The following is a 72,089-nucleotide window of genomic DNA, read 5'->3' as shown; positions in this document are numbered from 1 at the left end:
CGAAAGTTCCTTCAATGTGAAATAGATACACACCAAAACACACGCACACACTCTATCACAGCTATCCAAACACACCCAGATAATAACCAAATCGTCATCAACCCAACTGGTGAACACTTGGCTTAGGCCCGTGTCGTCATCAGATACCAAGCACCCGGTTAACCGGAGGAAAAAAAACATAAACTAAAAATAATAATAATAATATACGCCCAGAATATCTGAGGCGGATGACGGGGAGTAGCGACCCGCGGGGCTATATATCCGAGTGCTCCAGGGGAGTATACTGTCCCCATCTCCGGCTTGCCGGAGTGAAGCATGACGGGGATAGGTCTCCCGCCTCTTGGCTTGCCTTCACCGGCCGGTCAGAGTGGAGTCGCTAGAGCAATGCTCGGAGGGTAGGTGCCTCGTGGTAAGTGGCGAGTGGGCCGGTGATGCTGGACCCACAGGGAGCGCGTGATCTGCGTTTAAAGTCCGCCGAGGTATCCTCACCCTTCTCAGCCGCTCATGTACCTGTTGCCCTCTTGTTGCTTTTCAGTGACTGATTCCCGGGGGCCCAGTAAGTGAGTTGGCGAGTCTCCACCTGCCATTTTTACGTGTATTTATTACATTGTTATCGGCAGGTGCCATAGTTCCCGTAGTTTCCCCATTCCTGGTCCATTAGCATCCCATCACAATAGCCCAAGTAGTTTTCATCCATAGTTAGCAATGGTTTAGCACAGAACCGGGGATTGTCCTTGGGTACATTTCTATAGTGTATACAGGGATAATCGTCGGTTTTGTGTCACCATTTCATTAAAGGTGTCTCAAAAGGGCTTCAGCGTGTTGGCTTCGGCCCCACGTTCGCCTCCCAAAAATCCGGGACTCTATAGTCCCGAGGTCTGGTAGAGACATACAAGATAATAATATTCATTTATTTGCTCAGAATGTAGGTATTTACAATAAGGTGTTTACAGAAAATGTTGAAGCATCCTAGTACATTCTACCATTTTGGCATGCAAACATTTGATATGATGCAATTCATCATTACACATGCTTAATGCTTATACAACTAAAAAGTGTCAGCTAGAAAGTCAGATACAGAGTAGTAGCATTTATTCAAGAGAAGTGTAGTTAGTTTTTTTTTGAAGATTGTTACTGGTTCTTGTTTAATACTATTTGGGATGTGGTTAAAAATAGCTGGTGCCATGCCAACATTTGTTTTTCTTGAAACAACTGGTTACAATGAAAATTAAACGAGATTATTTTTCCGACCCAAATATCGACCAATAGAATTGCACCATTCGACGTCACGTGGTACAACCTACATGGTATTATACTGAAAATTTTTTGAATATTTTCTCTGGTCGTTGCTACGTCAAACTGACAGGTTGTGGCCGACATTTGGGACGGAAAAATAATCTCCCGAATACCACACGAGCTTCATAATTATCTGGCATTTCCCTCAAGGTTCCCTGCAAACAAATAAAGTCGTCAAGTTTTTCAGGAAAAATCACTATCGGAAAATACCCGATAATTTTGAAGCTCTTGTGGTATTATAAGTGAAAATTTAACTTGGATCTTAGAAGGCGGAATATTCCTCCTAACTTATCTGGTAAACCATATTAAGACCACGTCTTCCGAAAATCTGTCTGTCTTTTCACGATAAACTCAAAAACCTCAACACAGATTTTCATGCAGTTTTCACTAATCAGACCTAAACCACCTTTTTCTAAAACGTGGTTTTAAGAAGTACCCGTTTTAGTAATAACTAACTTTGTTCGGGACGGTGGTTTAAATCAACGTGGAACAAAAACTGGTACCTACTTTTTTTTCTAGGCGGAAAGTCATTTATAAGTTTCGTTACTCTCACTGCAAACTTATATCATAGACCTATAGAAACACTGATTATTATCTAACTGTCGCATAAATATGCAAATGCTTTTAACCTTTATTAGATAAATACATATACTCGTAACCCATTGTTTTATACCCTATTTCCCATTTCACGATAAACCTTCCAATAAAGAAAAGCAGTATAAAATTATGCGGAACATAAATATACGAACGCACGTAAATATAAAAGTAGGTTGTAAAATTACTTGTATGTTGATGCAAACATAGAAAAATATAAAAATGTTTCAGTTAACAATATCATCTTATTATAATAAACGTTTGTTACTCTTTCATTTAAAACATACTAAACAGTAGACATTTGTCTTAACAGTAGAAAAGCGAAGTATAATCAGCACTAGGTTTCGCCAACGTTTAACCCACATCCCATGGAAACTACTAAGCGCACCGCAATACGAAGTAGCATATTATATTCCTTAATAAATAGGCTATCCAACTCGAATGAATCTTTGTAATCAGTCGAGTAGTTCCTAAGATTAGCTCGTGCAAAGAAGCAAACTCTTCAGCCTTATAATATGAGTAGAAATAAAACATAAAGATACCACTTTTTAACCGGATTCTATAAGTAGATAGTTCTCTTGAGACGCGGTTTAACCATGGGCAACAGCAAATAAATTAATTTGGTTCTTATCGGCCTCACACAATATGAATATCCTTGTTATCCTGCACCAAGTTTCATCAAAGCAGGACATATCAGTTTATCTCAAGGCCTTAACTAAGAGAAATGGATCTCCTTAACCCTGCAAATGGCGAGGGCATCTGTCACTTGTATTGGGGGGTTCAGAGTGACCTTGTAGCTTTATAGTGTTGTTTTTACAGGGTTATGTTATGATATTGTTGGTAAACAGGTGTAAGTAAGTTTGTTAAAAAGGGTCAGTTTGTTCCCATGTTTTTTTTTTATTATTTTGTAAAGTGTGTGAAGTGAATCTTATTCGGTGCAGCTGTCGTGTCAAAATTGATAAAATAAGAGTTTTAGGGAAATTCTATGTAGACGATTTTTCTGCATTTAACTCTCCCATTGATAATCAAATTACAAAGTCAAACTATTTATAAAACAAACTCTTTTGCAAAAAAACGTCACCGAGAATGTTGGTTTTTAGAACTTTATGATGCTAGTAAAATATCCCAGTCATTAAAAAGTTTTTGAAACCTTAAAACCCAAAATTCTTATAGGTACCCGTTTTTTGCAATATAATAAGTGTTTTTTTTTCTACGTTTTTTTTAATGTCTTCACTTCAACACTTTTTGCACGATCATACAATACTTTTTTTTTGTTTCATTTCACTTTTATTACATGTAGTAGATACTGTATCAAAGTACCAACTTCAAACTCCGTTTCAACCATAAAGCACCTTCATACACTTACACCACACACCCGGTTATGAAGACATCCAAGACCTTTCTTATGAATATATTTCATCCTTAAATACCAATGAAGCGAGTAATAAGGAAGTGACCCAGTAAACATGGCCTTTGTTTCAGGCCTTAGGCCTTGGGACGGGCCTATGATGGGGACAGAGTTATAGTTATAGACAATGTTTATGGGTATGTCTTGTTGTTTTAGAACTGTGAGTAAAGTTTTGATAGTTAAGACGTTAAGATGCATGTATCTTAAATATAAATATGTGAGGCTACGCATAATAAGAGAACCACACTGCTTCATATACATAGGTACACATTAAAAATTAGTCAAAAATATAGTCTCCGAAGTTCATCTGTCCAGTTGTTTTCATAACTATGTTGAGGTCGGCTTCTAGTCTAACCAAACAAAGCTTAGTGGCGGTGTTTAACATGGTTCAAATGTCTATCTAAACTCCTAAAACCCAGTTAGCTAGGCAACTCTCTTGCTAAGACTGGTTGTCAGAAATACTCATAATGACTGCACAATTTCAGAGGAAGCTTCAAAATTTCATAAAAGAAAAAGTCAAAAAACTAAGTACAGTACACACTATTAAGATAAGAAGTTAAAATTACACCAACAAACACCACGCTACCCATAGAACTGTAACACAGAACTAAACTTACAACTAGAAACGCCATTCATATTTGTAACACACTTTCAAGCCAAGCAAATCAAGCCTCGTAATACAAAACAAAAGCCGATGTTAGCTAGGTCACTTCCTGCAACATAGTTCTACGGCTCTAGGGAACAATTACTATGTACAGACAAAGTTTGTTTTGTCTAGGAAAATTGTTATTGGTTTTATTTCTAGGTTGATGTTTTCCGTGGTTTTACTAGGGTCTTATGGGAATTAACTACTTCATGAGCATGAAAAGCCTAGACCCCTAGAGTCCGATTAGTACTTAAACAAATTAAGTTTCACCTGAGTAAGCTCAGCGGTTAAGCGAACTATTAACAAGAGCAAACAATAAAATATACTTACCCTTTGTCTCAGTTCTTGAAAAAAATAACCAGAACCCATTTACATACAAACTAATGCCCATTTTCACCAACAAAATACCTACATTTAGGAATCCCCTAAGAGCATTTACGGAACACTTAATAAAAATTTCGTTTTCACCAAAGTTTAGGTGTAACTTACACATAGTTATTTATGTCAAAATTGGGAGAGTCCTTATTCTAAGTGGCACTTAGATTAAGAGATTGTTGGTGAAAACGGGCATTAGATACATATAAATTATTGCAGCCTTTAACCGAACCAACAATATAAAACAAACCATATAAAGTAGGTAGTATATAGCCTTCCTCAATAGATGGAGTATCTAACACTAAAATAATTGTTCAAATCGGACCACTCATTCCACAATTAACACATTCAAACAAACAAACTCTTCAGCCTTACAACATCAGTATAAATAACCTTTTACAGTACTTAACATGAAAATATTTCTATATCTATTCTCGTCCTTTAAATCTGCACTCAATGTCGACTATTCATTCATCAGGATATGACCTAGGAAAGGCTTTTCTATCCTCGAGGCTAAAGAGGCGTCAAACGAGATTGTATTCAAAGAACAACCATGAAATATAAAAACATACACTTTAAAGAGCAATCTTGAAATTCTTCTTACTGTCCTTCTGCGTATTTATAAATAGCAGGATATAAAATTTCTTTAAACTAGAGATACCTACTTTTTACTAAAGTTTCTGAATGAAAAGAAGGCTATAAGTATACCTCTTATACTCTATGTATATGAGTCTTCAAATCTTTAGTAGGTTAGTTAGTAAGTAGTAGTTTAATAGTTTCTGATATTGATATTAGTGTTTTATGATCTAACTAATTGACAATTTAAATGAAGATATAAGAAAGAAAGAAAAACCATACACATAAAAAATTTTCGCTTTTACAATAAAAGACAAATGAATAAAAAAAACCGGCCAAGTGCGAGTCGGACTCGTGCACGAAGGGTTCCGTAAATTACAGTTAAATCAACCTATCTCAAAAACTATAAGAGATACTTTGATCAAACCAAAAATCGTTGAAAGAGTTAATTAGCATGCATCACCTCTATTTTTTTTAGAATTTTATACCCCGTAGTTATAAAAATAGAGGGGGGGGGACATACTTTTTACGACTTTGAGAGCTGATATCTCAAAAACCGTTCACTTTAAGAAAAATGTTTTTTAGAAAACTTTATATCATTTTAAAAGACCTTTCCATTGATACCCCACACGGGTATGTACATCGAAAAAAAAAATTTCATCCCTCAGTTACATGTATGGGGGGCCCCACCCCCAATTCTTTTTTTTACTATTTAGTGTCATATTTTTGTAGCGGTTCATACAACACATATTCCCATCAAATTTCATCACTGTAGTACTTATAGTTTCCGAGTAAATCGGCTGTGACAGACGGACAGACGGACAGACGGACATGACGAAACTATAAGGGTTCCGTTTTTGCCATTTTGGCTACGGAACCCTAAAAAGATTTTTGACAGCTATTTAAACAGAAACTCGAATCCACCTTTTCTGTAATATAGCACCATAAATGTCGCCTACAGCTGTAAACCTGCATCGTTATATTTTTATACCAACTTGAAGTCTTCGATTATCGCGACATGAACTAGCAAAGTGCTCAGACACAGGTGCACTCTATATTCCTTCACTCTCGCAGTCCGATGGGACGGCAATCCGTCACGCAGAGAGATCAGGTGTTACAAGATGCTTTCAATTCATTATTGCATTTCTTTTTTAAAGAGGACATTAGAAAATATATACTACTATACTATTATATGCTGTATATTAGAAAAAAATACATTGTTCTTAGGAAAGGTTCTTAAATTCTTTAAGTATCAACGGTAAGCGAGAGTAACTACCCAAATATTTCTATTTACATCTGGCTGTTGCCCGCGGTTTCAATCGCGTTTCGCGGAAACTACTAACCGCATCCGGATAAAAAATAGCCAACGTCCTTTTTCAGGCCTTAGACTATCTGAGTGCTAAATTCCATTTAAATTGGTTCAGCAGTTTTGGCATCAAAACACTATAGGCAGACTGACAGGTACGTTGGTGTCATATTTTATCACAATACTGAAAGTAGGTAGCTCTCTCTGAACGCGGATGAAACCCCAAAACTACTTAGAGTCATAACTATAGAAAAACTAAGTCTGTATTAATATTTTTCTACAAAGATTTACGTATTTATTTTCGCAAACATCCACAAATAAGTAATTGGTAGGAGATTATAGATTTACTACTACCCATAATCCTATTCTAGTCTAGTAGACAGAGCAAATCCAATTCTTTCATGTTCACTGAGATTTCGCTTAATCTAGTTTACTAGTAATCATAAATTATCTATCTGTAAATATAATATTTGTGTAATTTCATGACAAAAGGTACCTTATTGACTTTGGCGCTTAAGTCATTTAGAAATACAAATTTTACAAGTTTGCTTAGACTACAGAAACATAATGTCGTAAGTGCCAACACCCATAAGTTACCTTTTACCGTGGACTGCCACATTTTATCTTTGTTATAATAATATGGAATTATTTATTGTTTTGTTATAGTAATCGTATTATTTTTCTTTCAGTTGAATGAAATAGAAGAAGTTATTTTTCAGTATGAAAAATTTTCTAGTTTATGAGTATTGTTAATTTATGTAGGTAGGTAATAAAGTTCTTGATTATAATTATTCTGAGTAGCAGAGAGTAATTTACGAAATAAAATGTAATTACTATGAATGTCTGTGTTTTATACATTTTAAGCTTACTTTTCGGACTTAAAAAAGTTATTAGTTAAATTAACTAAGTTATTATTATTAAGAACTAGCTATTATGCTCAGTTTCGCTTACGTACTTTTTCATACTCTGGCTAGACTATGCGTGGCAGTAAACTTGAAATCCTTTCAGTAGTTTTGGCGAGAAAGCGCGACAGACAGACAAACATTAAGAGTTACTTTCGCAATCATAATATAAGTAAATAGATTTCAGTGTTTTATAATGACGTCAAAAATCATCAAATGACCCCTCCGGCTGTGGGTTAGCAGCGGTGAGGGAGTGTCAGACTCTTACTGACTTAAAACCGTCGTGTTCCGTCGTAGGCCTTTTATGTACCAGGGCCGCGGTATCTCTTTCGAACAATCCCGCAGACCATGTTTTATAATGATCAAAATAGAAATATGACGATTCACAGTACAATTTTTTGGAAGTAAATTGTCCAACTTCAAGATAAGTAAACCTTGAAGTGTTTAAAACGCCTTTTAGTTTTAATCCTTTCTCCACTTATCTTTTGTTTTTGTTTAGTCAAGTTTTATCTTCGTTGAATGAAGATTTATTGTTTCTTCCTAGAAGCCACATATTTCTCACAGTTTATTTTTTAAGTGGTAGCTTTTAAAGATGGCTGTGCTCACGGAGGACAGAAAATTAGCGGAGATGCCATAAGGAAGGTAGGTCAGGCGCCTTCTTGTAGGTCAACTAGGGGTGATCAGTTACTAGAACTAAGGGTCCGTTCAGACGACCGGCTCGGAGAGGAGAGCAAATTCTTAACACGTTGAAAATCGGGTACTTAGTATTTGAAGTAAGGTTTATTTTTGCACCTGCACTGCTTTTGTCATTAAGAATGGCGCTAGTTGTGAAATAATAAAAAGATCGTATACTTTTTCTCGGTCTTGCAGACGTTTAGCTCCGATTGCAACTCACGCAGCCGATCGGAGCCGATTCCGGTCTGTGTGAAAAGAAAAATGCGCGCCGATGCTCTCCGAGCCGGTTTGTCTGAACGAACCCTTACGAGGCATTTAAGTTCCTTGTCAAATCAAAACCAATCTGTCAACGATTGGTCTTGATTGATTGGTGGTTCTATAGTAGGCGTGTAAGAGCGGGGCTACTAATGTTCCTCGTCCCCCAAACACCCGCATTTTAGCGCGCCACTTTCTTAGGAGATTTTGCGTTATGTTATCTCCGCTAGTCATTTTGTTCTCCATGACTACGCTCTATAAAATGGCGGACGGTTTACCGTCTAAAGTGCACATTTTTCTAAGTTGACTGTTAATAATTGTTCAGGGAAATATAAAGATGAGCTTCTAGTTGGATATTTTTTTGTAGTTTCTAGAGAAAACAATTTTCTTTATTTACTGAGAATTGGGAATAAAAAATATCTCACTGAAGCTTGGCGGGTCACAGTTGAAGTATGTTTGAGTTTTCTTATCGCAAATTATTAGTAGTTTAACTGCATAGATATGTATAATGCCACCATAGGGTTATAACCAATTATAGTTATCGGCACGAATGGCACGAATCTTGAGCCCTGACCTATATCTGCGCAGAAGTAATTTATTGGGTCCCTTTTGTGATATGAAATGAGGCGCGGGGGCGGGCTAAAGCGGTGATCGGCCCGCAGTGCATCGCGTCATAGCCGTCACTCGGGATTGGTTCTTTGCTAATAAATAACTTCTGCGCAGATGTAGGTCAGAGCTCAAGATTCGTGCCGATAACTATACATTATTATGATTTTGATTGATGACTTTGTATCAACTGAAATGGCACTAAAGTTCAACTGACTAAAAAACATCGGAGTGAAAAACTCCAAAAGATCCGATAGGGCTAAACCATTCTATTTATAAAACTTTATAAAGACGGACGGAACCCAAAGAAAACAAAGAAGTGGCAACCATAGCCCTTCACACGTCCGACTTGTGAGGACCCGGGCGTAGGATTGTCACACATCATAAAAACTATTAAAAAAAAACGAAATAAAAAAAATCACAACGATTTGAGAGTAAGGGGTAGGTAAACTTTAAATACTGCTCTTTAGAATGGACATCGGTGAATATAAAAGGTATTAAAGTGGTAATTTTTGGAACTCTTGTCTAACTATTATAACAGCTTCAAGATAGATCTATCATAAGGTTAAGCAACTCTGGCCATGATTGGTTCGTGGATGGGTGTCCATCGATATGTAACTAGCTCCTCCGTGTTACAGAAGGCACGTTATAAGACTGAAGTAAAATAATAATGCTTAAAATTCTGCTTAAGACTTTTTTTTTAACTACATTTAAATTAATTTTAATTAGACTAACTCTTATTTTTTTTTTTGTTCGATTGGTATGCATGTAGTAGGCAAAGACCTGCCTGCATCAGTTCACTTCTAAAATATTCGTTTTGCTAACCGATGGTAGATTTCCTCATTTTGCACTGAAAGATTTACATCCTTCATAATTTTTCTATACAGCTACCCTTCTAACTTATAAAACGCTACACGCTGTACCACCAGCCCTATTTCTGTAGCACCCTGTATGCGGGTCAAGTGCGCGCCACTCGCGTGTAGTGGCCACAGGGCGTACGTATATTTTGTAATGCAATAGCTTCTTTTATCTTAACCTTCTTTCATATCATTCACGAAATTTGTTCAGGTCTTAACCTTTTCCTGGTTTGGGAAAGAAAAATAAAGGATTTAAAATATTTGATTAATTTGTGTGAATGGTCGTTTGGTGTATTTTACATGGTCTTTTTAATCTATACTAATTTTATTGTAAAGCTGAAGAGTTTGCTTGCAGGTATGTTTACTTGAACCCGTCGATCTCAGGAACAAATGCTCCTATTTGGAAAAAAAATCTTACAGTGTTAGATAGCCCATCGAAAGAGGCTTTATATCATCATCCTCCGAGCCTTTTTCCCAACCATGTCGGAGAGCGAGAACAAGAAGCGACTGCCTATCTGACCTCCTCAACCCAGTCACCCGGGCAACCCAATACCCTTTAGTTAAACTGGTATCAGACTTACCAAGTGGTGTCGAAAGAGGCTTTATATATGTTTAAGTTTTATCCAGATTTTCGTTCAAATCGGTTAAGCAGTTTTGGCCTGAAAACCGTACTCATATAGCATTGCATTTATAATATAGAGAATTTTACACAAAGTTCAACTCACTTTCATATTGCACGACGAAATATCACAAACTTTCTTACCAACTTTAAAACTAACACGTGCATGTTTGTTCAGTAACTTCGAATCTTCGAAAATTCCGACTAATTACGAAAGCAGAAACTTAAACTTACATGCATGCAAAGGTGAAACTCAATTCAGTAATATCATGCGGTTAGTTATAAAATAAGTTCTGAGTTTCCAAGTGAAGTTATGTTAGCTGCAACTCATATAAAACTGGTTAGAAGTTTTGCCAACTAACTTAGGTGATTTTATTGTTCTTCTTAGAGTAGGTACACTGTAGACTAAATAGTTGGCCCACTGTTGACTCGCATTTTTTTATGAATCTTGATTCCAATCAAAGTTTTCAGACGGCCTGATACCGGTTAGATACCTGATCTTTGTAATGTGGGTGCTACCATTTTATTGTTTAATGAAGCGAGAAGACCAGAAATATTTAAGTGCGTCGCAGTGTCACCGAGACTAGAAGAAACATTTGATTGCTTCACAGTGCCCCGGGGAACACCAGTAGAATCTTGCCTTAATGAGAAGTTCTTTAGAATAAAGAAAAGTTATTTCTGTTTAGTTTGTATGAGTTAGGAGTTGGTTATAACTTGTTGATTAATTTATTAGTTACCTAGTTTCCTATTCGATCGGACCTTATCTACTTTATTAAATTACCTAAACGGACTGAAGAAATAAAATATTTTTTTTATGGGAGTAGACTGTATTTAAGGTACATAAAAAATGTATTGTTCACAAAAGTTTGCAGTTTTCCAAACACACATTCCAATTTTATCTGAATCGATTGTTCTCACTAACGCATTGTCAATTTTCTTTTTTTTATGATTTTGAAACATTTCCACACCTATTAAATATTTTCAACTAGATACATTATAAAAACTAATTTATTACCCCAAACCACTAAATAACTTAGGTATATTTCCCAACGAATGTTCACACAATGACGATAAAATTCAAAGTAGCCCGCGCGTCAGGAGGCCATCTTGATTTCCAAGGGGAGCGCATTCCATTGAAAGACGGATCTTCTTTCCTTTTATTTTAAAATAGACGGGGAACACCCGGGGGATATGAATAAGTTTTAGATGCAATGCTAAGGCTGATCTGCTCAATATTCTTGGTTTTTAACGTGTTGTGTTCATTTTGGAATATTTTATTTATAGTTGAAAAGTTCACCACGCTTTATTCTTGAGACATAAGAGTATTTATACTCTATTAATACGTGTAGGTATGTAGAAAGAAAATATATTTGATTAAATTAATATACTAAGCATGAAGGTAGAATATAAGTTAGGTACTACCATTTAAGTATACATGTTTGTTTCTCTTTTACACAAAAACTTCTGAACAGATTTTGATAATTTTTGTGCAGGCCCAGGACTTATAGTTACAGAGACAGTTCAAATATAAACTACGAAGGTGTTACTGATGCCAAAACCTAGTACAAGTCTGATAGAAACTCATTTTTAATAACCCTGATGTTTCAAAAAAGTTTCGCAATTCAGCCGTCAACAACCTTTTTAGTAAAAATTTGTCAAGAAAAGAAAAAGTTCTTGTCTATGTCATAAAATAATCTGTCCTGAAGAAAACTTTCAAGTCATTTTCAAGTCATATGATTTTGTCCGTCTGTCATTTTAAAATATATTAAAGTTTTTGTGTAAATAAAATTATTTTAATTTAGTTGACGACTGACCAGGTGTTCTTTTATTTTCAAAATGCGGTTAAGTTGCATCTTGATTTAAAATTAAATAAACCTCCTCCAGTAATCCTGTAACTGGATTTAAAATAATATTCCTCAATAATAAGCTCGTTAATACTGAAAATATTTTTTCAAATCAGTACAGTATTTCCTGAGATTAGGACGTTTAAGCAAAAAACAAAGAGAAGATTCCAGGAGAGATCTGTACGCTATTTATAACTATGTAGCAAGGTATTCCAAAAAATCAGCTTAATAAAATAAATCAACCACTTTTGGCAAGTTTTAAACTAAGTTACAAACTTACAACGAAACGTGATCGCGTTAATCCATGTATTGTAAAACTAACAAATTGAATTCCAAACTTCAGATGTAACTCAAAGTTGAAATTATTTAATAGTTCCAAGCTGTGATCTAGTTTAACGGTCAAATTATACTCAATCTTGGTAGTTTGATACTTTTATTAGTTTGTACTAATCTAGTTATTTTAACCGACATAAAAAACGGAGGAGGTACTGAATTAGATTAGTTTTTGTATATTTTTTTTCTACCCTATTTCTCGAAGATGCCTGGACAAGTTCAGAAAATTTTCATATATTTTTGCATATATTTCCAATCCCATCCTAAAACGCAACCCATAATTTTAAACTACTAAATATGTCAGAACAATCAAAATGGTCTGAACAATGCAAGCGACCCATCAAATGGCTACTTTCAGACAAGCGAACTTATTTGACGGCAACCCTAAAAGCTGCGCGAACAAACTTCCGTATGATACTCACTACGTGCTAAATCTGACTGAGAAATATGAGAAGTAAACATAAGTGCAAAGTGCATACAAGAACACGTGTCGGCCTAACTCAACGTCTCAAGATCATTTTGTATGCGAAGGACAATCCGGGTTGCATCAAACCCTGTTTGCACTGTGACACCCGCTGTCTTCTGACATATATTTCTACGTAATAACTGAGATTTATGCTGAATACGATATAATTTTGTTTGCTTGTTTATTCCAAAGATAGTGAAGGAAATATTCTTGAAGGAATCTTAACTATGTTTTGCTGGCATTCATATGTTTTTATAGAGGATGCATTATTTCACATTGCGTGAGAAGAGGCCTGTGCCCAGCAGTGGGACGATATAAAGGCTGTAACAGTAACAGTAACTTAAATTCATACCTGTTGTTTATACTATAGAAGTTGGTGATTGATACACCCGTGCATCGGAGAGCACGTAAATGTCGCTCCTGCGTCTGATCTCTCTGCGGTCGTGTCGGATTGCCGTCCCATCGGGTACAGAGAGTGAAGGAATAGTCAATGCACCTGTGTCTGCGCAAATGCTTGTATAATATGTCCCACACAGTTGGCTAATCTCCTTACATGAGAACAGCCGCCGTAGCCGATAATCGGCTAGGAGGACATCACATATACTTTCCTTCGAAGGTTCAATCAGGACTCGTGAAATGACAATTGAATGACAATGAGAATTCACACTCAAAAAGTAGGACGTTTTATACAACACAAAAAGGCCGAATATACTAACCATTTCTATTCCTTGACAAAATATTTTCTCTTAACAAAAGAATTAAGCACAATATCCTCTTTATTTTGTAAAATCCTCCTGGGTAACACGACAATGATGTTAAATACTTACTTAATATTTATTTCCTTATCCACCAAATTAGTCTGACTTTTCTCAAAGATAATCGCACAGGAAAATCATCTTATTACATACCTTTTTGTTCCCAGAGGATTTTGACGGGAAAGTCTTTTAATTATACCGAAATCCTTATGTAAGTAATAAGACAATGTATTTTATTGGTGCAACGCAACAGGTTTTGGCAAATTTCCGTTAACTTGTCTTAAGCCACTTTTACAGTTCTTATTAATTTAGAATGTTAAACCACTTCGTAAATCGCTTATAATAATTTCTTAGAACTTCTTACAATGTACGTACGGAAATTACTTGCGTAAGTTTTACAGAAGTAATTAACAAGTGTAAAGTCAGGGTTTCATAAATTCATATTTTACTTTAGCGCATGATATGCCAGTGTGAAAACGGTCTGTCAACATCAACAGAAAAATATTTTTCTTTGTTCTCCCAAAAGAAGCTAGTTTGTAGGTATAAAATGAACATCCACTTATTGGGTTTAAACGTACCGTAACAATCTGGTAGGATAGGTATGTAAACCTATCTACAAGGTGTAAAAACAACCATTTTCTTAAACTTCACAATCGGGTAAAAGTCAAAGGTTCCAAACCAAACCCACTTCTAAAAGCGAGTTACTACAAAAATTCAATACGTTTCACCCACCCGTATTTATAAAGAGACATGGAAAAACTTTCATTCACTACAATACATCTCACTTATTCAACTTGTCGAAGAAAGCATTTGTATTTTAGGCAGCCTAGAATACTGAGTAGGTGGTTTGCTTAGAGCATTGAACTTAGTGGATACGCCATTAAGGTTCCCTTCTGTCAAAGGTATGATATAATGCCATGAAGTGACTGATTAAACTGATGAATGATTTGTTCAACATGTTTATACTTGTATATGCTACGAGAGTGTTTGAAAGACTTTCATAAAGAGCTTAAGAATGGAACACGGTGACATGGAACATGGTGGGTTTTAGTCAGTAAGAGCCTGACACACCCTCACGCTGCAACAGTGAGAGGAGACATATCAAGATTTCGTACCAAAAAAATGTTTATACTTATGAATAGCAATTTTGTTGACCAAAAATGCATGAGTGAGCTATGTAACTATCACAATTTGTTACATTGATTCGCCCCCATTCGTAAACTGGTAGACCTTTTCGCATCTAGAGATCAGCTGTACCCATGGCGGCTCTAATTTTTAATATGCTCTAAGTTATTCTGCCACTTGACATTTGATTGAAACTAGCAATTGTGTTGTGTTGAATTACTAGTAATTATTAACCCCTTCAGCTAAGCTAAATATGATTAGATCAAGGGTTCATGTCAATAGTGCAACGGGTGAAAATCGAACACACCACCTCTCGATTACCTACGCGCCTTAACTATTGGGCTATTAAGTACCTGCGTATGTTAAAAATAAAGAATAATAATATAATATGTCGGAGATAGATCAATTACCACAGTGATAATTGATCTATCTCCGACATATATATATATTCGGTTTCTAAAGTTATTTCGTGAAAAATATGTGCTCATAATTTCCCTACGGAGCAATGTTTATTTATTGCCTGTAGTTTATTTCTGCATAAGTATTTACGCATGTTGAGTTTAGTATACATAGAATTTTGACTAGTTATATTATCTGAAATCCAAAGGTTTTTATTACAAAAGGAGTTATTACAAAATCTGACAAAATGTACCTACCTAATGTCAAAAGATCGAGGTAGGTGACCCAGGCATAATTATAATAAAATTACTTTATTTCTTCTGTACTTATTGGACATTCAATTCAATGGATTCTACGTTTTCTAAACATCTATGTAAATGTAAATAATTTACTTGTGAGATGACGCTCAGGCTCAGAGTAAAAAGAATGGAAGAAGAAGACATAATACGCCACTAACAAAATTGGGGTAAGCTCTAGACTTGATTATATAGGAAAATCTCACTCGGACGTCATCTGCCTAGCCTTTTCCCAACTATGTTGGAGTCGGCTTTCAGTCTAACCAGATGCAGCTAAGTACCAGTGTTTTACAAGGAGCAACTGCCTATCTGACCTCCTCAACCCAGTTACTTAGGCAACCCGAAACCCTGTAAGACTAGTTATAATCACTAGAACACTCTTCTTTTAATTACAGCACTACCAACAACCCAATAATTAAAACTGTGCCAACACTAACGAGTCTTATTACTTTCGCTTTGAATGCAGATCTATCGATATGTAGGTACAACACTATGCTCGATGAAAGACCGCTAGTTTTAATGAGGACTCGACTTGATTGCTATCTGATGTTGGTATTAACTTATAGGGTTTTGATGAAGTGGGGTTTTAGATTTTGAGGGAGAATTTTATGGTGTTAATATCCCTGAATCGTTTAGTTTAAAATATATGTTAAGATGTAAGACCTGCTTTGTAAGGATGTAAATTGATGAATATTAGGTACCAACTAAGTACGCGTTGCACGATCAAACAAGCAAACAAACAAATACTAAAAATATATATTTTGTGAAAGTTTATCTATTTATTATTGTTTACATTTTAAGCAGAACTATTCTATTAAAAAACCTAAAACTAAAAAGCAAAAAAAAATTCATTCCTATCGTAAAAAAAAATATTAGTTTAGACATGAATCCGTTGATTATTCTCAATAGGAACGAAATCCATATTAAAATCTTTTACATAGTTTCAAAGATATATAAGACCTTCTTAACACAGAAGCTATTTCGGAGAAAAATAATCGACCCTACACAAAATTATCGACATTCATATCAATTTGAATTTACCTTTCAAGTATACTATGATAAACTTCAGAATACCTGCAACTGATCAGCTACCTAGAATTCAAAACTATCAATAGCAAAGTTGGTAGTTGAAGCATTTCATTGGAATCGATAACTTGTAGCTCGATTCGATTCTCTTGTAACGGAATATCGATAGAAAGTTGTGCTAATGTTGAAAGCACTATTGTTTTTAAAAAAGATGATTATGATGGATCATTATTAGGTAAATATTGCCTTATTATAAAAAAACTATGTTTGGTCCTTTACTAAACTTCTGTCGCCCCAAAATGGACTTAAGATCAAACTTTAGAATTTTTTTAAGAATATCGGCGAGGACCGATGAGAATAAATTAAAATGCTCTGTTTCAATTCCTACTAAAATCACATATAACGATAGGTATAATTGTAGCAAATACATATAGCGGTACTTTAGGTACTGCAAAAAAAAAATTAAGTGGCAAGTAGGCAGACGGAGGTATAAAAATAATTCTCATTTTTCTTAAAGAATCCCTTAAAATCCTATAAAACCAGAAAGTATCCGCAAAATGTAAGTAAATGAGAAACAGTAACTCATTCCTTCATTATTTCCTTGTTCTTCCCAGTTATTTAAAAAAGTAATGAAAAAATAAAGGGAATCTTTTTACTTGATATAACTTTGTGTAAAGGTACGTTTTGAAAGCTAGCTGCCGACCGCACATGCCACGACTGCATTAAATCGCTGCAGTTCCACTATTGGTTTGTATACAAGCTGTTGATTTGCATCCATGTCAAATTCAAGGACGTAATTATGCTAATGATTCTCGACCTAAATCAGCAATAAAATGGGTAGGTTCTTTTTTATTTACGGAAATATGTCAGTGTAACCCAGCCGTATTTAAACTCGGCGCGTGTGTTCCTAGCAACCTTACAACCGTGCTTCGCTCTCACACAAAGCATACTCAACATAAATCGACCGTTCATTAAATTGGGTAAATTCTGAAATACTCACTACTAAAGTACAAGAAAAACAGCACATATTTAGCAATTTCCCGTATACCGTACTTTCAATTGATTCTTTTTATGTCAACCTCCCTGAGGCACGGATGCCGACCGATTTCATGCAGTCGCTGAAAGTGCGGTTTACAGCTTGCTTTCAAAGCGTACCTTTAAGGTGTTGATTAAAGTTTACTGTCTATGCTAAACTTCGTGAGCGCGACAGGAAAAGTGAGCGAACAAGTCTGCAGTGAGACTAGGGAGATAGTGACTTATTTCATTGGGTATTCTAATACTAACAAACTTATATTGCTGAACATGGTTTTGGTTAAAAAGCCCATGTTTCAAAATCAGAAAGTCATGTCATATGTTTTCTGAATGAGTTTTATTCTACAAGAAATGCGAAATTAGGGGACTTATGTTGGTCGCTGCTCCACGCACAAAGTACCGTTTCTTTTAACACGCTAATCTCAGGAAAGGCTGGACCGATTTGAAATTATTTCAGTGTTAGATAGCCCATTTATCGAGGCTAAGGTAGTCAGTTTTAGTCAGTTGTTGTTTTTGTAGTTAAAAGGCAGAAGCTAAAAGTCCTCCACAACTTTCTTTCTGAATGCGATATACTCAAGAACTGCGACTTTCACCCAATGGAGAGTTACATGTACAAACTCCGAACTAAAAACATTATATTATATCCATCATATCTAAAACCAAAAAATATTACAAAACAACGTGCCCAAACGATGCATTGATTACTTCAAAAATAAACCCGTGATATTGTTACGAAATACTAACTAAACTTCAAAAGGTTTTCCAACGAAATAAAAACAAAAGCCGCTTCACAAAATACACAAAGCCGTTTCGTCGATACGCGTAGTAACAGTTCTGATACGATCCGTTCCGATCCGCTATGTATCACGGTAACAGTTTTAATATGGCTGTCCATGGAGAACAAATGACTAATGGAGATGTCATAACGCAAAATATACTTAGAAATTAGCGCGCCAAAATGTTGTGTTCGGGGGACGAGGAACGTTACTAGCTCCGCTCTTACACGCGCTTCTTTAGAACCCGCTCATTTTATTGAAAATAGCAATTTTTCTGCAGTTTTATCGGATGCCATGGAAACTACTGCAGGTACCGGAATAAAATATATAACTTGGATAATATGTTGCTCGAGAAGTGTGACTTTCCAACAAAGAAAAAATTTTTAAAATCGGTTTAGTTTTTGAGTTTATCCATTACAAACAAACAATGTTTTCCACTTCCATAAATCATAATATTAGTATAGACAACATCACCAATCAATTAAGATCAATCTTTGACAGATTTGTTTTTGATTTAATAAGGACGTCTATAGTACTTGACCTACAAGCAGGCCCGACCTACCTTCCTTACGGCATCTCCGATATCTTTCCTTCCTCCGTGGCCAGGTAACAGTTTTAATATGGCCGCCAGTGTCCAGTGATGTATTCATGTTCGTAACAGTTCACCTGTTGAACTATGACCTGACAATGCAGGGACGAATTGAATAAAAAGTACTTGAAAATTAAAAGAATTTAAGTTTACGGTGGTAGAAATAAAATTAATTAAACAGCCTCTGAATATCATCTATAGTCTTAAAAAAATATATCTGATGTGTTTATTTCATTCAGTACCTACATCTCTAACAACGTTTTCACACCAGTGGATTTTCCGCTCGTTTTTTTTTACGAGCGACACACTCCGAGCGACATAAAACCTGTCGTGCAGTTTCACGTCTCATCGTCGCTTTACAATACCGCTGGAAAACCCGCTAATTTGGAAGCGCTGTAAAAAGCTACTTACGTCTAATTTCCACGGGGCATTTACTGTCAGATTAAAGGAGTCATGCAGAGAAAGAACCTTATTTTAATTTTCGAAGGTTTCCACAAAAACAACTTTCTGATTTGTAATCTTGGGGAATTCCGCTGGGACGTAGGATGAGTTCCATAAATAGAACTAACAGACATATTCTTCAAATTCACGAGTGGGCAACTCTTGATTACATTTCTCCTAAAATAAATCCCACGCTACGGTACTGACAAGGTACAACTCAAATTGTTATTGCTAAGTTTATTTATAAATAAAAATTAGATTAACCTTATATCTAATGAAAGTAAAATAACGAAAAGGGATTATTTTATTACATGTACAAAAATAGATTTATGAATAGCTAGACCAGTTTAGATAGGTTTTCACACATAAACTCGATCTATGTTCTTAAATATCAACGCAGCATTTTACCTCACTAGTACGTCAACCAAAGTACACATATGAACGATAGCCAGAGTTTGCTTTTTTATTTTGTGAGCTAAATGCCCATTGTTCACGACTGTACCGTATAGTAACTATCCTGTTATGCTATGTTCCTATAAAAGTTGTTACATGAATTACTGAAACATAGATCTTACATGCGTATGCAAGTGAGGAATGAATTCCAATTCCTGCCTGTTTCATTTCATTTATTCATAACATACTATTCCCCGCGATACAACGGAATGACCACTCTTCACAACCGGGTATAATAATAAGCTAACCTTTGCAATTGACAAGGTTCAATTTCTAAGGTTTATATATTATATACACACAACCATGCAAAAATATATCCTTTCTCAGGCTCAAGACCATGTGTGTGCCAAATTTCGTTTAAATCGATTCAGTAGTTTGGCCATAACTATTATAGTAATCTGTGGTTTGGCGTTAAAAGCGCAACAGACAGATTTTTTTACATTTATGAGATTAGTAAGGATCATAAATATAATTATCCTTGAAGCTTATCTGTTATCTTAATAATAATAATAATAAGCCCTTTTATTCTGTACTGCGTGCACGTAGATAGTATTATGGTGTAGAAGTTTCCTTATAAAATGTCCCGCAGTTCAGTGTGCCTGTTGGCATAGGCCTCCTCTAACATTTTCCACTGTGTTCTGTCTCGAGCTACCCTTCTCCAGTGGTGTCCAGCCGTGAATTTGAGGTCATCTTCCCATCTCATCTGTTGGCGTCCTCTATTTCTCTTTCCGTCCCTGGGATACCAGTCTGAGACGATTATGCTCCATTTGTTGTGTGGATCGCGAATCATGTGGCCGGTCCACCTCCACTTCTGTTGGTCTATTCGAGTAAGTATGTCTACTACATTGGTTCTTTCTCGTATCACGCTACTTCTTACTCTGTCCTGTATCCTGTTCCCTGTCATACTCCTCTCCATTGCTCTTTGGCAGCGTTGTAGTTTTTGCCTGTGGAGCTTGGTGAGTGACCAGGTTTCACACCCATAGGTGATGACTGGAAGGATGCATGTGTTAAAGACTTTTCTTTTGGTTGACATACTTATCTCCTTGGATTTAACAATCTCTTTCAGTGCCCAGAACTTTTTCCATCCGTTTGCGACTCTTCTGTTGATTTCCTTGGTTGTTTGGTCCTTATGGGAGATTATCTGACCTAAGTAGATGTATTCTTGTACATATTCTAGTGGTTGGTCGTCGGTTTTTATTTCTATTGGTTTTGAATTTGTGATGAGTTTGGTTTTGTTTTTGTTCATTGTTAAGCCTACTTTGACACTTTCCTCATTAAGTGAATTTAACATTTCTTCTAAGTGTGCAGGGTTTTCTTCGAACAGGACTATGTCGTCCGCAAATCTTAGGTGGTTCAATTTTGTCCCTAGAATGTTGAGCCCGAATCCGTTCCAGTCTAATTTATGGAAGATACCTTCGAGAACAGCCGAGAACAATTTCGGTGATAGGGGATCCCCTTGTCTTGCTCCCCTCTTAATTCTGAACTTCTCTCCCAAGGTTTCCAGTTGTATCTTAGCTTCACAGTTTAGGTAGATGTTCTTAATAATATTAATGTATTTTGTAGGAATTCCTTGTTGTTCTAGGTTTTTCCATATTGCCTTGTGGCTAATGCTGTCAAAAGCTTTGGAGTACCTAATCGATGAATGCCATGTATATATTCTTGTTATATTCCCTGTATTTTTCTATTATTTGCTTCACAGTGTGGATGTGGTCTAGAGTTGAAAATTTTTGTCTGAAGCCAGCTTGTTCTCGTGGTTGGTTTTCATCAAGTCTCTTACTTATTCTTTCCAGGATCACTTTGGAGAATACCTTATAGATATTCGACATCAGGCTTATTGGTCTATAGTTATTAATGTCTTCTTTTTGACCTTTCTTATATATGAGTATGATGTGTGTTGTCCATTGTTTGGGGATGATACCAGTCTCCATTATGTCGTTAAATATTGCTGTTAATATGGGTATTAGTTCTTCGAGAGTGCCTTTAAGAAGCTCATTTGTGATTTTGTCTGGTCCTGGAGCTGTGGCCATCTTCTGGCTAAGTATAGCTTTTTCTACTTCATTTGGTAAGATCTTTGGTTCTGGTTCTATTGGGTCTTGGTTCTTGGTGAGAGTGTTAGTCTGTTCTTGTTGTTCCCCTGAGCTCGAGTATAGGTCCTTGTAAAAAATAGTGGCCATTTTATTTACGCTGTTTCTATTACTAGAGGTAATCCCTTCTTTTTTGAGTTTAGGTATCCATTCTTTGTCAATTTTTCTCAATTTCTTTAATGCTTTCCTTACTCCTCCTGTTCTTTTTATATGATTTTCTAGCGTTTGCTGCCTCTTGTTCTTCCTATCTTTCCTGATGTTCTCTTTGATTTTCTTGCTTAGTTCCGTTACTAGCTTGATATTTTCTTTCTTTGGGTGCTTTGAAAGCAAGTTTTTCCTTTCTTCTATTAGTTTAAGGGTAGTGTCAGTTAGCTTGTATTTGTTTTCTCTCGAGAAATCTACTTTGGCATGTTGTGTAATTAGTTTCTCTAGTTTCCCATACTTAACAAGGACATCTGTGTTTCTGTTTTCTGTCATTTCTTTTCTGATTTTGCATAGGGAATCTGCTATTTTCTCTAAAGTTTTGCTACTATGCTGTTCGGCGTTGAGCATACCTATATGTTTTCTAGATTTTCTTGGCGATTCTGTACTTAGTGAGCTTCTGACCATGCGGTGATTCGTGTTAAAATTGAATTGTTAATTGTTCTGTTATCTTATTGTTAGCTAAAGTTTCCTACATCTTCTTCTTTCCTACATCTGTACTGCATAGTGAGTGGTATTTATTTACAAACAGTTTCATATAATTACCTAGCACATACATCGTTATAAGTATTCAACTTCATACTGGAACAAAGTCTAATCATCCCATGCACTCAACTTTCACCAGTAGCAAACCTATTACAAATGCAAAATAAAAGGCTCTAGAAACTTACAGAGCTTTAAGTTATAGCCTGAAATCTAGCGAAGCAATAACAATGGAATTAAAAATTGCTCGCCTACCCGAGCAATAACTTAGATGGTTATAAGTTAGCTTGTGCGAGATAGGAACATTGCATGGAATATTTCTTAGTTTAGAATTGGGAATAATATGGGTATTTCCTCTTGTTATATATTTTCCTCAATCCATCTAAAAGTTGTTTTTAGAGGTCACTTTGTTACGAAATTAACACAGCTGTATCCACTAGACACCGACTTCTAAACCGATGCAACTAAGGTTTTTTTTTTATATTGCTTATCAATGCTTTTATAGAACTCTTTTTTTGTTTTATTTTTTGTTACTTTTCCTTGATTGAAAATCATCTCAGCCTTTTCTCAACAAAGTTAAAGTCGGCTTTCAGTCTAAGTTTACAGATGAGCACCAGTATTTTTCATGGAACGACTGCCTATCAGACCACCTCAACCCATTTACTCTGTAGCACTTATCCCTTAGAAGCTTTAAAACAAACTCTTAGATTACAAAGTAATCTTAAAAGACCTCACATGTTACTTTACACAGAATTAAAGAATAAAGTTATAAGTAGGAATAAGTAGCTGTGTGTTTGTGATCTTCTAGAAATGCCAATTTAAGTAATGCGCTTAAGGTTTCGACATCTGTGACTTTGATACTCAGCACTTTTGAATATTCTCGTATTTCCATTTAGGTCTTTAGATTAGATACTATCATGCGATACATGGTTTGTTAGACAAAAATACTTCTCTACTTACTTACTTTTGCTGCATAAAATCCAGTTCTTGTACCTACTAATAATATCTATACAAGTCTAAACTAATATTTAATGGTGGAGAGTTTCGTTTTTCTGTTTGCTTGAAGGGATTAGCAGTCAGTTTAAAAAAATATGTCATTGTTAGATAGTCCATTTATCGAGGAAGACTACAGGGTACTTTTTATCCGGAAGCACAAACTATTTCCGACGTTATATGAGTGAAACCGCAGGGAGCAGTTACTAAACTAATATATAAGCGAAGATAAGGCTTAATAAAAGTAAATACAGACAAACATAATATAATTCCTCTAAACAAAACGCAATTTACCACATCAAAATAAGGCTCCTGAAATAAATCAGTCGATAACGTTTGATACAACATAAATTCCATTTTAATTAAAACTCGAGAACAAATTAAACATACCTACTGAAGAATATTTAGGAAATTCCGTCATCAGTTCAATGAAGATTACGTTCACAACTCTTTGAGAGTTCAACGATCATGTTTAACTTGTAACTCCAAGTTAACTCTGTTTAACGTCAAAATTAATCGAAGCAACTCAACTTTGCTGATACTTGAAATTAGATACATACTTCAGGATAAAAGAACGCCAACTCCAATTTAAGTGACACAGTTATAATTCTACCAAAGATTTGGTATTTAAAGAAGAAATGCTCTTTTATATTATGTTTTATGTTTATATAAATTTTGTATATAGTATTTTATCTAGACCCACGGCAGTGTGTCCGCCAAGTTCGAGCAAAAAAGGCGACACACCGGCCGTGGGTTATATTACACGAACCATTTCGGGCAAAATTCGACCCCCCTGTAACTCAAAATCTATTTTATTTACGCATATCAAATTTCTAGTATCTGTTGAGACCCCCTCACTTATCTAAAATACAAAATTTCATTAATATACCTATTGTAGGTCTTGAGATATTGACGTCAGAAAATCGCTATTTTTACTATACACTCACTGACTGATTCACTTATTCACTGATTCACTGACTCACTCATCAAAAACCTAGACCACTTCCAATGGTCGTATTGACTTGAAATTTGGCATGGAGGTAGGTCTTTATGTCAAGGTAAAGGGAAAAATCTGAAAATGGCCAAGTGTGAGTCGGTTTCAAAATAATGAAGGTGTTTTATACCCGGTGTAAATTTATACCCCTAAGGAACTAAAACGAACTAAATATATCTATATTTATATAATATATCTTCGAATGGTACAAAGGTTTGTATTTAGTCAAAGTAAAGTAAAAATCTGAAAACGGCCAAGTGTGAATCACTTTCGAAAATAACGAATGTAACTTTGATCCACGAACATAATATATGATAACATGTCATGTCAGTCAGTTGGTAAATCTAGTCATAGTTAATCTAGTTCATTTCTTTGTAAGAAACATAGTGCATATTAAAAAATCTAAAAGATAGTATAAATGAGACATTTCTTCAACTAACTTCATCATAAGAAAAAAATAAAATAAACAACCTTACAAAAATAAATGAAATCCCACCCAAAACAAAATGTGAAAGACTGCCAAGTTCGATAATATGGGAATGCTTCGCCTATAAAAGAAGTGAGATCTGAATAAGTACCAAGTTCCATACACATACCTCAGTTAAAAATAGTTACTTTTTAATGATGATTACTTGGCAAGTTTTAATAGAAAATTAAATACTTGATTCATTACGTTTAGTAGGTTTATAACAAGGTGTATGAAAACTTGCCAAGTAACATCATTAAAAAGTAACTATTTTTAACTGAGGTATGTGTATGGAACTTGGTACTTATTCAGATCTCACTTCTTTTATAGGCGAAGCATTCCCATATTATCGAACTTGGCAGTCTTTCACATTTTTGTTTTGGGTGGGATTTTTAGTTTTGTATAAAGATAAGTAGTTTCAGTTTGTATATATGTATAGTGTGTACATTGTAGAAATATCTATTGAAATAAAGAAGAAATAAATCACTGAAAAAGATTGGCGTATTAGTGATTAGCTTCCCAATAGTGAAACATTTTTCAAATTGGTTCAGTAGTTTTAGAACTTTTAAACACAAACAAAAACGTTTTGTCTGTACGTAAATATATTATATAGCAAGCAACATTTCAAAACCAAATAACAATTTTTGCAGAGACGTGTCAACCTACTGATTAGGATCAATTCCCCCTGAAGGAGCAGCGGCCGGCAGCGCCCGTAAGAGCGCGGCGCGGGCGCGGCCCGCGCCGCGCTCAATCACTTGCATTTACGGCCGCTGCCGGCCGCTGCTCTGTCAGTGGGGATTGACCCTTAAAATTGGCTTTTCCTGAGATATACATAATCTAAAAATACACTATCTTGATGGAAAAGAGACCTAGCTGAAATAAATGACATTAGGTAAGGTACCCCAGGGTAATCTGACATGCCAATCTGAGAAGCCAATTTACTAACATCTATAAATACATACACTCGGTGCAACGAACTTTTCGGTATCGACTCATATGAACATTAATATCAAAAAGCGTTAATGTCTGAGTGAATTTATTTTTGCTATACCTACTTATTTTGGAGTGCAGTGTAATTTATACGAAAAGAAAAACAACTGAATTGAAAAATTGAGATCATTCATCTTAAAGGTAAAGTGAGCTGCAATAAAAACTTCTCGAAGGACTTTGTACATGTTATTTTTTTTTTACTTTTGTACTTTAGCTTTGTGCACTGTTTTTACTCGAATATTTTAAGAATACCTTTACAAAAACAACCAACTAACCAACAAGTCAATAAAAACTATAAAATAAGTGACCATATAAAATTTTATGTTGCAACAATTAACAATCAAAAAGTTAAAAAAAAACACACAATTTCTTTTTTCGTATGTAAAGATGTACGTCTTTATTTCTGCACTTTATTTACCAGATCATCCCGTCTTACCCATTTGGTACCGAAGCCTAAAAATATAACCTTTCTTAATAGTCGTTTAATAAGGCGTCGAGGTACAATATATTCTCTTGTATTTTTCACTAGATTTAACGCTAAAACATTAACGGGAAAGTTCTAAAACAGCTGCAGACTGCCGCCTCCTATGCAGATTGTGTTCCAACTCGCACCGACCTGGATTACAGCACAGTGGGGGAACTCTTATACATGAGCTGGTAAACTTATGTTACGGGATATTAACACATTGTTGAACAACAAAGTAACTGATAGCAGTATAAAGAAAATCCACATACAACATTAAAATTTAGACTATAAGATGTATGTATACCTACAGGTATTATTTACTCTTTCACGCAAAAACTGATCTAAATAAATCGAGAGATAGAGAGTCGGGGAGACAAAATGGGGAGGTAATTGCCCAGCAGTGAGACAGTTAGGGCTAAGAAAAAAAAATGTTTAGTGCACAACACAGATAGTCTAGAGCCCGAATAGACAGTTAAATTTTATAACCAGCTGTGGGAAGTGGTTGTTTGTGTGGATGCGGGGTGCAACCGCATGCAACAACTAGGTACCTAATACTTCGCAAAATCAGTTTTTTTATCTCACAGCTTTTTCCAGGTTATTCCAAACTTTCAGCTCCGTTGAAACCGACAAACAAAAAGTTTCTCATTGAATAAAATATTATGTTGATAAATTACGACGTAAATCCGGCTTACACAGTATACCTATATCTACCTACAAAATAATTAAAAAAGAAATCTGGTGGACATATTATTCAATTGAAACAAAAAATCCTTCATCATGGCCCTTCCTGCAAATTATACCTTTATCAGAATTTATACAGACGAATTCGTTTTTAGGATTACTTAGTCTGAATATGAAAACCATCTAAATATAAAGGTATGTATGTATGTCGAATCTACTGAAGACCGCCAGCTCCCGTCATGTGACTTTACTGCTCTGAAATTGTTTACTAGAGACTGTGGTACTTATGATTTCGTACAAAATACACATTTAGCCGGCATCACACAGACATCTTTGATTGAAATCAAGATTTCTTTAAAAAAAAAATACAACTATCGGCCGAAGTTTTAGCCTGCAGTGTGTAAATTGATTTTCATGCGAGACTTAGAGAGCTTATAACATTTTCTTATTTGAGAGGGAAAGGTCGAAGTATTTTAACAAAGCCTAAACAACATTAATAAAAAATCCACTTCTGTTTGTGTACGTTTGTTTCGGGAAATTCGAAAATTAATTAATGGATCGCTTTTGAACTTTCTAGAACTTTTAATCCCGAAATCCTCTCGGGAATATATGTATCATAGAAATACAGCACCTCAGCACTCAGAGACATTTAGGTAATGATTACTTCTGCATTAGTGACACATCGTCAAATAAATTCTTCACTAAGGAAAAGGTTAAGTTTCCATTCAATGTCTCTGAGTACGGGAGTATGTTACTCGAGAATAGTGTACCTAGCTTTCAAATCGTTTCAGTAGTTTCGGAGCGTTAAAGCTAAACGAACAAACCAAAAAAAAAATCTTATAATATCAGTATACATTTACTGTATTAAAGCGAGTTTATCAGGTAATAAATAAAGTAAGAGTAAGTGACTAATCTTGTAAAACGGGGTAAACAAAGCAGGCGTTAATTACTGAACATAAAACACTTTAATGAATGTACTTTAAATTAAGAAAGCATAATCCCTCTTTTTGCTTGCAGTAAATTATTAAACGCGTTAAAATGATGTATTTAGTTTAATTTCATTGTAAAATTGTAAGTGTGAATGGGAGATTTTTAGCGGGTAATTTTTTTGTGGTTTTTTGACGATATTTAAATTTTTTCACTTAACATTGGTATACAGAATATATTTAGGTATTCCAAAAGGTACACGCGATTCACCCGCAAGGCCGAGTCCCAAGGAAACAACTTCCCGCACCCGGGTAAAAGTAGCCTTTCTGTTCATAAGATCTTGTATAGGCCTAAATGAAATAAATGATTTGACTTTGAACTTTTTCCGTTCTCAGAATATCACTGTACAAAAAAATACATTCAAAAGTTTTACATTGATATGTTAAATATGCTTGCCTAAGTATTTATTGTAGAATGATTTTTGTATATAATAAAAAAATCTTATGTTACGGAACCCGCAGTTTAAATCAAGCCTCGCTCTTACCCGTTTATTTTCACATTCATGCCAGTTCTGTTTATTTTTAATTTATTTTGTCCTTCCAACCGTGGTAAAAATAAAATTCATTACGTTGTATTGAGTTAGGACACTGGCCAGACTTGAAAAAAAGGTTTTCATTTCAAATAAATATTGTCTGCCAATGTTGTGGATGAAAAATCCTGTGTAAACAGCAGTCAAATGTCCCTGGTTTTCACTGAAAATGATGAGGATCAATATCATTAATACTTTATACGTAGTAAAGGTTAGAGTAAAATATTATTCTTCACGTTTGACAGGCAAATGTCATCATCATCGTCATCTCACGAGCCGAGCGAGATCTCACTAAATATTTTTTACGTACGGAAGCCTAACACCTAAGTGATTTCAGGAAGATGAACACTACCTCAAATTACTTTCAGTGTTTTCCTAAACATTATATTTATAAGAACCTTTAATATATTTTGTTCTTTGTCCTATTTATTTTGGTATTCTCTAGAGAACAGACATTTCCATCCAGTCAGTACTTATAGAGATGAAATTCAAGCTGTCTCAATTTCTGTAACCGATGTTCAGAAAACCGTGAAATTATCTAGTCTTGTTTTGCGGCTAAAAGTAAACTTATATTTAGAGGCCCCTGCAAACTGGAGATTAAAGTATCGACCGATATTTATATGGTTGATTGACAGTTTATTTTGAAGGTAATCGTGAGTCTAATCAACTTTTTAAGTTAGTTTGATACCGGTCGGACCCGGGGCTGCGGGATTGTTCGAAAGAGTTGCTGCGGCTCTAGGGCTTAAGAAGGAACATGATGGGTTATAGTAAGAAAGAGTCTGACACTGAAACTCGCTTCTAAGTCACAGCGGGAGGAGTCATTTGATAATTGCCCATAAAAAAGAAATAGTCGGATATATTGTCGTGGTAATGTGCTCAGAAATCAGAATATTATTTCTCAATTTGTTACTAAAAGAAGGTTAAAAAGACATTATCGTTTAACCGACCGATTACATAAACGACTGTCAGGGAAATTTGCCCGAAATAGATCGATCAGCAGATCAAGCAGCTGCGACATTTATACCACGAACACCACATCTCACGATACATTTAATACTAATTAAATTGCCCTGTCTCCTGCTGCTTGTAAACCTCGAAGCTTAGAGCTGTAATCAACGGAGGCGTCATTGCTCTGCTAAAAGAACTAGAGTAATGCTTAGTTCTCCTATATATATGTCATCACAGGCAAAATGGCACCCATGCGTCGGAGAGCACGTAAATGTCGGTCCTGCGCCTGATCTCCCTCCGGTCGTGTCGGATTGCCATCCCATCGGGCGCAGAGAATGAAGGAATAGTGAGTGCACCTGTGTCTGCGGAAATGCTTGTGCACTATAATATGTCCTGCGCAGCAGGCTGATCTCCTTAAATGAGAATAGCCGAAATCGGCCGTAGAATCGCTATTATATGTCGTCACAGGCAAAATGGCAGTTCAATCAAACAGTGACTTATGCTTTTGAACGTTCTGAGCGACAATTGTTTTATTAGAAGCTAGACGTGTGATTGAATGGAGTTGTTCAGTAAAAGGTCGTTGGTTTGATTGAACGGCTATTTCAACCAGTTGGCTAGTGCTTGCATGAAATTCGTGGTGATCTACTTAGTGGGCAAAGAAACCAACCTCTCAAGTATGAGGGCGCGGGTTCGATTCCAGGTCAGGCAAGTAACAAAGCAACTTTTCTAAGTTTATATGTACTTTCTAAGTATGTCTTAGACACCAATGACTGTGTTTCGGATGGCACGTTAAACTGTAGGTCCCGGCTGTCATTGAACATCCTGGGCAGTCGTTACGGGTAGTCAGAAGCCAGTAAGTAAGACCCTCTATCTTTTCTCCGACTGAGTCTCCTTGAGACGTTACCTATAAATACTGGTACTCATGCCGTCTCCAGTTCGTTAAATGCTCTAATCTTCGAAGCAACTGCGTCTTGGAGGAAAATAATCACATTATAACGAAACACACTCCTGAGACACGCTTGCAGGAAATGTTAGATTTACCACAATCCGTCTTACTTAGCTTCCGAAAAAGGTTTGGGTGGGCATAGAACTGGTTAGTACCAGTTATGCGGTAAAGAAAATGTCATAAACTATTCTTGTTTTGTTTAAATATAGTAAGACGTAAATAAAGAATAGAGTGTGTAGAGATTGAGCAGTTTGCCGGAGATAAAATTTTCCCAAGTACACAAGTTCGAAAAAATGTATGTAACACTTTTTAGAGTACATAAGGATGTGTATGGGGTAAGTACATAAGGGTGCTTATAAGGTAAGTACATAAAGGAGTATATGGGGAGAGTACATAAGGGAGTATATGAGGAGAGTACATAAGGGAGTATATGAGGACAGTACATTAGGGAGTTTATGGGGAGTGTACATAACGGAGTATATGAGAACAGTATATAAGAGAGTATATAAGGACAGTACATAAGAGAGTATATGAGGAGAGTACATAAGGGAGTATTTGAGGAGAGTACATAAGAGAGTATATCAGGAGAGTACATAAGGGAGTATATGTCAGTAGGTTAATATTAGACATTCCAAAACTTTAAATATTATATCGACATACAATTTCACTAGCTTATGCCCGCGTCACATAGGAACTATACTACTTCGCTCAACTGGTAAAAAATTAGACAAACGAATTTATAATATCAATCTTGTAACAAATGATAAGTATGATAGCTCTACAAAAAAAATATATAACTTCATAAGAAGCCCAAAAGTCTTTGTTTATCTTACATTTCCGAATCCACAGACAAAAAAGGTAAAGACAAAAGGTGAACTGTAGTAAAGGAACAACCTTTGCGAGTATTTTTCTTTTATCCCCAAATGACTGAAGTATTGCTTAAGTTAAATACCTTGTACTAACTTAAGAAGCAACTTTCTGGTGTTATACCTAAATAAAGATTTCTTATTTATTTTATCTGATTTAGCATTCTTAGGAGTAAGCAATTATCTGTTCTGATCTGTTGTTTGTTTTTGAATTGAAAACTGCCTTACGGATCACTGTGTCTATAGTTAAAAGTAGTAGTTTTCGTGTTTATTGCTGACAACCAGATGCGGTGAATTTTGTTTTATAATTTATTTATTTATTTATTTTATTTAAAATACTTCTTGCACAAATAGTACAATGGCGGACTTAACGCCTTAGGCGTTCTCTACCAGTCTACCTTTGGGTGGCGGAGAGAAAGCGTTGGTAGGTGCAAACAAATCCGAAAAACTAGTGTGAAACATATACCTACATATATTACAATACACAAATAAATTAATAATAATGTGTAGTGACTAGCTTTGGCCAATGGTTTCAGTCGCGTCCTGTACACCACACACATTGAAAAAAATAACCGATACCTTACTAAATAAATAGGCTATCTGACACTGACAGAATTTTTACACATTAATCCAGTAAAGTAGTTCTTGAGATTAGCGCTGTCTAGCAAATACCTAAACAAACTATCCAGCTTTACTATATTAGTGTATGTATAGATTATTATAGTAAGAATTACATCCTTATTCTCTGTTTTATATCCAAAGGTGTATTTGAGTAAAGTAGTCGCGATAAAAGGGCTCGTTCCCACCGAAGCGTTTAGTGTTTCCCCGGCGAACCTCTTAAGGCACTTACGCACTAAGGTTGTGTGTACACGTAACATGTTTTAGCTTCTAAGTAGTTAGAATGTAATTTCCTATAAAGTGCATATTGCAACAATGTTTAAAGGGGTATGTTATATGAGTTAATTTTAACTTTAATATATTATTTTATAGAGTAGGTTTGTGTTTTTAACCGGTCGCCTTCAACAGAATTACGAACCCTGATAAAAACTATACTACATGGATCATCTTTCCTCTAATTCTCCTAGTTTATCTCCCTTGAATTTCGACCTCATTGTTTCAGCTATTAATCGTCAAATTAGTCATACACAGGAATATATTTGATGGCAAAAAAATTGTGGGGATAAATTTTTGGACGCGTTTTAGTTATAGTGTTTTTTTTTTGTTATACTGGGATAGTTTTTTATACGTACGGTATTGTAAATATCTATGTAAATAAAAAATATATATATTTTATGTTGTGTACCTTTATATACCTTGTATAATTTGTACACCTTGTTGGTTACCTACATTAGGTACTTTATACCCTTCAGCCGAAAGTGTGCATCAACCCTTAGATAAAAGTACATGCATAATATATTTATCAGGATTGTAAGCAGCTACTTAACAAGCACTCCTTACTTAGTGAGTTTAGATAAACACTGCTTAAAAATTCTAACATGCGAGGTAGGAACGTAAGCTCTAAGATATCTTAACTCTTAGCACCGAAATATAATCTACATATGTATACTTACCTAATAATATTGTAAAGCTGTGCGTAGTTTTATTGTTTGTTTGCTTGTTGGGCTATTCGCAGGAAATCCTGGTCCGATTTGAAAAAATCTTTAGTGATAGTTAGCTCATTAATTAATGAAGGCTACAAGGTTACTTAACTATTAATTTATTTTATTCATTTATACTTTATGCACATTGTACAAAGGCGGACTTAGGCGTTCTCTAGGTACCTACCAGTCTACCTAAGGGCGGTGGTGAGATAGAATATACTTACCGTCCGGGGGCGTAGTCTTTAGTTTTTAAGCTTAAATATATTTAAATAGCTTTCGAAAGTTGTGTCACCCACATCCCGTGATAACGACTCCGAGTGATCTGATAAAAAATAGCCTAGAGCCTTTTCTCAAATCTTTCCGATAGCTTCCGAGATTAGCGCGTCCATAATAAAAACAAATTCTTTAGCTTTATAATAATCACCCGTAGATTGTCAAGTTTCAAGCTAGTCAAGTCGCTCGCTAATTCGTTTAAAACTGACAAATATCGAATGTTACTCATTCGATTGTCGCATCATTTCACAATCGAGTCTTTTTGCTCGCAGACGCTTCCCTACGGATGTTCATTTCATTCGATATGATCGATTCTCGATGTTTCCACTCGATTTCATAGGGAGAAAACCTTTGTGTTTGTGCGTGGAAATGAATCTAAAATGTTGTTGATAAATATGTATTAATGTTGTGTTTGTTTTATTTATATGTTATTTTTGTAGTGAATATGTTCCACCTGAGGTTTTACACGCGTTCTTATGGTTTCAAGATAAAGTAGCTAAACTATTAATGATGAAAAGTAACTAAGTAAAGTAAAGAGATATGTATCTTAGGATCCGTTTATAGTCAATGCCCGAAACTCTTTTTGACCATAGCCTGGAAAAGCATTTTAATTAACAGATTTTAGTGTTTCAAAAAAGTATTGAATATCGAGTGAATCTTTGGCAGTTGTTACAGATAGAAGCTATTAAGTCAGACCACCAGTCTACCTAGTAGGGGTTGGGTGGGTTGAGGAGGTCAGACAGGCAGTTGCTCCGTGTAAAACACTGGTACTCAGCTGCATCTGGTTAGACTGGAAGCCGACCCCAACATAGTTGGGAAAAGGCTGGGCAGATGATGACTTTGTAGATTAAAGTTTTCCTAAAGAAAATACCTACATATAATTCAGGAAAACCTGTCTCACCAGCAACGACCAATCAGAAAGCATAACCTATTCATAAATCTGACATGCTGTGACGTCACAAATGTGACGTGGAATATAAATGGCGGCCATAAAATACATGTGGGCTCGAGATTACGTTATGATTGTACCTCTATGTGGGATATGCCTGTTGAATGTTAGATATTGTACTTGTATGTAAATGTCACGGTTTGGCTGGGAGGTAAGGGTTGGGATTTTTTTGTTAGTTAGCTAAACAAAATAGCCTTACTTGTGTTATAAATGCGAAAGTATCAGACAAGAGTCTGTGGCGCTTTCATGACAAAACTAATGAACAGTAGTTTTGGAGTGAATTTCAGACATACAGTTACATTAGCACTTAACTTTGAAAGGATCTTATGTAAATTTGTGTCATGTTAAAATAAACAACAGACTAGCCACAGACTATTTTCAGCAGTTACGCATCCATAAGAAAATACTTACATTACTAAATAAAAAATATTCTGTCTTACCCAACCTACCTAGGTACGTCTTGCCAAAGATTTCAAATATCAGCACTCATATGAAAAAAATAAGAAACATACTACAGTTACTCACCTAAAAGAAATGCAGACACATACAGAGCTTGATTCCCACTCATTGCATCTTATTTTTATTTTTTTTTCTACCAAACTACAGCCACATGTAATTTCAGAAACACATTCTTTTGTTTGTTGCCTATCTATCAAATCCTGCCTTTTCAACTCACACGTCTATCAATGTATTGTCAATCTATCAATATGAACTGAATCACAATATCAAAAAGATTGAATAAAAAGCGTAAAAATAAACTTCCCGGGATGATAAATAAGATTTCCATATCTTATGATGTTTGTGTATGTTGGAAGATAGGTAGACGGTAAGGCGGAGTATACACCTGCGTGATTGAGTATGAAAGAGTAAAAGTGTTGCTATAAAGAGGTAAGTTAGAGAGGGAAAGGCAGCTCAGAGAATATGTCTAAACCACTAAGCTTAGCTTAGAAAAGTATGTTATGCTAATCTGACGTTTCTATAAACTATAGGGTTTGATGAGAAACTTTTCAGTAAGTAAATAGGTAACTTAACCAACCTAAGTAGTTTTTCCGAAACGGCGTATAATAGTAGAAAAGGCAGTATTTTCCTACTTCTTTTTAGCTGGTTTTCATGTACGATAACATCAGGGGATCCGTGAGCTTGTTTGATCTCTATCACATTAAAAAAGAGCTACCTACTAAAAGACCCAGGTGTGTTTTATACGTTCAGTCTTTCAGTCAGTGTGCAATAAGCCTAACTCATCAAAACCCGGCGAGGCTGCGACGGAAATTGAGCTGAGACGATAGCAAAATTCAACTTCCTAATAATCTGACGCCTGAATCTTACTTTCATATTGATGTAGGGATTTAGACACGCTTACTTACTGTTTTTTCTCGAAGAAAAAAGTATTTTGTCAACATCTTAAGTAGGCACCAACTTCATAAAACCGTAAAAAACTACTCCGTGTAAAAAGCAGTTAAGCTGTAATAATAAACCAATTTAAAAGGAATGTAGAACATAATTATAGACTTATTTTAAAAAAAAACTTATAGAATAGGTACTTTTTCTGTTTTTTTTTTTTTAAGAAAACGTCCGTTGTATACACCAGTTTACCTTCTTTGAATATCGTGAAAATTCATTTAAGTTGAAGTTAAAGAAAATTGAATTTATTACGTTGCTGGTCTTGTTGATGAACTTGAGTCTTAAAGAATTATTAAATACTTAACTCTATTGTACCATGATTGTATCTTCCATGTTTGCAATCACACAACACTACAGTGAAGAGAAAAATATTTTTCAATCATCTCTAAAGAAATTCGAATATAATAAGCTTATTGATACATTCATAGAAAATCACAGAGGTAGCATACGCTATGTGATTTCAATTTCAGCGCTTTGTATCATTACGCTGAGCCTTTGAGAATTAGCTGACATTCAGCAGAGCTTTTCACAACTCAATTTATACGGAATTTTATTACAAACTTGTTTGATTTTATTCTTTTATTGCATTGAAAGTAGGTTAGTCAAAACTGCACAAAGGTAAGCTTCTTTTTTATTTGGCACAGTTTCCTATATTTCCTTTAGAATAATACGTTTTTGAGTAGGTAGCTTCTGACGTTAGCAAACTCAGTGCGTAAAAGTCAAAAAGAAAAAGGGAAAGAAAGGGTTAAGAAAGCATAAAAAGAAAGAACGATTCCAATGAAGAAGACGCGAGAAGATCAAGATGGTATTGTTAAAATATACCAATCATAGACAATGATTTGTAGATCAACCTCTTCGGATATAGTTAGAAGTTCAACGACTGAAGAAGTTTCTATTCCACTTTCAGTCGCTCTTTGAAAACTATTCTAAACGTCAATCATTCTTAATATTTAAATTTCTTTACACAGTAATGTTTTATTATTATAACTCTCTAAAATATTTCCCAAGAGAATTATAAGAGATAAAAACATGATCAAAAAATTCTTAGATGTGAATAACCCGGAAAATCTAAACTATAGTTTTAGTTTAAAAAGCGGTTGTATATTCTTTGCGTTATGTGGCGGTGTGAGTATATTAATACCATTTATTTTAAAATTAAAGAAACAAGATGAAATGAAATATGTAACTCTAACCGCCCGTGGCGCGAAAAAAGAACACTCCTCCCGCAAAAGTCTAAAGGATTTTTCTAGATGGACCGGTAACCTTATCTAGTACGTATCATCATCTGCCTAGCCTTTTCCCAACTATGTTGGTCGGTGTCCAGTCTTCACTGGATGCAGCTGCCAGTGTTTTACATGGAGCGACTGCCTATCTGATCTTAATCCTTAACATAACCTTTTCTACTAAGTCCGTCTGTTTGTCTCGCTTTCACTGCAATACTACAGGATCGATTTAAATGACATTTGATTCACGGATAGTCAAGAGCCTGAGAAAGGATATAGGCTACTTTTTATCCGGTTGCAGGAAGTAGTTTCCTTTGGAATCGTGAGGAAGCCTTTTTATCGTTCCACTGCAGGGTTGCGGCCTCCTCTCACACAGAGAAGGATTAAGCGATAATCACCACGCTTGCTCATTGCGGGTTGATTGGTATATAGGTGTAAAAGCCAATAACAATATAATATTTTCTTTATTTCAGCTACTATGGTGTTCAGATATACTATTCGACAAAAGATATAAAGTCATCGTGCTGGTGAACGAAGCTAGGTACAAAGTGCTGTATGGTACCGTGCTTGTTTTGTATGTCACATGTATTCTGGTTTTTATTATACGGATTAGCATGTAAATTATGTTTTTAATACCACCATCATACCATCATCTACCTAGCCTTTTCCCGAGTAGGTAAATTAGAATCTTCCACTATCTACTGTTTTACATGGAACGACTACCTACCTAGGTGTCTGACCTCAACCCACCTTGGCAAACCGATACGCGGTGGTAAGGAACCACCAATATATCCTGCCTTCCAAAACACAGAAGAACTCGAGATGGACACCCATCCTCGGACAGACCGCACCAAGCGTTGCTTAACGACGCGCGGCTTGAATAAGCCACAAGATCTCCAGTAGTTTCTTTGGTAGATAGCTTTTAAAATAAGAACATACCTAGCAATAAGAAAATAACTTTAATAATTTTGACTAAGCTTCATCATAACCTCGTTCTAACCATAAAGTTTCTCATATCTTCGGTTCTAAAACCTTATCAAGTTCCAACAGCATAAAGTCTTGGCAAATACTTAACAAACAGAATAAACTATATAAAACACTACTAAACGCAAGAATTCCTATCCGCATCTGTCCACAAACTCGTTCTATTCAATCAACCATCTCATTGAATTAACCTTGTAATCGATCGCCTAGCCGGTTGGCAGAACGGCGGCAGCCAGTCATTGGCCTACATGCCGTGACGTAGCGACGCGAAGACGGGAACCAATGAGCGTTAAGCTAGAGTGGCCATGATATGAGAACTTAAGAAAACTGTCCCAATTATTTTGAAGAATAAAAAAAATGGGTAATTGTTTGATTTATTTTAATGATACAACTATTCTAACAAAATATGCTATTCTTAAGTCTAAAAATACAAATTAAGTTTCTTCATCCGAACTTAAGCCTGGGACATCATCGGAAGATTCAACTTTCGGCTCGACTTTTAAACTACCTTCAGGCGATAATAAAGCTGCAGGATTGGAAACACTCAAACTAACTTTAGGATCACACCCAAATAAACTCTTGTAAGGAGTTTTCCCTAACGCCCGATGATTAGAATCATTCGTTTCAAATTGTACGATAAAACAGCCGACCGACCATCTTGTAGAATTAGTCTGTAGCATCCAAGAGTGTAATAATTCCTCCACTTCTCTATTATTTCCTTTCGCCAACGTGTTTTTATGAACAATTCTACACTCAGGCCATACAGATGCTATTTCTTCTTTTAACTTCTCTGCAAAGTCATGACGATTATCCACTTGGAGAATAGTCGGTGCGCCAAATGTCAAAAATATCTTCATTAATTCAATAAGTACTTCAGAAGTTTCATTTGTTTTTAAAGGCCGTAGATGTAAAAACTTTGTAGCGTCATCCTGGTAATTGAGAACGAATTGGTAATCCCCATCAGGACAGATTTGGTAATCGATCAAATCAAATAGTCCCCTTATGTTGAATTTCAGCGCGTAATTTTGCCGCGCTAAAACATCTTTATTTACAGAATTTCGTTTTGTATGGCATTTGGGACATAAAGAAACGAATAATTCGACAGCTCTTTTAGGTATGTAATATTTAGTTTTTATGCAATGAAGCATTTTATCTCTACCGCCGTGCTCAGAAGATCTATGTATTTCAGTCAAAAAATCGTAGTACTGTTCTCTAGGCAAGATTCTGATTACCGTCTCTTCTGGCGAAGATCTTTTAAATATTAATTGATCTTCGCCCTCGACCGTTATAACTTCGTACTTGTTCATCCAATAATATTCCATGGCTGTCCTTCTTAGGCCCGAATGAAAGGTGTCCATACCGTTTTTGATCTCATTTACAACCTCGTCGATTCTTGCTTGAGTCCAAGGCCTTTTCTGGGAACCTAAAAATGAACATTTTATGAGACTAGTTTTGTGGCTAAAATATCATGGACACATTACTATCAAGGATAAAAAAAGTATCTAAGCACTGAAATAAAGTTACCTTGATGTGTTTCATTATGTTCTTCAACTGCAGTGTCGAATGCTTCTCTAAAATCTGGCTCTGAGGGTTCTGTTTGAGCCAATCGTATCGTATAATCGGGTTCGTCCATATTAATACAATATTCTCTAGCAAGCAATGATAAACTACAAACTATGCGGGCGCCATGTTCGCAGAAGCGCCACCAACGGTGAGAATCGGAACTACGTTTAAATGTCATGGCGGCGCGAGCTCGGCCATTAGAATCTGACAGATTTTCAATTGAATTACTAAATAAGATTTAGGCCGATTATTAAATGAAACAGTAGTGATGTAAATTGTAATTTTTTATTGCTGTGAATTTTAATGCAAGCCTCAAAGCTTTACTAATATAAAGAAAATGTATTTTGAGACGTTTAAGGGCGCAGCTGCAAAAGCAATTGCTGATGGCGCCAATTGCACACTGGTACAAAAATTACTTCTATCATTATTATTTACGTATCTACTGCACACAGTAGCTATATACTAAGATCACCAGTGCAGCGATCTTTGGTCAATGTTCTTAGATATAATAAAAAAAACAACATTCTCTATATAAAAATGCGATTTATTTCGAGCGCATCTTTCTGCTTCGAAGCTTTTTTAATAATTATTTCAGTAGCACAGACCTATTTTTATTTATTTCAATACTTTTATCATTATGTGCTTATATTTTTATTTTATTTTGGGATGGGCTTCCAGTTTTTACATGGAGTGACCGTCTATATGACCTCAACCATTCTGACCATTAGAATGCTGTAATGTCTCGTCTGTGGGATAGTGCTTCCAAAAGGATGCAGCGATTGTCGTTTTTTTTTTTTGTAAAAATAGCAGATTTGGGATCAATGTAGGGCTTTGGGATAAAACCAGTGAAAACAGAAACTGAAGTATATTTTAATATTTTATTCAACTTAATCCTTAATTCTGTCTCGACAAAACCTCCACTTTTTCCTTCGGGTAACAAATATATATATTTAAAACTACGCATTACAAACTTAGAAAATTCCTACAATTTCGCATCACAGAATCACTTTTTTTCACACAATCTAAATCTAGCGGTTATAAACGGAAAATTTTGGCATTTCGATAATACGTTAATAATAACACAATGAATGAACACTTTATTACAGTAATATGAACTTTATGAACCTAAGAATAAAGGCGTTATTTGCATCAGAATACGTGTACCTGACTTCGTAAGGCTAATACATAATATATGCTGGGCTACATACTAATATTTACAATAACACAATCTTTGATAAAACTGCTTGAGATGTTGATACATTTCGCGTGCGATCTGAGTTCGAAAGTTACGAAAACACACGAAAATTGTGCGAATTACGACTTAATATTTTTAACAGTTCTATATTTAGTCAGACCATATCATCTCAGTATTTACGCGTTTGCTTTTCCCTCAAAATCGCAGCGAAACCACCACAAAAACGCTCAATCACCAACATCAGTTTTTTCTTCCAACTTAGTTTTTTTCACACTGGGCGATTCTGAACCGTCACACACATTTTCTTCAGTAGAGAAACTTACACGTTTTCTTTTTAAGGCTTTAGGATTCCTTTCGTATTCCGAACTCATGCTTCTAGAAGATTCGTCGCTGGAAATGCCGTTGGTAGCATTTCGTATGATGAGTAGGTCCTTTTCAATTTCGGTCAATTCTCTCGGCTTCGGCGGTCGGCCTATGGGACGTTTCGGCTTATTTTTCGTCGAAGGCGATTCCTCTGTTGTTTTTCTTTTCTTGTATGTCCTTTTGCCGGGTATTTTTGGTTTCTTCGATTGAGATTCGTCCTGGAAATAGAGGGATTTGTATTAGTTTTCGTGAAGAAGGATAGAGGGACTCAAAAAGTAATAGTTGATTAATTTTTGATGTTGTAATACTATCGCTACATTATGATTACTCGATATAGAGGTTTTAGAACTATATTATTTCTTCATCATAATAAAATACGTCTATCGAAATGAAAATAAATTTTAACTGTTTTTTTCAAGGTACATTAAAGTAGCCTTCAAAGACTGATGTATCTAAATGTTTCCATATGTGATACTGATGCACTGTTCTGAAAAGTAAAACTTTATGGGCCAGGCTAATACCCCGTGTTGCGGTTTCGTTTCGCAAAAACGACGTCACATCGCAATGCAAAGCGTATGTTAGTTATTACCGAACAAAACGACTGAAGCTAGCGCGAACTTTTTTTGGGGAATTTGAAAATTGCAAAAGCAAACACATAAAAAGAGTGGCCTGCCCTGGGGGCAGGGCGCCGCTCGTCAACTTTTCCTTGTGGAAATCATCTTCTCACCACTACTACAAAGGTTCTTACAGAATGTACATAATAAAGGTATATAGCTCCCACCTGCTTAGGTTTAGCCCCGATGTAGCCGGCGCATCGCGTGGCGCCGCACATGCAGCGCTTCTTCTCGATGCCCGCGCACTCCAGGTTGTAGTTAAACGTTACTTCACTGTTCTGTAATATCATTAACAGAATTAATAGGTTTCGTTATCGTTAATCGTACCAGCCTGTTGCCGTCCATTCAAATGATAGTTTGGTTACGAAAAAACTACTCAAAACCGTCTCGTTCTGGTGGATAAGTTATTAGACTGTATGTTTTTCTTCACAGAGTTAGATCAAAACCCTATATTTTATCATAACTTACTAATATGATAAAGCTGTGTGTGTTGTTTGAACCTGTCCGTCTGTGTCTGTGTCTAAATTTGAAAAATATTTCCGTGTTTTAGACAGCCGCCCATTTATCGAGGATGTGTAATGTTAAGATATTTACTGAATAAAAGCCAAGCGTGTATGGAATGATACATTTAAAAATAAACATGCAATATTAGGGCTTAAATCGATCACATATTTAACTAAAATGGGTACATACTTATTCATACACTACAGATGGCTATATGGTGGGTATCATCACTGTAAGGCCAATAGGAGCGGAGCACCAATGAAGAATGTTTCAAAATCGGGAGATTTTTAGGACGTGGGTGGAAGTTAGTAATATATAATAAAGTCCACTTACAGCAGGTATATCATACAAGGCGAAGAGTCCGACGCGTACATCGCCGAGCACCGTCCATTTCTGGGTCTCGCAGTTTGGCTCGCAACAGTGGTTCATGAACCTGCACAATAGAAATAGAAATCATTTATCTGCAAATAATGTATGTTACAAATATGGTAAGGTATTGACGACAAATATAGGTGTTATTACAAAAATAATCGAATGCGTATTTTTTTATGTGACAAAAGTCTGTATGCTTAGTTTTATGTGAATATTGGCCTTAATAACCTAGGTTGTAGCGAAAAATATTCACTGAAATAATTAAGCTATATAATTAAACCAATTTAATTTAATCGTAAATCTGATATATTAACGCACAATTGTCAAGAGCGTCGTTCTGTTTTATTAACAATTCGACTTCATCCACATTCAATATCAATATTGCAATTTTAAAAATGTTATGAATTCAGTTTTTTTTTATAGCAAAAAACTAATTTTGCAATTCTAATTAACACCAACTCTCATCGCCAACCAACATACCTAGCAAGATTCCCTTTAGGTCCGGCGTCGATCATCCTCTCCTTATCCAGCGTCAAAAAGTAGAAGTTCTCGTCTCGTATCTCGTGCTTCCTGCGCATGCGTCGTCTGAACTCCTCCTCGTCTATCAGTTCTCCTACGTACTCTATTACGAATTGGCCTGGAATGTAGAAAATAGAGTAATTAATAGGTAAGTATCATGGGGGAAGGAAAAATAAAAAAGTAGTGAATGTGACATAATACTCAATAGTCAAAAACTAGAATTTATAAATCAGACAGTTTTCCTGGGAATCACTCTTGACAAAAAACTACAATGGGGACCCCACATAACATCTCTTGCGGGTCGTCTTAGCTCGGCCGCCTATGCTATTAGAAAGATGAGGCAGCTAGCGGACGTAGAAACAGCTAGACTGGTATATTTTAGTTACTTCCACAGCATCATGTCGTACGGCATTCTGCTGTGGGGACGAGCTGCTGACATTGAATGCATATTTATCTTACAAAAGCGAGCTGTCAGAGCTATGTACAACTTACGTGGTCGTGAATCTCTTAGGGAACTGTTTAAAAAAATTAATATCATGACCGTACCTTGCCAATTTATTTATGAAAATATCATGTATGTTAGGAAAAACTTACATTTGTTTGATAAAATATGTGATAGACATAATTATAACACTAGAAATAAAAATAAGTTAGCTATCCCGCAGTTTAGATTATCTAAAGTACATACATCTTTCATGGGATATTGTGTCAAATGTTATAATAAAATACCAGACAACATTCTGGAATTGAATGACTTGCGGTTTAAAACTCATATAAAAGCCACACTTTGTAAGCAAGCATATTATAAATTAGAAGATTACATTCAAGATAAAAATGCTTGGAAACATGCTGGTCCTGCTCCATAGGACATACTGACAATATCTAATTAATTAACAAATCTAGACACACGGCAGTGTGTCCGCCAAGTTCGAGCAAAAAAGCGACACACCGGCCGTGGGTTATATTACACGAACCATTTCGGGCCAAATTCGACCCCCCTATAACTCAAAATCTATTTTGTTTACGCATATCAAATTTCTAGTATCTGTTGAGACCCCCTCACTTATCTAAAATACAAAATTTCATTAATATACCTATTGTAGGTCTTGAGATATTGACGTCAGAAAATCGCTATTTTTACTATACACTCACTGACTGACTCACTCACTCATCAAAAACCTAGACCACTTCCAATGGTCGTATTGACTTGAAATTTGGCATGGAGGTAGGTCTTTATGTCAAAGTAAAGGAAAAAATCGGAAAATGGCCAAGTGTGAGTCGGTTTCAAAATAATGAAGGTGTAAATTTATATCCCTAAGGAACTAAAACGAACTAAATTTATCTATATTTATATATCTTCGAATGGTCGTACCGATCTGAAATTCGTTACAAAGGTTTGAGTCAAAGTAAAGTAAAAATCTGAAAACGGCCAAGTGTGAGTCACTTTCGATAATAACGCATGTGTAACTATGATCCACGAACATAATATATGATAACATGTCATGTCAGTCAGTTGGTAAATCTAGTCCATTTAGTTATTCTAGATCACTTCTTTGTAAGAAGCATAGTGCATATTCAAAAATCTGACAGATAGTATAAATGAGACATTTCCTTAACTAACTTAATCATAAAGAAAAAAAATAAACAACCTTACAAAAATAAATGAAATCCCACCCAAAACAAAAATGTGAAAGACTGCCAAGTTCGATGATATGGGAATGCTTCGCCTATAAAAGAAGTGAGATCTGAATAAGTACCAAGTTCCATACACATACCTCAGTTAAAAATAGTTACTTTTTAATAATGTTACTTGGCAAGTTTTAATAGAAAATTAAATACTTGATTCCTTGCGTTTAGTAGTTTTTTTAACAAGGTGTGTCAAAACTTGCCAAGTAACATTATTAAAAGTAACTATTTTTATGTATAGGTACTTATTCAGATCTCACTTCTTTATAATCCATATCTGGCTCTTCCATTCTTGTTTTTAATTAAACCTAACCAGCAAATAAAATTGTTTTCATCTTTTGATTATTTGTTTGTAACTTTGTACCAAAATATAAACCAATTTGTAAATGTGAACACCATGTAGCATTTTAATTGTCACTTTATCCTCATTTGTCTTTGCGATTCTACATGATCTTCGCATGCTTTTACTGTATGTATCAATACATACAAACTGTAATACTATATTATTTTTAAAAAGAGTAACCATGGAGTTTCTTGCCCGTTCTTCTCCATAGGAAGCTACTTTTGGAATGGGCAACTAGAATCAAACTTAGTTATAATTTTGACGTTCATAAGTGCTTGTAAAGGCCTAAATGAAATAAATGATTTGACTTTGACTTTGAAAATGAGCGGAGATGCTATAAAGTAGGTAGGTCAGACACCTTCTTGTAGGGCAAGTTACGGTTACAGTAGGCATGATCAAAATGATCAGCTACTAATAACTGTTTCTTGTCAAATTAAGACCAATCAGTTTAGTGTAGACCAATCTTCGATAGATTCGGTGATCTGGTATTCCAAAAAGGGCGGTTTCCAAACAAGGCGTATGAGGGCAGAGCTAGTTACGTCCCTCATCCCCTGAACACTCGTTATGATATTTCTGCTAGTGATTTGAAATAGATAGATACACTTTAATAGGTACACATTTTTTTTTCATTTTGCTCTAGGGCTGACTATTTTATCGTTTAAAATTAAAAAAAGTTTTATAAAAAATAACTTTTAAATTTCTTATACCAATATAACAATCGTACCTGCTTTAATATCCTCCAGTGTCTTAAGTCCCCAGCCTCTGCTGGGCGTCCTGTACGGCACGAGCTTGGGGTACTGTCGCTTCTCGAAGGCGCGGTTGTTGCAGCGGTCACCCGCACGACATGTGGGACCGCACTCTGTTAGTAGCATTCTGGAATGGAGGATATTGATGTTATGGATAAAATCTTTACTAATAATATAAATGTAAAAATGACACTGTCTGTCAGTCCAGCTTTCAAAACTGTGGAATTGATTTAAATGAAAGGAGCATGCGTTTTGTTGTCCCTTCCTTTTATGGCATTATATTCCATCTTACGGCAAATAAATTCAGTCCTAGCGCCTGGCTTGGTCATTGACGTTGAAGTGAATGCAACAGAATAGCCATTTTTATCTATTCGTAGTTTTGTTAACTAGAGACAGAAATTTGACATTTAGTTATAGGGTGCGAAATGATGGGTCAAAATTCTATGATAAGAAAAACAGATATAATATTGGGAACGGCCGTAAGTGCTCGTTTTGTGCGAGTTTTACACTTATTTCCTATCCTATCCTAATCCTAGCAAGTTATGTGCTGACTGTAAATAATGAGGATTCCTACAAACTCACCGGTTAAGACAGTGCGAGTACAGCCCGCACACGTCTTCATCGTTCGGGTTACACTCGCACTGCGTCAGTGAACTCTCAGGGTCCTCCAGCCGCCGCCCGCACAGAGATCCACAAGGTTTGTTCACTTTTAGTTTGACGTAGTGGGGAGGTAGCAGGGAAGAAGCGATGTCTAGTGATTCCTCCTCGTTTGGTTGGGCCGCTGTAATCATAAAAAATAAATATAGTTGAATATAAAAGTTCGAGTTTGAGTTTTGAGTTTATATTAACTGGCTGCACCAGCAAGCAGTGTGTACAACGAATTTGTACTTACATTTTAATATTTCGCAAGCCCTCTGGGCATGTTCCATTGCGGTTGTAAATGCTGCGTCTATCTTAGACTTTTGGTATGAAATACGTCCGGAATCACCTGAAATCAGACCAAACACGTTAAGCCACGGGTCGGTTATCGGTTAACATCTTTGGCACTCATTACGGGCAGTCAGAAGCCAGCCAACCGGAGGAGGTCAGATAGGCAGTCGCTATATGTAAAACACTGGTATCCAGCTGCATCTAGTTAGACTAGAAGCTGGCCCCCACATATTCGGGAAAAGCTAGGCAGATGATGATGATACAGAAGTTAATTTAAATTAAATAATTTTGCTTACCTTCTTGGAACGGGAATACACGTCCTCTATTGACCCAGTAATGGTCGTATTGTCCAAAGAAACGCACTACAAACTCTCCCAGGTTGTGTTTGACAGCCATTATGTTCTCTGGTATTTCTGAAGGGTGCAGGACTATGCCGGGCCACCATCTATAAAAATAAATGTTTTGTTTACAATACATATTACATAACATACACAGCTTAGAACAAACATTGATCAGGGGCGGCGATTAACGCTCATTCCTTCTCTGTTTGAAGAGACATGTGTCATGTAGTGGGACAACAAAAATGCTAATGATGACAATAGACGAGCGAATTGAGACGCTACTAATGAATAAATCCGCGAGACAAACATAGTGTACACTGCATAATAGGTTATCTAAATATATAAAACTCAAAGGTGACTGACTGACTGACATAGTGATCTATCAACGCACAGCTGAAACCACTGGACGGATCGGGCTGAAATTTGGCATGCAGGTAGATGTTATGACGTAGGCATCCGCTAAGAAAGGATTTTGATCAATTCTACCCCCAAGGGGATAAAATAGGGGATGAAAGTTTGTATGAAACTTTGTCAATTTTAAACCAATCGGACTGAGACTTTGCATGCATAAAGCTACTATGGCGTAGGCAACCCTTAAGAAAGGATTTTGATAAATTCCATCCCTAAGGGGATAAAATAGGGGATGAAAGTTTGCATACTTCTTAACGCGAGCGAAGCCGCGGGCAAAAGCTAGTACATACATATAAGTGGCAATCTTGGTAAAACTAACCTGTAATGTCCCAGTTTGACCCACACCATTTCTCCGTACAAGGGCAAACGTCCCGTCTCACAGTCCTCGCACATGTAACCACCTAGAAAAAAATAAACATAGCTTTTTTAGAAATACCTTTTTATCGACTTGTGTAGTACTTGCCAAACTTATTGGCGGCTTGAAACCTGGGCGATTAATTAAAAAATATACAAAACGCAGCTAAAAGTCATGTTAGAAAATACCAATAACAAATTGCGAGCGAACCTTTCTAAACTATCCGCGGATTTGAACCGTTTTTCAGCGAGCACATGTTAGCTGTTTCTCGCGTCATAACGTACACATTATTTTTTTGGTCGCTGACAAATGTGCGCGAACAGTTTGGTAGGAATCTCGGCAGTAGACACAGGATATAAAGAGTACATGCAAGAAGATACAATTTGTTATCTCTTCAGTACTACTACAAGTTCCATAATTATTTAGACACACATTACTGCATGCAAGTAAAAACCTCGTCGGAATATAATTTATTTTCATAATTACGGTACATACAGACAAATGTCTTCAATTCATGCGTATTTTTTACCAACGCATTTACATTCAAAAGCATATACATATTTCAGATTTGAATACAATTGTATACCGTAACTATGTATGCATATGTTTGACTGATCTACAAGTGGGCTAGTTACGCGTCCCAGTTTTCTCAATGTCAAGGTCAAGGGTACTGATCCTATTCATGTAAATGTTCCTATGTTTTTTATGACGTCATCAACTCTGAGTATATTTAGTTAGTCCAAAAGGCAACTTTTAAGAGCGTATATTGAATTCTCGTTTCAGTTTCAGTTACTTTTTGCGCAAAAAGGGGTTGCAATTATTTTTGACAAACTTGGCGTGGTCGGGTAAAAAGTAATTCGGGAAAAATTATTTTGACCGACAATATTTTCAACTAATATTTTTCAATTTCTTATTTCCTGCGCCTGATCTCTCTCCAGTTGAGTCGGATTGCCGTCTCATTGAGCTACGAGAGCAATGATATAGGTAGTGTATTATGTCCTTGAAAACAGTACAACATTATTAATATCAAAGCACTAAAATATGTACAAAATCTTACCTTCAGGCGGTTTAATATTAAGGCACTCAGCATGGAAGGAGGTGGGACAGTACTCGCAGCAGATCAGAGAGCCGCCCAGAGCGCAGATGAAACACCAGCCTGTGTTCACGTGGCACGGGACTTTGCCGGGCCTGGAGAAAAGTTATATTGAAATTATTTCTTCAAGCAAGTAAGAAGGATAATGGTGGTTTATCAAGGAAATACAGAAGGGGTAACTTAAAGACTTAAGGCTGTTTCCAATATGTTATCTGTCTGTTGTTTTGGTAACTAGAAATAGGAATTTTAATTATTTAAAAAACTACTTTTCTAGTGATATTTGATTAGTCAGAACAAAACTGTATCAGGCAGAGACTAGACATTTAAAATAATAAAAAAACAACTACCACTCACGTATGCTCGTAATGTCTTGGACATATAATATGCGACGCCGTCAAAATCTGCGTTCCGGCCGGCAGACATCTTGTGAACGAGTGATAAGTCGCGGGACATCGCACACAGCGGGCCAACTTATCACCGCTAAACCTCGTTTTACATCCCCTAGGATCATCAGACACACAAGTATGACAAACATGTCTAGGACACGTCAAAGCCTCAAAATACTCATTAATCTTCTTATTAGTTTTCGACGGCTCACCCCCATTAAACTGTGTCTGAGGCCAATGCTCCAAACACTGCAAATGATAGTACTTATGACAATGAGCCACATGACACCTCTGTCGTAACGTAGCCTCATTTTTAGAAACGGCCGATTTACAAACGAAACAAACGGGAGTGTCATATTTTTGACAGTTCTTGCATTTGAAATTGGAATAGTCCATTTCGGAATTCGAACGACGCGGTTTTAGTTTGACGTCGATTATTTCACATTTGCCTGGAACTGTGTCGCTCCAATCGCAGCCGTCGTCGCTCGAATATGAATCGTAATCGATTTTCTCTGATTCAAGCAGTTCTTTCATTTTTGCTTCTATTTGTGCTTCTAAAGTCTCAGCGTCAACTGCAAGTGTTTCTGGTTCGATAATTTCTTCCATTGAAGCGTTCTCTTCAGACACATCTTGGGATTTATCATCATGGTTATCAAAATCGTCAGAGTTTTTAGGTTTACGTACTAACTTTTTCTTCTTCTTTCTCCCTCTGGTTGGAGCTGGAGTTTCAACCTCTACAACTTCTTTATTAACGCAATCAACGTGGAACATACCATTGCAGCCTTTACATTTGACAAGGTTGCCAGTCATCTCACACATTTCGCATACTTTCTCTCTGATCAGACCTTTGAAAACATTCGGTTTGGGCTTCGCTAACTCTTGGAAGTAAAGTTCCACCTCATCAATGTCATTTACTTCGTGAATCGGCTCAGAATCTACTCCATTTTCATCAGATTTACGTTTATCATTAAAGATAGAGAATACTTCTAACTCCTCTTCAATATCAGAATATTCCTCATTGTAATAAGGTTTTATTACCTTTCTCCTAGGTTTATCTTTTGTTGCCACATCATCGTCAGTATCTTTTTCCGTACCTGTTTCTTCTTTCTCAGTTTTAACTTTACGTTTAATCTTTTTGGGTTGTTGTGTCGCATCTTTAAGGCCTTTAACTAATCCAGATTGTTCTATGTCGTCGTTCTTCTTAATTTCAGATTTACCTTCCTCTTCGTACAACCAAGTTTTATATAAATATGAAATTATTTCATCCTGCGTTAATTGTGGATTTTCTTCAATCAAACTGTCTTGCCTTACTTCCATGTATTTAACGAATTCTGGATCTTCAAGTGCATTTTCCTTTTTGGGAGGAAATTTCTTTTTACGTTTGCTTAAAGATACTTCACTGCCTTCAGAAGTAATGGAGATTGTATCTGCTTCTTCTTCTTTGATTTTAACTTCATCTTTGAAAATGTTTTCTTTCCTTGATTTGGATCGTAATTTACATCTAATTAGAGGTGCCTCGCTGTCTTCCGAGTCAATAGATTCTCTGTCAAAATCATCCTTAGTATTGGCAGTTTCTTTTTCCTGTGGGAAATTTACTTGTATAGCATTGGAGGGATCTATTGGCTTTGGGTTGTCCTTATTTTCCTTATCCTGTTCTTTACTAATCGCCGTTGCTACTTCAGTGTCATTTTTATTAATTTGTGTATCTATGCTAATATTATTATCTTTAACTTCTGAATTTGAAGTAGATCCTAAAGCGATTTCTGTTTCATTAGTCTGCAGATCATTCTGAACTACTTTAGGAGTTATACTTCTTTCGGATTTGCTATTATTATTTGTCAATTCCTCATCGGTATTACTCATTTGGTCATCTTGGGAACTCTCATCTTCTATATACCTCTTTCTTTCTGCTCTCTGCCTGAGTAAGAATCTTTGCATGAAGGTTTTACTGTTAGAGGTATTTTTCTGCGATTTCTTATGTTTTGGTTGTTCAACTTTCTTATCCTTCTGTTTCGGCGCAGGATCCAAATTCAAACCTTTAACCAAAGTAGATTCGCGTAAATCGTCGTTTTTTTTATCATCAGTTTTCGCATTCTCTTCGTAAACCCAAGTTTTGTGTAAATACGCTACAATCTCATCTTGAGTCAATTCTGGATTTTCATCCATTATAGCGTCTTGTCTTAATTCTAGATATTTTAGAAATTCTGGGTTCTCTAAAGGATTTCCTGCAGTTTTATCTTGTCTTGAACGTAATCTACGTTTTTCAGATTTTGATGAAGCTGTACTGTCTTCTGAATGTACAGAGATAGTGTCTAAATCACCGTTTACATCGTGAAACCCATTTTCTACTATGGTTGCTGGCATAGGACTAGGTAAATGCAATTCTTTGCCATTTTCCATATCAATCTCTTTAACGTTAACATGCCCATTCATAGAAACATTTTTAATACTATCAACAACATCGCGATTATGAACTTCATTGTAACGATCATTTATTTTACTCACGTTATTTTTATCATTAAATTGATTATTGCTTTCTTTATTACTCCTTTTTGTTGCAAAGTTATCATGATTATCATTATCAAGATTATTTTTCAGATATTTCGAGATTTTATTCGATTTCTTAGACTTTTTAGCAGACTTAGCGGTTTTATCTGGTACAGAATCTTTATCAGTACTATTTTTCCTTGATATTTCCAATTCCATACTTTCATTAATCAGACTACCTTCAGACAGGCTGTCTGATTCAGTACTGCAATCAGGTTTATAGTCACTGTCTGTATCAATATCAACAGACATGAAACTAGGCTCAGTGCTTACAGCAGTTGAATCATTTGTTAATTCATCCTGTAAATCTGCTGAGATATTTTCAGCATTACTAGTACTCATATTGTCCTCACTTTCATAATTTGCCATCAGTTTACTGTCTAAAGCATCTTGACTATATGAATCTTCATATACTTGACTAATTGGTAGATTTTGGACACCTTGACTATCTGGATCCTCATATACTTGACTGATTGGTAAATCTTGGGCATCTTGACTATATGAATCTTCATATACTTGACTGATTGGTAGATCTGTAGTATCTATATTTGGGCTTTTATCAGTAATTTCATTACTCTGTTCTATGACCTCGTTCACAGTTTCCTTTGGAACAACTTCTTTCTCAATTCTAGCGGCTTCAGACGAATTATCTTCGTTTTCTTGGGGTTTTGTTGCCTCAATTTCTGTGTTTTTGCTTTCTTGGCTATTTTCGTCATAGGAATCTTCATAAACTTGACTCATTGGTTCATCTGTATTCTCTGCACTATTAACTTCAAATGTCTTTTCAGTTACATTTTCGTTTGCCTTTGGTAAAGGCTGTGTTTCTAGAGTAGTACTAATAGTGCCTAAATTCAGTTTCTCAGTTTCTAGTACTTGTGCTAACATTTTTGTTAGTTTAAGTTTCCTGTCTTGGCTATCGTCGCTAAATAAATCTTCAAATACAGGACTTTCTGGTTCAGATTCCGAATCTTCAGTAGTATCATCTTGAGTCAGTTGTGTCTCATTTATTTTTGTCACATTTGGTAGAGGTTCTTCAATTTCAGTCTTATTATTGACTGGATCAATTGTACTTAAAAAACTTTTACTGTCTTGACTGTTATCATCTGTATGCTCACTTTCAGAATCATGTGTACCATTTAATGTCGTTACTGTTTCTTTTGGGCTTTCTTTATCAGAAATCTCTTCACTTGATTTTGTTTCCTCATTCTTTTCAGTCACAGCAATGTCACTAATTTCAGTACAATTCTGAACATTTAAATTCTTAGAACTATCAGTATCCGTAGAGTTTTGATCAGAATCTGTCACTTCTACAACGTTATTAGTGTAATCATGTTCATTTTGAGAAGATAAATTAGGAGATTCGTTTAACGATTTTCTTAAACTATAAGGCTTATTTATTTTCGTTAATGACAAATTTTTCTTTTTTTTCTTAGATCTAGTTTCTTTAGTATCTTTTTTCTCTTCTAATTTTAATTGAGGAACTTGGGTTTTGGATTGGGTTTTTTCTGGAGTTTTAGATTTAGCTTTCTGAAGCCACCTGTCCATATGAGATTGCCTTTGTATTTTCGTGATGCCTGTCTTAGCCGCCATATTGTCTAGGCAAGCTGTAACTACTTCAAAAACATCCAAAGACTTATTCCTTGTCCTATTTCTGGAACGTTCGGCAGTATCCGTCTTACCATCGTCCTCTGAAAAAAGTGTATCATATAGACTCTCGCTCAAAGATACGTCACTGTCAGTTCTACTGATTTTCCCGCTCTTTTGCTGTTTAACTTGAGCTCTAGACTTTTCTAGCATCTCATTGAAGATATCTATCCTCAACCTCTTTGGTTCTCGAAGCAGCATTTCTGCTTCTTCCACGGAGTTGTTCCATAAGGCTTGTTTCTTTTCTGATACGAAGAAGGCTGCATACAATCTGGGGTCTTTTTTCTTATCCTGGAAAAGGAGACATTATTTTGTTAGTTTAATTTAAATTACGCAAATAAGCATTTTCACATGATGATGACACACAAACTCAACTACATACTTTCAAGCAGTGAGAAAATTTTCGCATTAAAATTAATTAGAAAAATCAATTTAGTTCATTTTGGATTTATTTAATGCTTATAGCCATGTCAAACTTAACAGACAGACATATTCTGCTGTGGAATTTGTTGCGCTACTTATTCTTCCCAGTAAAAACACATAATATGTACTGATGAAGGGTGGGCTTTTTGGCTGTTTTTTGTGATTTATCAGCCTAATTTGAATAACTTCTCAGTTCACCTAACGATTTATGAACATACCTCAGGTGTGAAATTCTCCCTTGTATTCTCAAACTCGAGCTGACCCGAGTACTTGCGGAGCATGGTGTCCACTATCCAGCCGCGACGTCCATTGTCTCCGAAGAATGTTACGTGTATGACGTCACGCTCTATGCGGCCAAACACTAGAACAGGTATGTGAGAAGCTTAGACCTAATACTAGTACAGGGGCATACGAAGGATTTTTATGGGCCATCGAGGTTACTAGAACAGACATATAAGAAAGATTTTAATGGACAGTTAATGAAGGTATGAGACATTTTTGGACTTGATTGCTGTAATCATAAAAAATGGGACATTTAAATCTAATCAAAATAGCACACAAGAGATGGAACAATGTTTTGTTCTTTTTTCTTTTGTCGTTTTTTTTCATTTGTAAAGGCATGCATCCTTTTTTTATTTTTGCAATTTTGATAAGGTACCTCATTATGAAATTGATGATTAAAATATCTAAAGATTTATGTATTTATGCATTATTTTTGAACATTAAATAAATGTACATTAGCACAGCACAGCAGATATTGTAAATAAGTGATAACTAAACTAAATGAAATCTCTGTATTATGTAATGATAAGTCATTTGACACATATAGTTTATATAGATAACATTACTAGGGATGTAGAATTGTAGATGAATTCATTATCAAACCAAATTCAAAACAAAGCAACATAAATTAATAAATTACCTATAATCAGATATTTTATTATTTTTCCTTATTTTTAGTAAAAACAAGGTGAATTTGAATTGGTATATGAACAACAAAATATTATATAGCAATAATAATTCCTAGTTATACCCAATCATCATTGCAAGATTTTAATTAGACTCATTTTTTTTTGTATACTTACACTTCTTTTTGACAAACACTCCATTGGAGGGATCCCTAGTGACAATACACGGCCAGAATGGAAAAGTACCCATTCTTGCCCAGGCTAGGTCTCCAACCTGATAGGCACATTTGGCTTCTAATTCAAACAACTCACTCTTTGAAGGAGTTTTAGTCTCTCTATGGTCTTTTTTCTTCTTTTTACTATCAAAATCCAGAGTTTTCACCACAGAGGAATTATCTATATATCCATTCTGTTGCTTAGCTGATCCCAAACTATACCGTTCAGAGGACCGCTCCAAAATATTATTTAAATGTGTACTGGAAGACTTGCTTGCGCTTTTGACTGGTGAAAACATGTTCTTGATAAACATGACATTCTCATCCGCTTCCCGCTTCTGAATTAAATCCTTTCTGATATAAACTTTAGGAAATTTCTTAGCAGGAGATGGGCTAGTTTTCTTAACTTCCTCAGTGGCAAAACGGCTCAATGATATGTTCTCTTGATATATACTCTCAATCTGGTTCTCCAAAAAAGTTTCAACGCCAACTATTTTTGGCTGTTCAGATCTTAATGGAGAATTTGATGCGTGCATCTTATAAACAGGGGACTGGGTCTTCATTGGTGACTTTTCAGCCAGCGGTGACTTTATTTCCGGAGTCACTTTCTTGGTATCCGAATGCTCAATCTCAGATTTAAGACGGCGAGCCCTTCCATAGCGACTGGTGCTCGTGCCATCCCCTGTAGAAACCGGTGAAGTCACTCTGGCAGTCAAATTAGTTTCAAGTTCACGTTCAATGAGGGACCTTTTCTTTGGTTTTGACTTAACTGTCAGTGGACTACCTGACACTTTCAAGTCCTCAGAACTCATATTATCCTCAGACTCCTCCATTGCAATATGTCTCGAATAATCTAGACCCCTTTAGACGCGTCTGACGTAACAAAATAGAACATCGCAAGTATCGCCCCAAATCACTAATATTTTATTTAAATCCCATATTTTTCAGCAAACAACAATACGAAATGTGACGAGACACCAATATTTACACGTTACACTCCTCCCCAAGCGTTTCACTTGGTTTTCTGAAACAAAAGAATCAAAATGAAGTTTCGTTTTTCTAATGAAATAGGTTAATTCAATATTTGAATACAATATCATGTTTTAGAAGTGGAAATGGAAAATTTTATGAATTAAATCATAAAATGTCGACTCACCTCCGCGTTATTCCGTTTAGTGGCGTCAGTGATTGCAATTTGCACAAGACAAATCGTCAGATTGGCGGTCTCCTTGGTGCATAATTGAGCCACAGTCCATCGGAAACTTAATATCCTTTTTTACACACCGATGTGTCCCGATAGAAATGTTCTAACACCAGTTTCAGGAAGTTTTTATGCCACAGAAACAGGAATATTAACTATAATTGTCAGCGCTCAAATATCATTCGAGCAAAGTCCTAATTTGTTACGAGAAAGCACCCAGTAACACAGTCAAACACGCGCCATCATAACTTCATACATCGAAAGGAGCTGAACCAGCCCACAGTTAACATCACTGCGCTTTCCACACACGTTATCACTAATTATCTCACGAATAAAAGTATAAACACTGATTATAATCTATTATTTTTAAAATTATAAATGAAAATAAGTTCCGCCACAGAAATACCGACGCTCAGTGCCGCGAAAACACATGAATATATCGAGTCTGTGTGCGTGAGAATACAACGAGAATTTTTGTATGGAAACACACACATATGCAAGTTTTCACACAGTTCAATGGCTTCGCTTATCACAAACTGTTTTACCGACGCTTTCAAAATAGTTCGTTTTTAGGGGTCCGTATTAGTGTTTGTGTATAAAAAATATTTCACAAATAGTACAATGAAAATCCAGTTAGTTATTTCTGGGAGCTGGGAAAACATTTGCAATAAAACGATTTTTCCTCGCATACAAACAGATAATAGAACAATCCAATTATCTGCCTTTCCCACTTCCAATATTCTTATTCTCACTGATTTTTTTTTTTTAATAGCATCCTGATTATTTTCAATAGAGCATTATATACGGAGAACTTATTACTAATTATTTATAGAGATGGATCACAATGAGCATGACATAATAATCGTTATATTATGTACGGAACCGTTTAATAAATCGCAATATTTATTTATTTTGATTTACCAAATGTCAGAAAAAAGTCTATGGTTTATTAACGGAAAACAGATTTAGAAAATTAAAAACCTTCTTGATTATAATTCGCTTTTTTATTTATTATATGAAATAAGTTAATTGTAAGCAAATAACAATAAAATCTACTTCACTCTCACAGAGAAACACACTGAAAATGATTGAAATTAGATTTAATAAAAATCCCGCCAACAACCCCACCCATCAAACGATAGACAAGATCAGCTGCGGATAGTCACTGTCAATAAAAAATGTCAATGTCGGTAAAGTGTCATCTGTGTCATGCGTAAACGTCAAAACTTCGGAAGTGATTTGTGAATTATCACCACGAAATTGATAGTTAAAATTACAAATTAAAGTAAAAGATGTCGGTGGCCAAAGTGACTAAAGATCAAAACAAGTCCGAGCCGGTAGCGTACAGCGATGCTGCTCTAAGAAACAATGCTGTGGTCGTGGAATATTGTAGAACTTCTATGGCTGCGTTGTCGGGCTCCACTGCAGGTAATTCATTATACATTACAACCTCCTTTAGTGCTCGTGTTAAGTTTTTAATAGTTGTTACTTTCCACTCCATATAGTTTGGTAAATCAACGAAATTACGTGATATCTTCTATCTAAAATATACTTTATAAAAGTGACAATTCAAAACATTTGGTGCTTTCTATAATCAATACATATTGTTAAGTATTCTTTAAATAGGAATTATGAACTTTGATAATATAGGATCCAATTTATAGGTAAGGGCAGTAGTTTCACTTGTACCCAATAGGGACTATTTTGCTCACCCAAATAAAAAGTGGCCTATAGCCTTCCTCGCTTAATTAACACAAAATTTTTCAAACGGGATCAGTATTTCCTTAAAATCAAGCAACAAACAAACTCCAATTTTATTGGTATAAGCTTTAGTTATAAAGATCACACATTAATACAAACAATCTCAATTCCAGGTGTCCTAGGCCTCACAGGTCTCTACGGGTTTGCGTTCTACGTGTTTGCAGTCGTCAGCCTCTGGGTGATGTTCATGTTGAAGACTGGACCTAATTGGAGCAAATATTACGTGTCAAGACAGAGTCTACTAACACACGGCTTCTTTGGAGCGCTCTTCACTTACGTGTTATTTTGGACTTTTATTTATGGGATGGTTCATGTATATTAGAGTTAAGTTAGTTTGTAAGTCTTATAGATGAATTGTGAGAGGTTTACTTTATGTATGATAGGAAGAGATGGACTGCAATGTAATCTTATATTTAATTAAAATTTAAACAAGTATAAGCAAGAGCAAACTCCTTTCTTATACACTGGATTTAACCTAATAGGCAGTGTGGCATTTGTATGCTAACAAAACTCTTCATGTATTTTACTAGCATCCTACACTAACCAAATGACCAAATGTGTATCGGACACGAAAGACATTACTCAGACAAAAGTGTATCAAGCTGAGTCAAGCAATAGGCCAAATATTAAACTAGCTGTTCCATACAGTTTCAACCACATCCCAAGGGAACGCCCGCACTTGCATAAACAGTAACCTATGTCCTTTCTTAGGCTGTAGACTATGTGTGTACCAAAATTTCGTTTAAATGTGTTCTGTAGTTTTGGCGTGAAAGCCAGATAAATAGAATTACTTTCGCATTTAAATATTAAAAGTAAGAATTGCAGTAACATTATTTTGTATTTATTAACTATTTGTTAAATAGGAAAATACTGGCATGTAATGTAAAGAATGGTTTTATTTATACATACTGTAAGAAATATTATAATTGTTTTACTGAATAAAATGGTTAATTATGAAAACCTTGTTTGTTTGCCTTGTTTAAATTTAAACCATACCTAATTTTATTTGATATGTTATCTGAGAGGATAACTTGTCTATGTTTTATTGAAGATTTTATTTTTCCCAGTTAAAAAGTCATTATTTACTGCCCCAATCTTATATATAAAAATGAATTGATGTTCGTTAGTCTCACTAAAACTCGAGAATGGCTGGACCGATTTGGGTTATTTTTGGTTGTGTTCGTTATGTTCGTAGAGGTCCAGGGAAGGTTTAAACGATACGAAGTTTGTTGGGTCAGCTAGTGGTTTATAAATATGTGTATAAAATTAGTTTCTGCTGTTCTAACGTGATCGCAGAAAACGGTGCGGTCAAAAAGCGGTGTGGTGTGAAACATTTTACTGACAATAGATGGCGCCACTTACATATATTTTGCAACAAAAACAAACATTAACTTCTTGCTCGCCTTACGGAAAGCAATTTTTCTTCTTAGTAGATACCTACTTATCAATATGTGGAGATCTACATATACATTTTAGTAATTCCTTCAGTTATAAACACTGTCCTAAGTACCTAGTTTCTTAGGTCGTGGCCTAGCCTGGCGCGGTCAGTCCATGAATGTGAGTCCATGCGACCTTCTATGTCATGAAGATTTGATATCTCTTCTTTTTTCGGTTGGTATTTAACAGTCATTAAGGGTAGCCAGAAAGTCCGACAGTCAGTCTTATTAAGGGCCAGGGGGTCAATCAGATGGGAATTCGCTAGACCTCAATTCAAAAAACTGTGGTAAAAAGGTAGTCAGATCGTATAGCTTAAGACCAGGATAAGAACATAAAACTGTTTGGATTATCCGGCTACAATCGGTATTAGACGGATTTAGATAGTCAGTATCACTTCATGCCTGGCTGAATAAAAAAAATCTTTAAAAAAATCCCCACTCGTTTCCAAATCGTTGTCGTATCGTAACCATAAACAATAAAGGCTCGATCGTCTTTTAATAAAGTTTAGCTGCAAGCCCCAGGCTATTAGTAGCCTATCAGGCGCTGATGGGTTCACAAAATGGCCGACACATACCCCAGTCTAGTTTATAACTTCGGTAAGTGATCCAATTGGGTTAATTCTATCGGAGAGGCAATGTGTTACAGTTTTGTGGCTTGATCATTGAGTTTTAAGAGTAGATAAATATTTTACGGGTATTTTTTTGTTTTGTTTTTGATCGTGTCTATTTTATTGAAACTTAGGATACCTACCTATGTAAATAGCTTACCTACTAATGATTCTCTTCAGATTTTTAGGTGTCTTGTACCTACTTAGACATTTTGTCACATTATTGGTGTTGTTGGGGCACATTATTGGTGCAGTTTAGTATCAGTCAGCATTAGGGTGTGTGAGTTATCCGCATTTTATTCGTCTCCGTAATATCTATTAAATAGAATTTACTTCTAGATATCCCTAAACTTAATAGGTACCTAAAGACCTCTCTACTAAATTATCGAAAACAAATTACGGGGTTCCAAAGTAAATTTTATCGAGTGCATATAGGATTGCAGATGTCCGATCTTTACTTTAGGTACTGCAAACGAATTAAAACAGAATGACGTCAACAGTCGGAATTTTTCTCCGTTCCAGCATCTGGTAATGTAGACTTAACTATCGGACGAGAGCTGAGTAAATGTTTGTGGCGCCATTGCAAATAATTGTCCACAAATTGTTCACCATCGTCGTATTAATTAATTGATTTTACAATTTGTGCAGTTTACTTTTCAACAATGTTTATTATTTTTCTGTCTGTGGACCCCACTTGATGGAAAGAAAATAAAGAAAATTTTGTTGTTGGACTACAGTTCAATTGTTTTTTCATGTTGGTAGTTGAATGACAGTTTTTAATCAATTAACGAATTAATGCGAGCTGCCCTAGCCTAGATAGCATAGTTTTAATTGCCTATTACTTATTATAATCAGTGTAGCAAACATTGATGATCGGAATTACATCCGAGGTCATAAAAAAATAAATGAAAAGTGCGGCGGTTACACTCGACGGCGGCGATAACTCACGAAACACTGAGTGGACTGTATGGATTAGAGTTATACGCGAATGTATTACCACAGGAACTTGTTTAAATAATAAACGAATGCGACACTTTTACACGGCTTTTATTTATCACCACAATTGTTATCACTGGTTTACATTAAGTTTACTTTTTAGTTTACACGACTTTATTAGATTACACACGATTGTAAACACTACGAGATTTATCACAGCAAAGTTATAACGATTTAAAACACAATAGTTTGAACACAATAGAGTTAGCACAATAGAGATTTAAACACAATGAAGTTACAAGTTTTAAACACAATGAAGTTAGGGTATAAGTTTTAACACTAAGTTAGGTCACAAGTTTAACACTGTTAGGTCATACGTTTAACACAGTTTTATAGTACAGTTTACACAGTTTTATAGCACAATTTACACGATTTTATAGAACACAATTATTAGCACATAGATTTAGAACAATTTTAAGAGTTTTAGGGCATAGGTTTTACCTTAGTACTTTCACTATTTTCACTGAGCACTGGTTATAACGAGCATTACTTGCTTACTGTGGGTCGACTACAATTTCTCCGAAAAATGACTCTATCTTCAAACAATTTTCTAAGGTCTCAAGTCGTAGGGGTACCGGACGGGTTACAATTTACGTTGACCAATTAGCTAGAATTCTATGGCTTACGCCTGACCTTTTTTAGTCCCGCTACTCGACACGAGGGGGCTCTTTGATTAATCCAAGCATGCTCATTGGTGAAAGTTATGGAAAAATACTGATGACAGTTATCTTTTTACGCACACATGTAAACTTTCTTATCTCTTGCGCAATGATTAATGCTATTACAGATATTATTACTAAAACCGTTACATTCAAAATCTTATTACGTAACAATCAAGTTAGTCACAACATAAAAACATATTAAACAAAGCCTATCTGGCTATCAATAGTATCAGTTATAGCATATTTCAGCATGCATGTTATGCAGATTCATATGGTTTAGCAATATCGATTACCTCATTACCTTAATAACATTCCTAAATTTAGTACATATATTATATACATTTAGCCTATATCTACTGCAGGCTCGGCGTCCGCAACAAAAAGCATTTCAAAATTTAAATTATCGTCTGGTTCAGGGAGCAGGCTGCAGCTTTCAGGCTAGGTGGGTAAGCCTATCTACTTCTAGAACATTTTCTAACGCGAAAACAAAATGAAAAATGTAGTAGGTATCTATATGAAATGTTGGTACCTACTCTATTTATACTTACTTAGTAAGTACCTAGGTAAGTCTTGTGCTTTAAATAAAGAGGGTGCTTAAAGAACAATACGCACCATTTCGAATGACTTTTTAAAAGGTCTTGCTCATTGCATTTTTATGTTCACTTAGTATTTTCTCTCCGCAAAGAAAATAAAAGCGCCTAATAACAATATCAATAACACGTTTTGTTCATTTAATTAACACTGTGTACTTCCATTTTGGGGGAGTAATATTGGGGGCGTAAATTTCCTCCCCCAAACTGCGGTCGGGGGCAGTTAGCTGGTTTAAAACGGGTACTTTGTCTCAGGTGGTTTTATTAGACGGGCTCAACACGATACCTGAGCTTAGAGCATTCAAACAACCGGAGAGGCTATTGTAGTATTTTTCCTTCATCTAAAGATGGCGAATTTGCTGTAGTGGGCACTGTGGCCATGCATGAAACCTTAATTTGCTTATGATGTCGCACTGATTTCTTCTTTTTAGGGACCTAGGTACTCTATTAGCGTGGTACATAAGTAGGTACCCTCAAATGTACTCGCTTATGCACTCCCTCATGTACTCTATTTCTTATGTGTATACTTCCTTATCTCTATTATCTACTCTCGTGTACCTACTCTTCTTATACATTATACTTCCCTTATTTACACGTATTTCCGTTTAGATACAGTTAGATAGAAATATTTGGTGCGTTGCCTCACTCCCAATGCCCTAAATGGCAGACTTTTGTTAGGGAATAAGGTGCTTAGGGCAGCTCCGGTTGTTTAAATGCTCTACGTACCTGGGTGAAGAGCTAAAAGCCCTTATTTATGGTTAAGGGCAAGGTTAAAATCTTCACTTTCACGAAGGTTTGGGAGTAAGGGTTTTTAGTACTTTGATGTAGTTTTTTTGTAGGTTTAACAACTATTGTTTCAGATACATACCGTAATACTGTCTAAAGTAACTGTTTCTGTGAGTTTCTGGTCAGAAATATTGTATATTTTACACTATCACACTGATATCATACTTAAAGGTGAAAGTCTGTGAGTGTGCATGTTTGTTACTTTGTTACGCGCAAAGGGCAACTTGACAATAATATTGAACCATCAGGGGACAGAATATGTTCGGGAAGTAAATGCTTTAAGAAGCTGGCGGAAGCAATTACCTACTTATGGTAATAGTACCCACTTAGTTTTGATTGTTCAATTACATATTATGCCCTCAACACACCAAAAGTTATCAGTTAAAAACTTATAATACCACAAAGCACTTAGCTACCGCAGACAGATTTACTGCGAGTGCAGACGCGGCACATTTTTATGTCGCTTTATACAGCGTGACGTGAACCGGATTTATAGCGTGGCTGTAGCTTCGCGAGCGATGTGTAGTAGCCGTTAACTGTGGGTGACAGCTTTATAGTGGGAAGTTTGTAGTCATTATGGGGTTGTGGGAAGTCAGTAGGGGTATAATAGTTTTATAGTTGCTGTAATAGAGTTTGTTTTCTTAGCTTGTTTGCTGGAACGCGCTGATATCAGGAACTACTGAAATTCCTATAGTGATGCATAGCCCATTCACCGAGGCAGCATAGGCTATTTTTTATAGGGGAAGTAGTTCCTGTAGTGTATTGTATTTACGGAAACGAGAAAGTACGATGTCTTATTGTAGGAACTGTCTTCCCAGTACTGGGTAAAAAATAAAAATATGGGGTGAGATGTGTAGTTAACTTCAGAAATGCAAAGTTATTTGGTGCGAACAAAATATAACAAACGTTTCAAAAATAAACATTCGATTTGATGAACTCCTTTATTGGAGTAAGTGTACTTGAAACCCCGAGTTAAAACCAAGCAAGGAAAATAAAACCACTAGGCACTCCATCCTGAATTTTATCGCTAGGTACTCAATTTAAATCACTATTCAGTGGAACCGTCAACAAAATGGCGTCGATATCACATGAATAGGGTTTGACGTTCATGCCTATCCTTCTGCAGTGACTTCGTAATATTATCTGTAATGTAAGCGACCCACTTCGTTTCAGTAAGTTTGTGACAATTTGTGAGGAAATCTTTGATGATAACGATTGAAATAAAAATGAGTTTTGAATCTATTGTAGGACATAGGATGTGTGTGATTGAATCACCTGTCTCTTAAGTCTGAGGGTGCAGGTTCGATTCCTGGTCACATGCATCCTGCTTTCATATATGTATGTACATATCTTGCACCAATAACTGAGTAAAAGTGAAAGAAAACCTCGGGAAAACTGGACTTCAAAAGACTGAGTTCGGAAATCTGCCTTGAAGTGCCAAGCATGGTGATTAACGCACAATCCTTCTCTCTCAAGTGGCATATGCCCAGCAATGGGACAAAGAGCCTGGTAATGAAAATGTCGAAGGAAGGATTTTTCCAGAAAATTATCTAGTAGGTAATCTACGATTCCGTTAAACATACGCACAATGGATTTAAGGATATTATTAAGAACGATCCAATATTCTCAAACCTTACCTTCGTCCTTGAATCTATCCCCACGACCTTCGTCCAAGATGCCATGTGCAAAATAAATCTGTAACCCGATTGTAACCCAATGAAGTAACAAAGCTATATTTGATTATGGTAAGGAGGCGACATGTCACCCTTTATTGAATTTGGTGAATCACTTATCCTCTTACGTATATTAGGTTTTGCTTAGATCAGATATATGGGACCCACAATTTTTTGAGGTGAATCAATGAAATGAGGGTGTGATTATGTGGGAAAATAATGAGAGGAGAATTGAATGTGCTTGTTTTTGATTCAACATTCGGTAAAAACATCTAAAACCTCGTATTGAAAACCGCATCAAAATCAGATCATTAGTTTAGAATTAGAAGATAGGAGGGAACATTACTTTGCACAAACGCACACACAAACGCACATCTCTCACCCTAAACGCATATACCTGCTCCGTTCCGTCGTGGGTAAAAATTGGCAAACTATTTTTGTATCATTCTTCTGTTTTCATTAGAAAACTTATAAACTTCAGCATATGTGATTTTTTTGAAACGAATTCCCTTCCAATTTGAATTTAGGAAAACATTTAAAACCAGAATGTAAAAACTAAAATATCGGGTCACAAAAATAGACAAGGGAAAAAAATACAATACCCATTTCAACTGCTAAAAAATTCAAGCTAAAACGCATTAACGCGAAAATAATAATAGAATCAATTTTCGCTTCGGTGATCGGAAATCAGAAAAAAGGTTCAACTTCCTACCGTCCTCTGCCCATTGATTGATTGGCAGATCCTGTTTTTTATTTGCTTATTATACCTAGCTAGAAATATATGTACCTACCAGTCAATTTTATTAATTGGAAGCCACTAAAATGTAGCAGTGTCTTTAATAAAAAAAATATAGAAAAGTTAAACGATTGCAGTTGTGGGCCCCCGAGAATTATAGTAGACCTATTAAATACTTATTTATTTAGTCTTTTATTCTGATCTTTTTCTTCTTGTAAATTGTTAGTTGGAAAACTTGGCTTGAAAAAAATGTTGTTGACTAAAAATTGCTGAAAATCTGAATAAGGTCAATAACCTTCGGGCTAAGACTGAATTGCCTTTTCAAATACCTCACTAAGAATAAAGATAAATTAAACTCCATAAAAATGGACCCAACCTTGAAGAATATTTGAACGTTTTAATTTAATTTTCTCAATGGCAACCTATAGATCTTGGCTTGGGGCCAGTGAATATTCTGAAAAGGCATACACCGCAAACTTTTCTTATTTATTGCGGATTTTACGTATTGTGCTTCCGAATATAGAAGACGGTGTATCGAGTCTTTTGTGTCTAGTATTAGGTAAAAACTAGCTTACACCAGCGGTTTCACTCGCGTTCCGTGGAAACTTGTCACCAGGTTATAAAGTTTTCAAATTGGTGCCAAAAAAAAAACAAAGCAACTGAGTCTAAGAAACTATCTAAATCGGAATTTTAAAAATAAAAAATCAATGTTCATTCAGTAGTTCCATGTTTCCTAATTTCATTAAAGCATCGTCAAATATGTATATATGTATAGTGTGTACATTAGTAAATATGTGACTGGATTTTGCAGTCTACCAATTGTCAACTGAATACCATCTTAACTATAAGGTAACATTATGTCGTTTAAACGCTTTCACACTAAACAAACAGACGTTTAAAACCATCAAAAATTAGTACTTTTCAACCAAATACATGCATGAAAATCGTCAAATTAATATTTATAAAGGTCGCCGGAAGACGCTGGATGCAGGTCGCTTCCAACAGGTATCTGTGGAGATCAAAGGGGGATACCTATGTTCAGCAGTGGACGTCCTATGGCTGAGATGATGATGATGATGATGATGATGAAATTAATATTGGGACCTACAATAAACAAATATGTATGCCCACTATTGGTCCACCTAACTGCCTATATTTTGATCAAATTACCTAATAACCATTTTCCATCAATATTTTTTGTTCAAAATTGACAGCGGCCATATTTCCATCATGGCCGCGGCTTGTCTCTTGCTTGACAGACAGAGAGCTCTTTATTTATCGAATTTATTAGCGGATGGACGAGTATTGTGGTTCATAAGAATTGAATTTAAAAGAGATGCGGTCGGATTGATCAGCATGTCGATTCTATAAAATATCACAACTCACTTCGACATCACTCTCACTTCGACTTCGATCTAAAGGTAGAATTCCGTGGACGCGACAATAGTCAACCTATGAAAATGTATGGCACCGTTGCCGAGGCCCGTGACAGTCGCGCGCGGCCGACGAATTTCGTAAGCTGCTCGCGGCATTGTCAACAATTTAATTCTGGTTTTACTAAAATTCTATAGATGTTATTAAGCGCTAGACCATGTTGAGAAGCGTACGGCCGCGAGCGGCTCACGAAATTCGTCGTCCGCGCGCGACTGTCGCGGCCCTCGGCAGCGGTGCCATACATTTTCATAGGTTGACTTTTGTCGCGCGGCTGCGACGATCGCGACCGGAATTCTACCTTAATTACCGTGATTGACATTGTCAAACTACACTAGCGCTACACTATCGAGCGTGTTGACAAGTTGAACTAAATTAAAGTCGAGATTTTGACAGATCTGTCAAAATCTGTCTATCTATAGGGAGGTAGGGGAGATGGGCAGTTGGGAGACATGATCAAATCAGAATAAAGGGGGTCCTTTTATTCTGATTTCTGATCATAGTTTTGTTTTTATTGGGTAGTTTACGTTACCGACTGGTAACGGTGTTCATCCATAGACTATCTGTCATTTCTGTGAGTTGTCAAGAACAAACACTCGTAAAAGTACTTAAATATTTTGTTGCGGTTTCGGATCGTTATAAAGAGAAAACTAATGAAAGGTATGTGTATTTTCTATTATTAATTATTGATTGTCAAAATCTCCAGTTACAATTATAGTAAGTCGATGCAATCCACACCTATTATACCTTTTGAAGAGAGTACTACAGCAATAGTTAATGGGCCCCACGTTTTTATTTTAGTCTAATATGACCGGGACCACCTACGTAGGTTGACAGGTAAGTAACTATTTTTTATTTTCTAGTTTTCAGTGCACATAAGATTTTTTTCATAAACTAAGTCAAAAGTGTCCAATGCTCCCTATGGTAGGGAGGCTTGGACATACCATGTAATGTATAATTTGTAAATTTTTGCTCTTCTTCGTCAGTGAAAATTTGTGAGGTTATAAATCTGCGCGAAAATCCTTTATAGAATCTTGTTTCAGGTACCGTTGCCAACTTGATCTAGAGACTATTATATTTAAAATAGTGTTTAAATAAAGTTCTAAGTGTTTTAAAGTGATTAAGTGCCTACCTTTAACGATGGCTAGAATGTTTTTGCTTAAATCTTTATTAGAAGAAGCTCATGCTTTAGATAATTTAGAAAAGCGTCAACAATCTGCTAGAATTCGTAGTTTATCTTTATTAACTCGCGATGATGACTATGTGAGCATATATAGATTGTCAAAGGAGCTAATTGACCAACTGGAGTCTGATTTACTGCCCTGATAAAGCCCACAAAACGTCGAGGCAAAGGACTTACAACTCGTATAAAAGTAAGTATTGACACAGTTTATAGTTGAAAAATTGTAATCAAGCACACAATAATAAGAAAAACACTTAGTTCTTAATAGGAGTATTCCTTTATGTGGTTTCCCCGCCAGCTGATATGTTTTCATGTTAGTCTTAAAGACTCTGTACTTCAGTTATAATATTGGTATTTGGTATATTGGTAAAAAAAATACTGCTAACCTTGGTCCACTGTTTGTGGGTTTTGATGGTGCCACCTATACTATTTAAGCGCACGGCTAATTCCTCCCACTGGCTTCGACTTCGCTCTCTGGCATTTTGCGTTCTCACGAAACCCTTCGCCAGGCCAGGGTTTTGCTCCATAAACTCAACCAGAGTTTCTACCTGAGCCGACGAAGGGTGAGACGACCTCTCATTTGGACTGAAATTATTGTTGGATTAATAAAATAAACACTTCTTTAATTAATATTATTTTTAACTTTATAACAAGAAATATAAAATTACTTCATGATTTTATCACAATGGCGAAAACCGGCGAAAACAAACAAGCTTAAACACAATATGAAGACAGAAGATACCCGATATATTACTTTCCTCTATGACAGAAGAGAAGAAAATATTGTCCACAGATTAATAATGGTATTGGCGCTGTCAGTATTTTTTTTCATAGGGTAAGCATAGATTATATTCACAGCACGAATTTAGAGATTTCTGTTTATTTTATACTTAAAAGCTGCCTCAAATTCCTTACAATAACAAATTATAACTAAAACATCATATTTAGCTAAAATTCTGTGTCAAAACTGATAAAATTAAAACTGATTAATCTCGGTTGACATTTTGTCGAGTGGGAAGTCACTAGCACAGCATTGGTCGATGTCGAGCTCACTTCACTTCGCAAGTGATTAGGTGATGTTTACAGAATGCAAAATCAAGGTCGTTCTGAATCGAATGCGAAGTGAGAGTGAATAGCGAAGTGAAATGCGAGTTGTTGTTCGAATTTTATAGAATCGACGTGCAGGCAGGCCTTGGCCTGTTGCGCCCGCTGGGGTTGCTGACAGTATTCTACTTGTGTAGCCCTTTCATTTGATACCCATATTGAGGGGCTGTGCCATTTTGTGCCGGCGGCCATATTGGATTTAATTAAAGGTGTATACAAAATTTCAGACCAATCGGTTGACAGGAAGAGGGTGAAATTTGAATTACAAAATTTGATCCAAGAATAAATAATAAAACAAACGGGGTGAGCTAAATAAAACCGTTTAAATATCTCGTAATGTTGAAACGGATTGTAATTTTTAGGAAAGCTCTTTCATTATATCTAGCCGAATATAAGAAATGGCAATAAAAGTTGATAATGATCTGTAAAATCTGATTTTTTATGCAATAAATTGTGAAAAAGTGCCCATCCCTCCCCTACCTCCCCTAAAATATGAAATGACATTACGAATCGAAGTGAAATGCGAGTTGTTGATCGAGTTTTATAGAATCGCAGTACAGGTTCTTAAAAGGAGATTTTACTATTATTAGGTTAAGAGGACATCATGGAGTATCCTTTTCATAGTTTATTTGCTTCTTTTATTTGTACGAACTATGCAATCTTCGCTGGCGACCCGTTGGGAACTACTTTTCGCACTCGAATGAAAGTAGCCTTTTTCGATATGACCCTATCCAACATTGACATATTTTTACAACTTACAAACTCTTCCGCTTTAAGCGTAATAATTATTTTATTAATGTAAATAAAAAAAATCTGAAATGGCGTGGCTGGATGATATGAAGATAAAGTATTCATACACGAAGTATGAAATCTGTAATACTTCAATCTTTCACTAAAACTAGACAATCTAATAACAACACATTTTCATAAAAATTAAATCTCTACAGAAAAATGAATAGGTAAGTGCCGAAAGTAAAATTAACGGCCAAAATGATTGATTAACGTCACACTGATTGATTCAATATTACACACTTTTATAAAAGTTCGCAGACTCGGATCAATCAAAACGACATTGAAGATTGATCGACAGGTTTTCTCATAACATCTTGATAGGATTACGCGTGTATTTTTTTATTAGTCGATATTTTTATTTAGGAGTGTTCCCTGGGTAATAATTAGCATAATACAAGTGCTATCTTTTTACCGACTTAAAAAAATAACTTCTCAGTTTGTCCTGTAGCTGTGTTTGGCTGAACCTAACATAGTACTTAGTAGGTATTTGTCAGAGTTAGGAGAAGGTTTTAGGCCTAATTATTGAAGTCGTTTTTTTAAGTCATTATTTTGTGGTATACCTGTAGGTACCTACTTACATATAGGTAGGTACATCTATTGTCATCGCACAAGTAACTTTTTTCCCAGCCATATTGTCTTTTACTCAATCCATGCATCGTGTTCTGGTCTTTCTCTTTATATGCTCAAGGTGAAAATCGGCTTCTTAAGAAAATAATAGTTTTTAGGCCACAGTGGATTAAAAATCTACTCCCACGATTTCGGTTTACAAACAAAAAAGCTTGAAAAAATATAGGTCATTATTAGCAAGGTCGTATTCGATAAGATATCGATATGAATAAGTTGGCATTTTTCTCGATCTTGACATTCTTATGGAAAGTTCCAGAATTTTTGATTGGACGAACATTTTTCTTTGTAAATCTTAAGCCAGACAGAGAATTCTCATTATCTTTGACGTTTTTGTACTTAGTTTATTTCTACTGTCTGTTAGAAACTTATTTACAATTGTGTAGTAGGTATAGGTACCGCCGTAAGTAGGTGCCTATTTAATAATTTTGCACAATGTACCTGCATACTACGGCGGACTTAAATTAACACCTTAGGGGTTTTCCAACTGTCTACTTTTAGGTCAACGAGAAATGAGCAGTGGAGACATTTAACACATAACTAATAACATAAATATTTTACTAAAATAGCTTCCATCCATGGTTTTACCTACGCATTTTTTGCCCGTAATTGGATAAAAGTTAGCCTATTACGTTCATGTTTCATAAAAAATTCATCCGAGATTTTGGTGTACAGGAGTAATAAACATGCAAACCTGGTTTTATAACCCTCAAAGCTACAGAAGATATTTTAAGTAAGCTCTATAGCTAAATCGTGTAGTAAATAAAACTGGGTTAATTGTTTCAATCATTACGAGAGAAGGTTGGTCAGACTAATCTATTAGCAACTAATTGTAGTTCACTTAAATCGTGCACTCGGAAAATTCCTCTTACACCCGGCTTTAATTTCAGGTTCTATAAATCAGCTAGAAATATGCTTAAATGTTTGTTATTTATTTCCAAAAAAAATGTGTTGTAATCTTTATAATTTTATGTAGACAATGGTAATTTTATAACTAAATCGGCAATTATTTTCATAGCTAAAGTTAAATAAGACTCGACTTTATTAAGCCTTTTTCTGTTTCTGTGGTGGTTATTTATGTAAAAAAAAGTTAATAAATATGATGAAAGCCTTAAAAATAAGATTTCACTGTATTATTGAAAAACAAGTTACTTTTTTATCGAAAACGGAATAAACTACCAAAATAAACAGATAGTAGAATTCGACCATAAATATTTGTAGAATGTAGAAGCGCTTGTTTATGGCTAATAAATTAATTTTACGATTCGATCTGCAGTATGCTGTGAATCTATAAAATTGTTAACTGCTGTATGGAGTGGAATGAAAGCTATTTATTAGCCTTTTTCAATATTGAAACTTTTTGAAATGTATGTGCCCATTATCGAACTTTTTATAAAGAGATAGGAACTATGGCTAAACATTTATTAGGTAGGTACACAAATCTTAACACGGGATGGTTTAATAAGAATATACCTAGTCATTATTAGAAGGAAAACAAAATAAAACTACATAAACAAATGTTTAGAACAAAACATAATTTGTTATGAGCCTACCTATCCGGAAAATTTCTTGTTACCAACAAATATTTCCCCCATTTTCCGAAGTTTTCAGCCAGGGAAACTTACGTGAACTA

The 72,089-nt window shown here is 35.6% G+C and overlaps 3 protein-coding genes across 3 annotated transcripts; 1 reads left to right on the top strand and 2 right to left on the bottom strand.

Moving 5' to 3' along the window:
* Positions 1-38,110: 38,110 nt before the first annotated feature.
* LOC110374291 (KRAB-A domain-containing protein 2) lies at positions 38,111-39,414 on the bottom strand. Its single transcript, XM_021331950.3, has 2 exons — positions 39,240-39,414; positions 38,111-39,138 (listed from the first exon to the last, which is right to left on the bottom strand). The coding sequence occupies exons 1-2, from the start codon at positions 39,346-39,348 to the stop codon at positions 38,150-38,152; spliced, it is 1,098 nt and encodes a 365-aa protein (XP_021187625.3). The 5' UTR covers positions 39,349-39,414; the 3' UTR covers positions 38,111-38,149.
* A 725-nt stretch (positions 39,415-40,139) lies between these two features.
* LOC135118347 (histone-lysine N-methyltransferase, H3 lysine-36 specific-like) lies at positions 40,140-56,540 on the bottom strand. Its single transcript, XM_064040126.1, has 14 exons — positions 56,030-56,540; positions 54,836-55,897; positions 53,969-54,111; positions 49,105-53,618; positions 48,715-48,845; positions 47,622-47,703; positions 46,847-46,995; positions 46,513-46,608; positions 46,203-46,401; positions 45,599-45,747; positions 42,807-42,963; positions 42,288-42,387; positions 41,618-41,728; positions 40,140-41,054 (listed from the first exon to the last, which is right to left on the bottom strand). Exons 2-14 carry the CDS (start codon positions 55,704-55,706, stop codon positions 40,701-40,703), a joined length of 7,056 nt encoding a protein of 2,351 aa, XP_063896196.1. The 5' UTR covers positions 55,707-55,897; positions 56,030-56,540; the 3' UTR covers positions 40,140-40,700.
* Positions 56,541-57,284: 744 nt separating this feature from the next.
* Positions 57,285-58,282, top strand: LOC135118348 (ER membrane protein complex subunit 6-like). The gene is made up of 2 exons (XM_064040128.1): positions 57,285-57,502; positions 57,949-58,282. The coding sequence occupies exons 1-2, from the start codon at positions 57,367-57,369 to the stop codon at positions 58,155-58,157; spliced, it is 345 nt and encodes a 114-aa protein (XP_063896198.1). The 5' UTR covers positions 57,285-57,366; the 3' UTR covers positions 58,158-58,282.
* The last annotated feature ends 13,807 nt before the right edge of the window (positions 58,283-72,089 follow it).

This window comes from Helicoverpa armigera, chromosome 21 (assembly GCF_030705265.1).
Source record: "Helicoverpa armigera isolate CAAS_96S chromosome 21, ASM3070526v1, whole genome shotgun sequence".
Classification (NCBI taxonomy): domain Eukaryota; kingdom Metazoa; phylum Arthropoda; class Insecta; order Lepidoptera; family Noctuidae; genus Helicoverpa; species Helicoverpa armigera.
This window is presented reverse-complemented; position numbering and strand designations above follow the sequence as displayed.

Excerpts from the sequence above, each read along its gene's own strand:
- LOC135118348 (XM_064040128.1), top strand. The coding sequence starts at position 57,367 with ATGTCGGTGGCCAAAGTGACTAAAGATCAAAACAAGTCCGAGCCGGTA. Across the intron at positions 57,503-57,948 it reads GTTGTCGGGCTCCACTGCAG|GTGTCCTAGGCCTCACAGGT; the intron begins GTAATTCATTAT and ends TCTCAATTCCAG.
- LOC110374291 (XM_021331950.3), bottom strand. The coding sequence starts at position 39,348 with ATGGACGAACCCGATTATACGATACGATTGGCTCAAACAGAACCCTCA. Across the intron at positions 39,139-39,239 it reads ACATAATGAAACACATCAAG|GTTCCCAGAAAAGGCCTTGG; the intron begins GTAACTTTATTT and ends GTTCATTTTTAG.
- LOC135118347 (XM_064040126.1), bottom strand. The coding sequence starts at position 55,706 with ATGGAGGAGTCTGAGGATAATATGAGTTCTGAGGACTTGAAAGTGTCA. Across the intron at positions 46,402-46,512 it reads GGCTTGCGAAATATTAAAAT|CGGCCCAACCAAACGAGGAG; the intron begins GTAAGTACAAAT and ends TTATGATTACAG. Across the intron at positions 41,729-42,287 it reads CCTTGTATGATATACCTGCT|AACAGTGAAGTAACGTTTAA; the intron begins GTAAGTGGACTT and ends ATGATATTACAG.